The 72,089-nt window shown below is 37.5% G+C and overlaps 1 protein-coding gene and 1 pseudogene across 1 annotated transcript; both read left to right on the top strand.

Moving 5' to 3' along the window:
* Positions 1-18,404: 18,404 nt before the first annotated feature.
* Positions 18,405-19,447, top strand: LOC100440939 (glyceraldehyde-3-phosphate dehydrogenase-like; annotated as a pseudogene).
* A 5,220-nt stretch (positions 19,448-24,667) lies between these two features.
* ELOVL4 (ELOVL fatty acid elongase 4) lies at positions 24,668-57,613 on the top strand. The gene is made up of 6 exons (XM_002817084.6): positions 24,668-25,244; positions 46,043-46,230; positions 47,386-47,466; positions 50,633-50,804; positions 52,881-53,008; positions 55,545-57,613. The coding sequence occupies exons 1-6, from the start codon at positions 25,145-25,147 to the stop codon at positions 55,818-55,820; spliced, it is 945 nt and encodes a 314-aa protein (XP_002817130.3). The 5' UTR covers positions 24,668-25,144; the 3' UTR covers positions 55,821-57,613.
* The last annotated feature ends 14,476 nt before the right edge of the window (positions 57,614-72,089 follow it).

The following is a 72,089-nucleotide window of genomic DNA, read 5'->3' as shown; positions in this document are numbered from 1 at the left end:
TGGTGCATTTATGAAAATTAGGGCTGAAGGAAGAGGCTGCACTTGCTCAGGTATGAGGAAGATACTAGATCACGGCAGTCCCAGAACTAACCTGGTTTCCCAGGAGTGCATTAGAAAAGGAAGGGATCAGGATGGGCCAGGTCTCTCGGGACTGTGCTAGGTAAGGGAAGATGGGCTGGACTGTGATGTCGACACCATCCTGGCTAACACGGTGAAACCCCGTCTCTACTAAAAAATACAAAAAAATTAGCCGGGTATGGTGGCAGGCGCCTGTAGTCCCAGCTACTTAGGAGGCTGAGGCAAGAGAATGCCGTGAACTCGGGAGGCGGAGCTTGCAGTGAGCAGAGATCGCGCCACTGCACTCCAGCCTAGGAGACAGAGCGAGACCCCGTCTCAAAAAAAAAAAAAAAAAAAAAACCACCAAAATCTGGATGCGACGTGTGCTTGTTGCCTGTAGAGTATCATTTACTCTTAGCCCTCTCAGCTGACAGGGCAAAGGAATACATGTGAGTATACTAACCTATGTATTTACAGACAGTCCCTGACTTATGATGATTTTTTAACTATATCATGGTGCAAAAAATCATATACATTCAGTATGCTCCCCAACTTACAATGGGGCTATATCTGGATAAACCCATTATAAGTTGAAAATACCTTAGTCGAAAATGCACTTTTGACTTACAATATTTTTAACTTATGATGGGATTATCTGAATATAACCCCATCAAAAGTTCAGGAACATCTGTAAACATATCTACATGTAAAACTCTTTGCATCTATATTAAGCCAAATGGGAGTTTATGCTGGTGTGTCCAATTCTAATCTACAACAGGGTATCATCCTAGCCTCCTCCCTTTGCTTACCTTTAAACTTACACTTTAATAGTAAGAAACCTGGCTTCCACCATTTGCCATTCATTTACTTAATTGTTCAATTCTAGTGCACATACACAGCAGTATCAGAATTGTTGACTCATAACACTGTAGGAAATAACTATATCAACTAGAGTACATTACCTTTGTGCTTTCCTTTCTCTTTTAGTCTTACAGATTACTCATTTTCAACTGGACTTAGGTCAGCAAATTTTATCCCAACACTTTTCAGTGAGGTTGTTCTATACATTTTGAAATACAATTAGGTTATATTGTCACAGTCTATATTTCATCCTGGAACCCTCCAAATTCCAAAGTAATTTTGGAAATTTTTCATACATTAAGGTTTACTCTTTGCTGTAAAGTCCTATGGGTTGTGAGAAATGCATAGTGTTGGCAGGGCACGGTGGCTCATGCCTGTAATCCCAGCACTTTGGGAGGTGGAGGGGGTTGGATCATTTGAGGTCAGGAGTTCAAGACCAACCTGACCAGCATGGTGAAACCCCGTTTCTACTAAAAAAAAAAAAAATAGCTGGGCGTGGTGGCGCATGCCTGTAGTCCCAGCTATTCAGGAGGCTGAGGCAAGAGAATTGCTTGAAACCAGGAGGCGGAGGTTGCAGTGAGCCGAGATTGCACCATAGCACTCCAGCTTGGGTGACAGAGCAAAACTCTGTCAAAAAAAAAAAAAAAAAAAAGCATAGTGTTATTTATCCACCATTACAGTATCATACACAATATTATCACCACCCAAACCCCAAACCAAATCCACTATACTTCACATATTCAACTTTCTTCCCTCCCCTTTAGCCCCTGGCAACCACAAATCTTTTTTTTTTTTTAAAGAAAGGAATCAGGATTAACCAAAATCCACATATAAAAGGAGAAACCTTGCAGATTTTTCAAATTTCTATATATCCTCTTTATATTACGATTTATAGCCCTCATTATGCTGTACCTTTACTCCAGTGGTTCTGTCATGAGACTTATAGGAAGAAACAGTGAAACTGATCTCCACAGGCCCACTATCATGTTTTTTAGTCTAGTTTGTGCAGTCCTATGCATATGCTGCAGGAAGGGATGACTCCCCATAGTTTCCACTGATAGGAAGACCATATGAATAAGGGAAGAGAAATATAAATGAAATATCCATATAATCTAGCAAGGCTTTCTTGCTCTTTTTAATTTTTATTTTTATTTACTTATTTTTATGTTATTTATTTATTATTTTTAACTTTTACTACAGGTTCAGGGGTACATGCGCAGGCCTGTCACATAGGCAAACTCACATCATTTGCCATACAGACCATTTCATAACCCAAGTACTAAGCCCAGTACCCATTAGTTGTTTTTTTCTGTTCCTCTCCCTCCTCCCACCTTCAACTCTCAAGTAGAACCCAGTGTGTTTTTCCCCACTTTGTGTCCACGTTTTCTCATCGTTTAGCTCCCACTTATAAGTGAGAACATGCAGTTCTGTTCCTGTGTTAGCTTTTAAGGATGATGGCCTCCAGTTCCATCGATGTTCCTACAAAGAACATGATCTTGTTATTTTTCATGGCTGTGTAGTATTCCATAGCATATGTGTACCACATTTTCTTTACCCATTCTACCACTGATGGGCATTTAGGTTGATTCCATGTCTTTGCTATTGTAAATAGTGCTGTAATGAACATTTTCATTACACACAATAGTGTGTGCACGTGTCTTCATGGTAGAATTATTTACGTTCCTTTGGGTATATACTCAGCATTGGGATTGCTGGGTCAAATGGTAGTTCTGTTTTTAGCTCTTTGAGGAACTGCCACACCGCTTTCCACAATGGACGAACTAATTTACACTCCAACTAACAGTGTATAAACATTCCATTTTCTCTGCAACCTCACCAGCATCTGTTATTTTTTGACTTTTTACCAATAGCCGCTCTGACTGGTGTGAGATGGTATGTCATTGTGGTTTTGATTTGCATATCTCTAATGCTTGGTGATATTGCATTTTTTTGTATGCTTGTTGACCACATGTATGTCTTCTTTGAAAAGTGTCTGTTTATGTTCTTTGCCCACTTTTTAAAGGGGCTGGTTTTTTCTTGTAAATTTGTTTAAGTGCCTTATAGATGTGGGATATTAGACCTTTGTCAGGTGCATAGTTTGTTAATATTTTCTCCCATTCTGTAGGTTGTCCATTTACTCTGTTGATAGTTTCTTTTGCTGTGCAGAAGGTCTTAAGTTTAATTACATCCCATTTGTCAATTTTTGCATTGTTGCAATTGCTTTTGGCATCTTTGTCATGTAATCTTTGACAGTTTCTATGTCCAGAATGGTATTGTCTAGGTTATCTTACAGGGTTTTTATAGTTTCGGGTTTTACATTTAAATCTTTAATCTATCTTGAGTTGGTTTTTGTATGTGGTATAAGAAAGGGATCCAGTTTCAATCTTCTACATATGGCTAGCCAATTATCCCAGCATTAATTATTGAATAGGGAGTCCTTTCTCCATTGCTTGTTTTTGTCAGCTTTGTCAAAGATCAGATGATTGTAGGTGTGTGGCCTTATTTATGGGCTTTCTATTCTGTTTCATTGGTCTATGTGTCTGTTTTTGTACCAGTGCCATGCTGTTTTGTTTACTGTAGCCCTGTAGTATAATTGTGATGCTGGATTCAGTTTGCAAGTATTTTGTTGAGGATTTTGCATCAGTGTTCCTCAAGGATATTGGCCTGAAGTTTTCTTTTTTTGTTGTATCTCTGCCAAGTTTTGGTATCAGGTTAATGCTGACCTCATAGAATGAGTTTGGGAAGAGTCCCTTCTCCTCAATTTTTTGGCATTGTTTCAATAGGAATGATACCACCTCTTCTTTGTACATCTAGTTGAATATGCCGTGAATCTGTCTGGTCCTGGGCTTCTATTTGTTGGTAGGCTATTTATGACTGATTCAGTTACAAAGCTTGTTATTGGTCTGTCCAGAAAATCAATTTCTTTCTGGTTCAGTCTTGGAAGAGTGTCTGTGTTCAGGAATTTATCCATGTCTTCCAGGTTTTCTACTTTGTGTGCATGGAGGTGTTGGTAGTAGTCTCTGATGGTTCTTTGTATTTCTGCGGAGTCAGTGGTAACATCCCATTTGTCATTTCTGATTGTGTTTATTTGGCTCTTCTCTCCTTTCTTTTTTATTAGTCTAGCTAGCAGCCTATCTATCTTTTCAATTTTTTCAACAAACCAATTACTGGATCCGTTGATGTTTTGAATTTTTTGTATCTGGATCTCTTTGAGTTCAGCTCTGATTTTGGTTATTTCTTGTCTTGTGCTAGCTTTGGGGTTGGTTTGCTCTTGCTTCTCCAGTTCTTTGATGTTAGGTTATTAACTGGAGATCGTTATCCCTTTTTGATGTGGGCATTTCATATTATGAATTTCCTTCTTAACACTGCCTTAGCTGTGTCTCAGAGATTCTGGCATATTGTATCTTTGTTCTCATCAGTTTTAAAAAATTTACAGATCTCTGCCTTAATTTCATTATTTACCCAGAAGTCATTCAAGAGCAGATTGTTTAATTTCCATATAATTACATGGTTTTGAGCAATTTTTTGTCTTGATTTTTATTTTTATTGTGCTGTGATCTGTGAGTGCATTTGATATGATTTCAGTTCTCTTGTATTTGCTGAGGATTGTTTCATGTCTAATTATGTGATTGATTTTAGAGTATGTGCCATGTGGCAAAAAGAGGAATGCCTATTCTGTTGTTTGGGGCTGGAGACTTCTGTAGAAGTCTATCAGATCCATTTGGTGAAACGTTGAGTTCAGGTCCTGAATATCTTTATTAATTTTCTGCCTTGATGATCTGTCTTATACTGTCAATGGAGTGTTGAAGTCTGTCACTATTAATTGTGTGAGAGCCTAAGTTTCTTTGTAGGCCTCTAAGAAATTGCTTTTTGAAAGTAAGTGTTCTATGTTGGGTGTGTATACATTTAGGATAGTGAGGTCTTCTTGCTGAATTGAACCCTTTACCATTATATAATACTCTTCAACCTTTTTGATCTTTGGTGGTTTAAAGTGTTTTGTCTGAAATTAGAATTGTAACTCCTGCTTTTTTTCTGATTTCCATTTGCTTGGTAGCTTTTTCTCCATCCCTTTATTTTGAGCCTATGGATGTTATTGTGTGTGGTATCTTGAAGACAGCATACCACTGAGTCTTGTTTTTTTATCCAAATTGCCACTCTGTGCCTTTTAAATGAGGCATTTAGCCTGTTTACATTCAAGGTTGGTATTGATATGTATGGACTTGATCCTGTCATTGTGTTGTTAGCTGGTTATTATGCTGGCTTGTTTATGTGGTTATTTTATAGTATCACTGGTCTGTGGTTGCTTTATAGTATCACTGGTCTTAAGTGTGTTTTTGTATTAGCTGATAATGGTCTTTCCGTTCCATATTTAGAGCTCCTTTCAAGAGCTCTTGTAAGACAGGGCTGATGGTAGTAAAATCCTTCAGTATTTGCTTACCTGTAAAGGATCTCATTTCTCCTTCACTAACGAAGCTTAGTTTTGTTGGATACAAAATTCTTGTTTGAAGATATTTTTCTTTAAGAATGTTGAATATAGGCCCCTAATCGCTTCTGGCTCACAGGATTTCTGCAAAGAGGTCCACTGTTAGCCTGATGGGGTTCTCTTTGTAGGTGACATGCCCTTTCTTGCTGGCTGCCTTTAACATTCTTTTATTTTATCCTTGGAAAATTTGATGATTATGTGCCTTGGGATGATCCTCTTGTGTAGAATCTTGCAGGAGTTTGCTGTATTTCCTGATTAACATTCTTTCTTTTATTTTATCCTTGGAATATCTGATGATCATGTGTCTTGGGATGATCTTATCATGTAGAATTTTGCAGTGGTTCTCTGTATTTCCTGAATTTGGCTGTTGGCCTAATGAGGTTGTGGAAATTTTCATGGACAATATCCTGAAATATGTTTTCCAAGTTGTTTGCTTTTTCATCGTCTCTTTCAGTGATGCCAGTGATTTGTATATTTGGCCTCTTTACCTAGTCCCATATTTCTCAGAGGGTTTGTTCATTCCCTTTCATTCTTTTTTCTTTATTTTTGTCTGACTGTCTTATTCGAGAGAGTCAATCTTCAAGTTCCAAGATTCTTTCCTCAGCTTGGTCTAGTGCTGTTAATACTTACAATTGCATTGTGAAATTCTTGTAGTGTATTTTTCAGCTCTATTGGATCAATTAGGTTCCTTTTTATAGTTGTTATTTTGTCTATCAGCTCCTGTATTGTTTTCTTGTAATTCTTAGTTTCCTTAAATTGGGTTTTGCTTTTCCCCTGAGCCTTTATGATCTTCATTTCTATCTGTATACTGAATTCTATTTCTGTCATTTCAGCCAACTCAGTCTAGTTAAGAATCCTTGTTGGAGAATTAGCATAGTTATTTGGAGAACATAAGACACCCTGGTCATTTGAGTTGTTGGAGTTCTTGCATTTGCTCATTCTCATCTCTGCTTGTATGTGTTCCTTTAACTGCTAGGCTGTCCCTGATTGAAGTAGTCAGGTGGGGGCATGGTGGTTGTACTGGAGTCCCAGGTCAGGCAGCCCTGCCCAGTGAGAAGTGAGGACCAGGACCTTCATGGAGAACAGACAAGACACTTTTACATGAGGTATGTGCTCCTCTGGGGGTCTGGACCAGCACCTGGTCTCATGGATGCTCCAGAGCCTGGACACAGCAAGGGTGAGGGCTGGAAAACAGCAAAGATGGCAACCTGCCCCTTCCATTAGGAGCTCTGTCCAGGAAGCTGCAGAGCTACTACTGGCTCGATAGTCCAGTGTGGGGTGGCTGGAGACCCAGGCCAGGAGAAACTGTCCAGTGAGGAAATATGAGATCAGGGATCCATGTAACAAAGACTCTGGCCACTTTGCCACAGGGCTGTTGCAGTATGCTGGGGTTCTGATCCAGTGCCAAAACCTCAGGTTTTCCAGTACCTGAAGGTATCCAATCTTTTTACTGTCTCTAGAGCTTTGCCTTTTTAGAAATGTTAGATAATTAGAATCACATATTATGTAGCCTTTTTAGACTAGTTTCTTTCACTTAGCAATATTCACTTATGCATTAAAGTTGTATTCATGTCTTTTCATGGCTTGACAGCTCATTTCTTTTTATTGCTGAATAACATCCCACTGTATGCATGTGCCAAAATTATTTTATCCATTCACTTATTAAAGGACATCTTGGTTTCTTCCAATTTTTGGTGATTATGAAGAAAGCTGGTATAAACATCTCTGTGCAGGTTTTTTTATTTTGTTTTGTTTTACAAGAGAACAAATCCACTTATTTATTTACTTTTCATTAGTTTAAGTCCTTGAGGGGTACAGTATTGTTACTGGGAATTCTGTGTTGGAATGGATTCTTTAACCTGGAAGATCAACAGAGCTGGAGCTCTGGACCAGTAATCTTGGTTCCTGTGATACTGAGCAAAGAATTGCAAACTAACACCAAAACGCAAGCTCAAAGCAGAGTTTACTGAAGAACAGTAATAGACTCTCAGAGAGAGAGTGGGCTGATTTCTGCGAAGTGAAATCAGCCGCTCTTTACAAAACTCAGAGGGCTTTGATGCAGCTTTTGTGGGAAGGAGTTAGGGTTTGGCCTGTGTCTGAGTAACAAGATGATGTCATTTGATTGGCAGTTTATGCACATGTAGCTAAAATTAAACTGTGCATGTTCTTACTCATATTTTGTTAACAAAAGCCCATGGTGGGCGGCTGTAAAAGCACATGTAAATTTTATTATAATGATGGTATAATGAGCATGGGGTGAACTTGAGGACACAGTTGTATGTTACTGGGCATGTGCCACTTTAAGTAATTTCCACCTGTGCCCTACTTTCTCCTTCTCCAGGATGTGTTGGCCCACAGACTTTACCACAAATTCCAACTGTTAGGGTGGAGTTACGGCAGTTCTGGGGCTGAACTTAGGTGGGCCATGGGCTGTCTTAGTGACAGCCTTTTGGTTCTCTTTTCTTACCCCCTCCCAGCTGCTAATATCTATCTAATTACCTAAAAGTATCAAATTGATTTTGTGTTCAATGGCCTTAGCAGGAAAGTTGTTTTGGAATTTATTATGAACGATGTCCCTTTTTTTATGGGCACAAGTTATCTTTTCCAGATTACTCTGGTTTTGTCTGGTTTGCTGGCAGAAGTCACTGTGTTCTTTGCTTCATACACAGAAGCACATCTCTTGGCCAAACAGAATTCAGTTTCATCTGGGACACAAATACCTTCAATTTCAAGAAGAGCCGTGTGCTCCCTTTGGTTCCAGAAATCCCACTTATAGCCATCAAAAGTGGCCTTGGAAAACAGCCTTCCAAACAGATTTATCTTTTAGAAGTCCTTTTCCCAGTAGGCCTCCACAGACTACAAAATGGTGGAAAGAACCATGTTGAGGTTTTGGTATGGATATACATTTTCAAATCAGTTGGGTAAATAAATAGGAGCATGATTTCTGAATTGTTAGGTTTTCTTTTGAAATTTAGCCATTCTCATAAATGTGTAGTGGTATGTCATTGTTATTTTAATTTGCAGTTCTTAATGACAAATGATGTTGAGCATCTCATATCCTTATTTCCCATCTGCAGATCTTCTTTGATGAAGTGTCCAGATCTTTTGATTATTTTTTCAATCGAGTTGTTTGTTTTGCTGTTGTTGTTATTGTTGAGTTTTAAGAGTTCTTTGAATATTTTGGATACAAGCCCTTTATCAGATATGTGTTTGCAAATATTTTCTTCAGTTCTGTAGTTTGTCTTTTCATTCTGCAAATAAATAGTCTTTCACAGAGCAGAAGTTTTTAATTTTAATGACATCAATTTTTTTCTTTCATAGATTGTGCTTTTGATGTTGTATCTAAACACTCATCACTATAATGAAGGTCACCTAGATTTTTGCTGATATTTCCATACAGAAGTTTTATGTTTTGCATCCTACATTTAGGTCCATAATGCAATCTGAGTTAATTTTTGTGAAAGATGTAATTTTTCTCTCTAGGTTTTGTTTTGTTTTTGTTTTTGCATGGACATCTAATTGTTCTAGACTATTTGTTGAAAAGGCTATTCTTTCTCCATTGAATTTTCTTTGCTTCTTTGTCAAAGATAAGTTGACCATATATGTGTTGGTCAATTTCTGGGCTCTGCATTCTTTCCATCATTCTATGTGTCTATTCTTTCCCCAATATAACAAGGTCTTAACTACAGTAGCTTTATATTAAGTCTTGAAATCAAGTAGTGTGAGTTCTCCAACTGTGTTCTTCTTTGGTATTGTGTTAGCTATTCTAAGTCTCTTACATTTTCATATGAACTTTAGAATCAGTTGGTTGATATTTACAAAATAGCTTGCTGGAATTTTATTGAGATTGCATTGAATGTGTACACCAATTGGGAAGAATTGGCATGTTAACAATATTTAGTCTTCCAATCAGTTTACATAGAATATCATATCTCTCCATTTATTTATATCTCCTTTGATTTATTTCATTAGTTTTATAGATTTTCACGTATGGATTCTGTGCATAATTTGCTAGATTTATACCTAAGTATTTCATTTTCTTTGGTGCTATTGTAAATAGTATTGCTTTTTAAATTTCCATTTCAAGTTGTTCATTATTGATAAAGCAATTAACTTTTGTATATTATCCTTGTATCCTGTAAACTTCCTATGGTCTCTTATTAGTTCTAGGAGTTTTGTTGTTGATAACCCTTTGGGATTTTCCACATAGATAATCATGTTATCTGTGAATAAAGACAGTTATATTTTTTCCTTTCCAGTCTAAATACATATATTTCCTTTTATTATCTTATTGCACTTGTTAGGAATTCCAGTATGATGCTAACTAGGAGTGGTGGAGCAGGGTATCTTTGCCTTATTTATAATTTTAAGGAGAAAATGTTCAGTTAGTCATCTTAAGACTGATGTCTGCTGTAGGCCAATTTTAGATATTCTTTATCAAGTTAAAAAAGTTCCCTTTATCCTTTGTGTGCTGAGAGTTTGTATTATGAATGGGTGTTAGATTTTTGTCAAATGATTTTTCTGCATCAGTTGATAAGATTATATTTTTCTTCTTTAGCCTGTTGATGTGATGGATTATACTGACTGACTTTTAAATGTTGATTTTGAATTATTTGGAATGATTTTTGAACCAGCCTTGGATAACTAGAATAAATCCCACTTGGTCTTGATGTTTAATTATTTTTATACATTATTGAATTCAATTTGGTATATTTTATTGAAGATTTTAACATTTATTTTATGAGAGATTTTAGTCTGTAGTTTTCCTTTCTTATAATATCTTTATCTGATTTTGGTATTGGAGTAATAGTGGCCTCATGAAATGAGTTAGAAAGTGTTCCCTGTACTTCTATTTTCTGGAAGAGATTGTGAGAATTTGTATCCTTTCTTCCTTAAATATTGATAGAATTCACAAATGAAACCATCTGGACAAGGTGCATTACATTATAGAAGTTAATGAATTATGGATTCAGTTTCTTTAATAGATATAATTCTCTTCATATTTTCTAATCTTCCTTGTATGAATTTTGGTAATAAGTATATTTTAGGAAATTAGCCCATTTTACCTATGTTATTGTATTGGTGGGCATAAATTTGTTCAGAGTATTCATATATTATTCTTTTAACATTCATGGGAGCAGTAGTGACGGCCATTCTTTCATTTCTGATGTTAGTAATTTGCATCTTCTTTCTTTTTTTCTTAGCCTAGATAGAGGTTTCAATTTTATTGATGTTTTCAAAGAAGCAGCTTTTGGTTATGTTGACTTTCTCTGTTGTTTTCCAGTTTTCGGTTTCACTGATTTCTGCTCTGATTTTTATTATTTCTTTTCTTCTGCTTCCTTTGGGTTTACACTGCTCTTCTTTCTCCAGTTTCCTAAGGTGAAGCTTAATAACTTTCCACCTTTTTTTCTTTTCTAACATGTACTTTTAATACTATGGAAACCTCACTGCTTTTTCTGCATCCCACAAACTTTGATAAGTTGCATTTTTATTTCAATTTAGTTCAAAATATTTTAAAATTTCTCTTGAGACTTCTCTTTGACCAACATGTTGTTTAGAAATATGTTGTTTAATCTCCAAACGTTTCTGGTTTTCCCAATTATCTTTCCATTGTTGATTTCTAATTTAATTGTATTGTGGTCTGAGGACACACTTTGTATGATTTCTATTCTTTTAGATTTGTTAAGGTATGTTTATAGTCCAGAATGTGGTCTATCTTGGTGAATGTTCCACATGAGCTTGAGAAAGCAGTGTATTCAGCTGTTGTTGCTTGAAATATTTTATGTCCGTTAGATCAAGGTGACTGAGAGTGTTCTTTAGATCAACTACACTCTTACTGATTTTCTGAATGCTTGACCTATCAATTACTGAAATTAGTGTTGAAGTCTCTAATACCGTAGTTGTTTATTTTTCTTTGTAACTCTATCAGGTTTTGCCTCACGTATTTTGACGCTGGTATTGGGTACATACACATGAAAGATGTATTATCCTCTTTATATCTTGTTGAATTTGATTTAATAAACTTCTAAAGGATTTGTGCATGTATGTTAATGAGGAATATTAGACGATAATTTACTTTTCTTGAGAAGTCCTTGGTAGGTTTTGGTATCAGATTTATGGTGACTTCATAAAATGAGTTGAGAAGAGTTATCTTCTCTTTATTCTGAAAGAGTTTGAGTGTAACACTGGTAATATTTCTTCCTTAAATATTTCATAGGATTTGGCAATGAAGCTGTCTAAGCATAGAGCTATTTGTTAGAACATTAAGAAATTATAAACTTAATTTCTTTCAAGGCTATTCAAATTTTACATTTCTTCTTGTTTCAGTTTTGATAAGTTGTATTTTCTAAGGAATTGGTCTATTATATCTAAATCATCAAATCTTCTAGCATAAAACTGTTTATAATACTTCCTTATTATCCTTTTAATGCCTATAGGTTCTGTAATAATATCTTTTTATTCTCTATTTTTTTCTTTATTAGAATATGTCAGGATTTATAAATTTTCTTACTATTTTCAAAGAAGCAAATGACGGCTTTGCTGAATTTCTCAACTGTCGGTTTTCTATTTTCCTTTATTTCTGCTCTTATCTGTATTATTTTATTTCTTCTGTTTACTTTTATTCTAATTTACTGTTTTTTTCCAGCTCTTTAAATTAGGAGCTTAGAACATTGAATGCAATTTCTTCTTCTAATTAAAGTATTTATTTTCCTGTAAAGCTTGCTTTAATTGCATCCCATACAACTTAGTATGTTGTGTTTTAACTATTATTTAGTTTGGATACATTTTTTATTATTATTATACTTTAAGTTCTAGGGTACATGTGCACAATGTGCAGGTTTGTTACATATGTATACATGTTCCATGTTGGGGTGCTGCACCTATTAACTCGTCATTTACATTAGGTATATCTCCTAATGCTATCCCTCCCCTCCTCCACCCCACAACAGGCCCTAGTGTGTGATGTTCCCCTTCCTGTGTCCAGGTGTTCTCATTGTTCAATTCCCACCTATGAGTGAGAACATGTGGTGTTTGGTTTTTTGTCCTTTCGATAGTTTGCTGAGAATGATGGTTTCCAGCTTCATCCATGTCCCTACAGAGGACATGAACTCATCATTTTTTATGGCTGCATAGTATTCCATGGTGCATATGTGCCACATTTTCGTAATCCAGTCTATCATTATTGGATATTTGGGTTGGTTCCAAGTCTTTGCTATTGTGAATAGTGACGCAATAAACATACATGTGCATGTGTCTTTATAGCAGCATGATTTATAATCCTTTGGGTATATATCCAGTAATGGGACGGCTGGGTCAAATGGTATTTCTAGTTCTAGATCCTTGAGTAATTGCCACACTGACTTCCACAATGGTTGAACTAGTTTACAGTCCCTCCAACAGTGTAAAAGTGTTCCTATTTCTCCACATCCTCTCCAGCACCTGTTGTTTCCTGACTTTTTAATGATCTCCATTCTAACTGCTGTGAGATGGTATCTCATTGTGGTTTTGATTTGCATTTCTCTGATGGCCAGTGATGATGAGCATTTTTTCATGTGTCTGTTGGCTGCATAAATGTCTTCTTTTGAGAGGCGTCTGTTCATATCCTTCGCCCACTTTTTGATGGGGTTGTTTGTTTTTTTCTTGTAAATTTGTTTGAGTTCTTTGTAGATTCTAGATATTAGCCCTTTGTCAGATGAGTAGACTGCAAAAATTTTCTCCCATTCTGTAGGTTGCCTGTTCAGTCTGATGGTAGTTTCTTTTGCTATGCAGAAGCTCTGTAGTTTAATTAGATCCCATTTGTCAATTTTGGCTTTTTGTTGCCATTGCTTTTGGTGTTTTAGACATGAAGTCCTTGCCCATGCCTATGTCCTGAATGGTATTGCCTAGGTTTTCTTCTAGGGTTTTTATGGTTTTAGGTCTAACATTTAAGTCTTTAATCCATCTTGAATTAATTGTTGTATAAGGTGTAAGGAAGGGATCCAGTTTCAGCTTTCTACATACGGCTAGCCAGTTTTCCCAGCACTGTTAAATAGGGAATCCTTTCCCCACTTCTTGTTTTTGTCAGGTTTGTCAAAGATCAGATAATTGTAGATGTGTGGTATTATTTCTTAGGGCTCTGTTCTGTTCCATTGGTCTATATCTCTGTTTTGGTACCAGTACCATGCTGTTTTGGTTACTGTAGCCTTGTCGTATAGTTTGAAGTCAGGTAGCGTGATTTCTTTTGGCTTAGGATTGACTTGGCAATGCGGGCCCTTTTTTGGTTCCATATGAACTTTAAAGTAGTTTATTCCAATTCTGTGAAGAAAGTCTTGGTAGCTTGGTGGGGATGGCATTGAATCTATAAATTACCTTGGGCAGTATGGCCGTTTTCATGATATTGATTCTTCCTATCCATGAGCATGGAATGTTCTTCCATTTGTTTGTGTACTCTTTTATTTCCTTGAGCAGTGGTTGCAGTTCTCCTTGAAGAGGTCCTTCACATCCCTTGTAAGTTAGATTCCTAGATATTTTATTCTCTTTGAAGCAATTGTGAATGGGAGTTCACTCATGATTTGACTCTCTGTTTGTCTGTTATTGGTGTATAAGAATGCTTCTGATTTTTGCACATTGATTTTGTATCCTGAGACTTTGCTGAAGTTGCTTATCAGCTTAAGGAGATTTTGGGCTGAGACACTGGGGTTTTCTAGATATACTATCATGTCATCTGCAAACAGGTACACTTTGACTTCCTCTTTTCCTAATTGAATACCTTTTATTTCTTTCTCCTGCCTGATTCCCCTGGCCATAACTTCCAACATTATGTTGAATAGGAGTGGTGAGAGAGGACATCCCTGTCTTCTGCCAGTTTTCAAAGAGAAAGCTTCCAGTTTTTGCCCATTCAATATGATATTGGCTGTGGGTTTGTCATAAGTAGCTCTTATTATTTTGAGATACGTCCCATCAACATTTTTAAAGAAAATAATTTTCAACCCAGAATTTCATATCCAGCCAAACTAAGCTTCATAAGTGAAGGAGAAATAAAATCCTTTACAGACAAACAAATGCTGAGAGATTTTGTCACCGCCAGGCCTGCCCTAAAAGAGCTCCAGAAGGAAACACTAAACATGGAAAGGAACAACCAGTACCAGCCACTGCAAAAACATGCCAAATTGTAAAGACCATCAAGGCTAGGAATAAACTGCATCAACTAACGAGCAAAATAACCAGCTAACATCATGATGACAGGATCAAATTCACACATAACAATATTAACCTTAAATGTAAATGGGCTAAATGCTCCAATTAAAAGACAAAGTCTGGCAAATTGGATAAAGAGTCAAGACCCATCAGTGTGCTGTATTCAGGAAACCCATCTCATGTGCAGAGACACACACAGGCTCAAAATAAAGGGATGGAGGAAGATCTACCAAGCAAATGGAAAACAAAAAAGGCAGGGGTTGCAGTCCTAGTCTCTGATAAAACAGACTTTAAACCAACAAAGATCAAAAAAGACAAAGAAGGCCATTACATAATGGTAAAGGGATCAATTCAACAAGAAGAGCTAACTATCCTGAATATATATGCACCCAATACAGGAGCACCCAGATTCATAAAGCAAGTCCTTAGAGACCAACAAAGAGACTTAGACTCCCACACAATAATAAGGGGAGACTTTAACACCCCACTGTCAACATTAGACAGATCAACGAGACAGAAAGTTAACAAGGATATCCAGGACCTGAACTCAGCTCTGCACCAAGTGGACCTAATAGACATCTACAGAACTCTCCACCCCAAATCAACAGAATATACATTCTTCTCAGCACCACATCGCACTTATTCCAAAATTGACCACATAGTTGGAAGTAAAGCACTCCTCAGCAAATGTAAAAGAACAGAAATTATAACAAACTGTCTCTCAGGCCACGGTGCAATCAAACTAGAACTCAGGATTAAGAAACTCACTCAAAACTTCTCAACTACATGGAAACTGAACAACCTGCTCCTGAATGACTACTGGGTACATAACGAAATGAAGGCAGAAATAAAGATGTTCTTTGAAACCAACGAGAACAAAGACACAACATACCAGAATCTCTGGGACACATTTAAAGCAGTGTGTAGAGGGAAATTTATAGCACTAAATGCCCACAAGAGACAGCAGGAAAGATCTAAAATTAACACCCTAACATCACAATTAAAAGAACTAGAGAAGCAAGTGCAAACACATTCGAAAGCTAGCAGAAGGCAAGACATAACTAAGATCAGAGCACAACTGAAGGAGACAGAGACACAAAAACCCCTTCAAAAAATCAATGAATCCAGGAGCTGGTTTTTTGAAACAATCAACAAAATTGATAGACCGCTAGCAAGACTAATAAAGAAGAAAAGAGAGAAGAATCAAATAGACACAATAAAAAATGGTAAAGGGGATATAACCACCGATCCCACAGAAATACAAACTACCATCAGAGAATACTATAAACACCTCTATGCAAATAAACTAGAAAATCTAGAAGAAATGGATAAATTCCTCGACACATACACCCTCCCAAGGCTAAACCAGGAAGAAGTTGAATCTCTGAATAGACCAATAACAGGCTCTGAAATTGAGGCAATAATTTATAGCTTACCAACCAAAAAGAGTCCAGGACCAGATGGATTCACAGCCGAATTCTACCAGAGGTACAAGGAGGAGCTGTTACCATTCCTTCTGAAACTATTCCAATCAACAGAAAAAGAGGGAATCCTCCCTAACTCATTTTATGAGGCCAGCATCATCCTGATACCAAAGCCTGGCAGAGACACAACAAAAAAAGAGAATTTTAGACCAATATCCCTGATGAACATCGATGCAAAAATCCTCAATAAAATACTGGCAATCTGAATCCAGCAGCACATCAAAAAGCTTATCCACCGTGATCAAGTGGGCTTCATCCCTGGGATGCAAGGCTGGTTCAACATACACATGTCAATAAATGTAATCAAACATATAAACAGAACCAAAGACAAAAACCACATGATTGTCTCAATAGATGCAGAAAAGGCCTTTGACAAAATTCAACAGCCCTTCATGCTAAAAACTCTCAATAAATTAATTTGGATACTTTCTGTTGCTGTTCTTGAGACAGGGCCTCACTATGTGCCCAGGCTGATCTCAAACTTCCAGCCTCAATTGATCCTCCTGCCTCTGCCTCCCAAAACGTTGGGATTACAGGTGTGAGCAACTGTGCTTGGCCTTAAAAATTTTTATAGATATTTCATTGTTATTGATTTCCCATTTAATCCCCTTGTGGTCAAGTTCTATATTATTTCATATTTGAAATTTATTAAGAGTTATTTAACGGCCCATAAAATTATAGATTTTTGTGACTGTTTCATGCCCATTAATTTGGCCTCCACCAGGTGAAATGATTTGCAGTGTAATAGATCTCTTCTATAATTTATCTTTGCCTATTTGTTATATTAATTATGTAATAGGGGTATTAAATTCCATAACAATAATCTTGAATTTGTCTAATTTTTTTCTTAGTCTGTCAAATATTGCTTTATGTATCTTAAATGTCTATTATTATGTGCTTACCTTTTACTGGCTCTTTTATCTCTACTAACTTTGGTCTGTCCACATCCTGACATCCTTTAAGGTAGTGAAAAATAAAAAGCTTCTATTTTGTTTTAGGCACTTTTCTTTTGGGTTTTTCTGTAATATGTAATCAGATCTAATGCTAAATGATACAAATACTATGACAAAAAAGTACAAGACACCGTGAACGTGTGTGCAATGGGTATCTAACCTTGTTATGGGAGTCAGAGTTTTCCTAAGTCATACATTTAAGGTAAAGTGGGTATTAGCTCTAGTCAGAGGTTGTGAAAGAGTATTCCAAGAGGGAGAAAGTTATGTGCAAAAGCCCTGAGTCAAGGGAAGCTTGGCTCTTTGGAGAAACAGAAAGAGGTCCTGATTAGCTTCCGTGTACACTAAAAGCAGAAGTGGTAAAGGAATGATAGGCATTCTAGATCAATTTTCATTAGGCAAGAAGAAAGATTTACAATGTTCTAAGCTTCTAGATGTGGAGGCTTTGGAGCTTCCGGAGAGTACTAGAAATATTAAGAGATTTTAAGATGAGAAATGCCATGATCTGACATGCAATTTTAAAAGATACTCAAAGTGCTGTGTGAGAATAAATTGTAGGAGGAAATAAATGGATGTAGAGAGATCAGTTAAGGGGTGATTGAGGTCAGGCACGGTTACTCACACCTATAATCCCAGCACTTTGGGAGGCCAAGGCAGGTGGATTACAAAGTCAAGAGTTCGAGACCAGCCTGACCAACATGGTGAAACCCCATCTCTACTAAAAATACAAAAATTAGCCGGGCATGGTGGTGAGTGCCTGTAATCCCAGCTACTCAGGAGGCTGAGGCAGGAGAATCACTTGAACCTGGGAGGTGGAGGTTGCAGTGAGCCAAGATCATGCCACTGCACTCCGGTCTGGGTGACAGAGCAAGACTGTCTCAAAAAAAAAAAAAAAAAAAAGAGGTGATTGAAGTTTGAAGTGCTTAAGGTGGGAGAGAAATGATGGAACTTTCAGTTAAACTATATGCAGTAGAGCTGAGGGAAGTGGAAAAAATCAAGATATATTTTGCAAGCAGAATTAATAGGAGGTGGTCATGAATTGGATGTGTGTTGGAAGGGAGAATATTATAAAATGTCATTGATCACTTTTGGCATGTGTGGAAATAGGGAAATATGGAAGAAGAACAGATTGTGGGGAGGGGAAGATAGGTTTTTAACATGTTGATTTTCAAGATGCCTGAGTTACATTAAAGAGAAAGTACCACACAAGCTATGAGATATAGGAGCTGGAAAGAAGATCTAGGTTGAACATATATATCTGAGAGTTATGAATGCAGATGGCAACCAACACTATGAGAGTGCATGAAATAATTTAGGCAGGGCTCTCTGCTCCTCCTGTTTGACAGACAGCTGCATCTTCTCTTGCAGTGCCAACCACATCCCTGAGACACCATGGGGAAAGTGAAGGTTGGAGTCAACGGATTTGGTTGTATTGGGTGCCTGGTCATCAGGGCTGCTTACAATTCTGGTAAAGTAGATATTGTCGCCATCAATGACCCATTCATTGACCTTAACTACATGGTCTACATGTTCCAGTATGATCCCACCCATGGTAAATTCCATGGCACCATCAAGGCTGAGAACGGGAAGCTTGTCATCAATGGAAATCCCATCACTATCTTCCAGGAGCCAGGTACCTCCAAAATCAAGTGAGGAGATGCTGGCGCTGAGTATGTCATGGAGTCCACTGGCATCTTCACCACCATGGAGAATGCTGGGGCTCACTTGCAGTGGGGAGCCAAAAGGGTCATCATCTCTTCCCCCTCTGCTGACCCCCCCATGTTCATGATGGGTGTGAACCATGAGAAGTATGACAACAGCCTCAAGATCATCAGCAATGCCACCTGAACCACCAACTGCCTAGTGCCCCTGGCCAAAGTCACCCATGACAACTTTGGTATTGTAGAAGGACTCATGACCACAGTCCACGCCATCACTGCCACCCAGAAGACTGTGAATGGCCCCTCCAGGAAACTGTGGCATGACAGCCACAGGGCTCTCCAGAACATCATCCCTGCCTCTACTGGGCTGCCAAGGCTGTGAGGAAGGTCATCCCTGAGCTGAATGGGAAGCTCACTGGCATGGCCTTCCGTGTCCCCACTGCCAACGTGTCAGTGGTGGACCTGACCTACCATCTGGAAAAACCTGCCAAATATGATGACATCAAGAAGGTGGTGAAGCAGGCATCAGAGGGCCCCCTCAAAGGCATCCTGGGCTACACTGAGCACCAGGTGGTCTCCTCCGACTTCAACAGTGACACCCACTCTTCCACCTTCAATGCTGGGGCTGGCACTGCCCTCGACGACCACTTTGTCAAGCTCATTTCCTGTCATGACAATGAATTTGGCTACAACAACAGGGTGGTGGACCTCATGGCCCACATGGCCTCCAAGGAGTAAGACCCCTGGACCACCAGCCCCAGCGACAGCACAAGAGGAAGAAAGAGGCCCTCACTGTTGGGGAGTCCCTGGCAAACTCATTCTCCACCACACTGAATCTTCCTCCTCACAGTTTCCATGCAGGCCCCTTGAAGAGGGAGGGGCCTAGGGAGATCCATGTTGTTGTGTACCATCAATAAAGTCCCCTGTGCTCAGCCAAAAATAATAACAATTATAATAGTTTAAGCAGAAAGGATAACGTAAGTAAAAAAAAAAAAACTTGTAAAGCAGCCAGAAATAATTGAATTTTAACATTCACAGGCCACAAAGAAGAGGAGAAACTGACAAGGATGAGAAAGAGGGAACAGATATATAAGTGATGTTACAGAAGCCAATGTTTTCCCTCAGTTGTTATTCACATTTGCTTTTGTGTATAGTGTGTATGGATTCTTCAGGTTCAAGACAGTTTCTCCAAGATCAGAGGGAGGTCATTCATCTTTGTGTGGTTCACAGGCAGGTGAATCCTACTGCAAAGCTGCTGAGTCCATAAAATTACGGTTCATTTATTGGAAAGTTTTTAAGCATTTATTCACATATAAGCATTTTCCTTAAGAGGCATTCCTGGATCATCAGGATGGCTGGTAGGAGATAGCTTCTGGAATCAAATAAATGCTTGCCTAGAACCAAGTATTTTTCTGATGTCTTGGGTTTTTAAAAGTAAGTCCTTGAAATACAGCTGGTTTCTTTCCTCTATCATGGTTGGTTTATTTCCTCTCAGGGGCTCTTTTTATCTTCTCCTACCCTGAAACCAGATTGCTCTTCAGTAATAGGAATATGAGAGCAGGGTGAAAAGGCATTCCCCATTAACACTTGGAATTTATTACCAGATTTCTTGGACCAAAGTTTGTTGATATCCATGAAGACGGAGATGTTAGAGTAGTAAGTGAAGGAAATCACAACTCAGACAATACTCAATTAAGAGTGACAAAATTTTTCTTGGTATAACCAAGCCAGGAAAAACGGGCAGAACCACCATGGTTTCTCCTTTTATCACTATATGCTTGAATGTATGACTAAAAGTGTGGGATATGGCCTTGAAACATGGCTATGTGAAGAGAGACTGGGCTAATGGCTTTGACCAGTAAAGAATACAGATTGGGTGTACATATTGGGTGACACCAAAACAATGAATATCCAATGTAAGTAATTTGTAGTTGTCATTCTTAGGAAAGGAGTAGCATATGTACCTTAGAAATATGCATCAGGGGTTGCAAAGCTGAGAAAGCATTCTGATATATGATTCTGGTGGAGGTGGTGGTGGGTGAACCTAACTTATTCCCAGCATCCAATATGCCTAGTTGAAAATCATTATAATAAATTTAGTAAGAGACAAATAGCAAACTGGGAAAATATATTTGCAACATATGCAGACAAACTGTTAATAACTTTATGATAAGAAGATGTCTTATAAATCAATAAGAAAAAGTAGACATAACTAACGGAAAATGTCTAAAGAATTCAAACAAACAATTCCTGAAAGAAGGCTAAAATTGCAATAAACATGATAATCTGTCAAGCAACAATGAAATATCAATATTTACCTCTCAGACTGCTAATGATTACGAAGCATAAATTCAGTAAAGAGAATGGGGTGGGGAAATGAGCACCTTTTCATAAATTTTGGTGGAATTGTGAATTGGTACATTTCTGGAGGTTAAGTGGGCATGATGTGTCAAAATTTGTAAACTTAAAACCCTTTGGCTGGGTACAGTGGCTCACACCTGTACTCCCAGCACTTTGGGAGGCCAAGGCGGGCAGATCACATGACACCAGGAGTTTGAGACTAGCCTAGCTAACATGGTGAAACCCCGTCTCTAATAAAAATACAAAAATTAGCTGGGTGTGATGGCACATGCCTGTAATCCCACCTACTCGGGAGGCTGGGGCATAAGAATCCCTCAAACCTGGGAGGCAGAGGTTGCAGTGAGCCGAGACTGGGCCACTACACTCTATCCTGGGAAAGAGAGTGGGATGCCGTCTCAAAACAAAGACAACCACCTCCCCACCCCCCAAAAAAGTCCCAAACCTTTGACCCAGAAATTTCCCTTGTAAATATTTATGCTAAGAGTTATTAAACAAGTGCACAAAATTGCATATTGTGGATACTAAAAGACCAATTGATACAGTAGTTCAAATTTGAAACAATCTAAATGCTAATGTATAGGGTAAATGGCTACATAAATGAGTGTATATCCATATAATGGAATATTAAGTACTTGGTATTATGTTGAAAAGTATTCCTGATGTATTAAGTTTTTAAAAAAGCAGATTATAGAGTAGCATTATTTAAAAAAACCATCTGTGTTAAGAAAAAAAGGCTTATATAGGCATGTAAAATTTATTTGGAATGGGAGACGAAATTATGGGGGGGATTTTCATTTTGTTTCTTTTTTTTGTTATTTTATCTGTGCTAATGTATTATCAGGATAATCTATGTCCATTTAAATAAAATAAAAATAATTCATACAAGCTAACAAAAAGGTAAACATCTTTAAAAGTTTGAATGAAACATATCTCATGGAAAACATTGTAATTCCAAGTTAGTAAAGCATCTGTGTTATATGATGGCTATAACGTGGGGGAGGAGTAGTGAGCAGAATAAAACAAAAGACTGGAACTAATAGTAGTTAGTGTTATCAACAATTTTCTCCATTTTCTCTAAGTAGCATCCATGTAGCAAAATTTACTTCTAAAAGATTTAAAGTCTTTCTCTACAACTCTTTAATTAGTTTATTTCTTTTGACTCCTGACTCAACAGGCTTCCAGGTTCACTTTTCTTTGAAAGCAGAGGTTGCTGACAATATTAGCAACATGGAAAGGTGGACTAGGTAAAAAAAGGTGGATAGCTTGATTTATGTTGCTAAACTTGTATGGACTGTAGGACATTTAAAAATATTTTGTACTGGGCATGGTGGCTCGCTCCTGTAATCCCAGTGGTTTTGGAGGCCAAGGCAGGAGGATTGCTTGCAGGCAGGAATTTGAGACCAGCCTGGGCAACACAGCCAGTCCTCCTTCTCTATCAGCTATTTAGGAGGCTGAGGCAGGCGGATAGCTCGAGCCCAGGAATTCGTGTTGCACTAACCTATGATTGCACCACTGCAATCCAGCCTAGCTGATAGAGTGAGACCCTGTTTTTAAAAAGAAAAAAATATTGCTATTTTATACAAAAAAATTATGATAAAATGTCTTCTCCTTTAGGTTTTGTAGGTAACTGTATCCTATTTGCATTTGATCCACATGAAAGAACTCTCTGTTCTCAAAATTTGCAGATGCTGTTGTTGCTTGTATTTGCTTTTACTCTGTTATGATGCTACCAAGATTTTGGTTAGATGGCTGTTATTCTAGGTGGCAGACATGCGGGTTTCCCTCCCTTTGCACAACTAAACAAGGTAAGCTTTGGTTGTGGGCAGTCACTGGTATTTACAAACCACTTATTCATGCCAGGTAATAGGGTTCCAGATTGGGAAAGTTTTATGTTCTGGTTCTTGGTATATGTTTAGACAGCTTATAAAGGTAAATAAACATTCTACTCTTACAGGTGGAGTGTGGACACAGTGATACCTGTGTGACCGCCATTCCCAGCTGAAGGTTAGCTCATCTATGATTTTCTTATACGTGACTGGCGCCCCCTAGTGAATAGGGACTTAAGTTGACCTCCACAGTAGAAGAAATATCAGGGAAATACCTGAAGCTGTTTTAACAATTTCTCCTTGTATTAAGTATTATGCTGCAGTTTTGCGTGTGTGAATGGAAGCATGGGTAGAGATCTGTTCTCCCTAAAAAATCCAGGATTCCACAATATAGAAATAGTAATCAAATTTTTAGGTGAAGCTCGAACTAATCCGAACTTTGCTAGATCATCAGCGTAAATGAATGGGTATTTATCCACTCCCTAAATGAAGAGACTTGACTGGATTTCTTCTTTTCATATAGCTACTAGAATCTGTTACACATAATTTAGGATTGAGACTTGAGAAATTGTCATTCCAATCCAGAAAACTTTAGTTTTGCAAATATATTTGGCAAATTAATAAATTACATTTTATTTGGTTAATTTCAAGAATAGGGCATTTAAAGAAGTCTGTCTGTGTTTGCTTTAGTTAGGCAATAAAGTTCCTGCCACTAACAATAATCCTTATTATTCTCTGAAAGACATGTTATATTTTTGTCATCATAAATATTTATTAATTACTGTTTATAGCACTGGGTTAGGTACTCATCAAGCAACCAAAAATAATTCTTACCATCTAGGATGCTTCCAATATAAAATATAGACAATATATAACCAGGTCAATTGGGAAATAGATCATTTCAGTATGATAAAAGATAGTATTCACATTAACAGTGTGAAAGGGCAGGAACAATAAGACACTTGACTCACTGGTCTTTAAAATGTAGCATCCAAAATAAGCAAGTGGAGAAAAGGTTAAACAAGTAGGTGACATTTAAAAAACAAGTAGATGAAAAGGTTATTGGACTATTCTCAAAAATCTTGTTTTATGTGAGAAACCATCAAATTATGAATTGCAAGTAGTGTGTTTTTTTTTATTTTTCAAGGGTAGGCTCTCCTATACCTTATCTAAACAATTTTTCAAAATAGCCACAATTACTTTGTTTTCCTCTCTACACTAAATTGCCCTTTGCCTCTTGAGCGATTACCTTTTTCAGATTCACCTCAACTTCTTCAGGTTCAAGCGGACTTCACCTGTAAGCCCTTCTCGGTTCTCCCTCTTCTCTGAACTACTAATGGCCTAATTTAGCACAATTATATTGCTTTGTTCATTCCATGTATAGTAAAAGAGTCTACAAAACACATGCAAGCGTTCATTCAATTATATGTTGATTTGTTCATGGGTCGACCCCAAAGTCTATTCTCCATCGCTGAAGCATGGAAGACAAATACCCTTCACTTCTTCAGAGGCATAACACATGCACTTCTCTTGTCATGGTGACAGGCATGTGCTGGTGGAGGTCAAAGAAACAGGAACACAAGTGAAATCGAGGTGAGTGTCAGGTAAGGACCAAAGCACCACGCCTACCCCACCTTTGCCCACAGAACACCCAGTCTTCCCGTGTCCTGTTTCCCAGGACGTGTCCGGGGTGGATAAGAAGTCACCCGTGGGGAGGCGGTGAACTCCTCCGCAGGGGCCGATGCCCGGGACAGGGGCGGGAAAGGCTAATGAGGCGACTTGTGCGGGGAGGGGCCAAGGAGGGGCCAAGGAGGGGCCCAGGTGTCCCGCTCCCGCGCGACCGCGCGCGCCTGCGCGAGCTCGTATTGCGTCGCATCCTTGAGCGCAGCATCCCTACGCCCGCGAGTCCCAATACTAGGGAGGGAGGGAGGAGGGGCGGCCGGCCCCCCGCCCCCGCGCGCGGCCACGTGACGCCGGCTGAGGAGATTGGAGGGGCTGCGGCGCGAGGCTGCAGACTGGTGCAGCGCACTGTGCTGGCGGCTGGGCCTCCTCCACCTCCTAGTCTTTCTCCCGGGAACCTTGACGACGCCTTCCGCTTGGCCCTGCCTTCTGCCGCATCCCCGTCGTCGCGGCGCCTCGAGGAGCAGGAGAAGACGCAGCCGGGCCGCCGCCGTTAGAGGGGTCCCCGGCCGCCGCTCGCCCCGTCGGCCGCCACCGCCTCCGGGGTCAGCCCTCTCTCGGGGTCTCTGCTTTCTCCTGCCGCCAGCGCCCGCTCATCGCCGCGATGGGGCTCCTGGACTCGGAGCCGGGTAGTGTCCTAAACGTAGTGTCCACGGCACTGAACGACACGGTAGAGTTCTACCGCTGGACCTGGTCCATCGCAGGTAAAGCCGCTGACTTCCCCATCCTCGCTTGGTCCCCCGCGGGGGGTCACCGGCCCCTGGCCTCGTAGCGCCCGGGCCCGGCCCCACAGGCCCCCGCGCCCTGCGGCTTTCGGATGCTGCGGATCAGCGGAGGGGCCGGCGCGGGCACTGCGGTTGAGCACTGGTTAATCTGATCCGAATGTTAAGGCCTCCCCTCCCCCGACACTCGCAGGGTTTTCCTCTGAGCTCCCTCCATCTCGGATGCGGGAGCTGACATATCAGATGGAGCCTGTGCAGCTAGGAACTCCTCGCAGGAGCCGCCCCACCCTGTGCTCCCACATCTCCCGAGCTCGCCTCACTCTTCCCCGTGCACAGGATTCCTTTTAACATTTAGTCCTATTTTGTATGGAGAGCGGGCTGGGGAGGAAGGAGGGCTTCAGGGGCAGCTGAAGGTACAGGAGGTTTCTTCAGCCTCCTGGTTGCTTTGACACAACCCTGCTAATCTTTTCTTCTATCTAGCTCCTTCACCTATAGTATAATTTGGACTGAAAAGTAAAATAACATTGTTTGGCTCCTTGAACCTTGAAGAATGTTAGTTTCCGAGGCATTTTCAACAGCAAATATGTTTGAAGTGATTGTCTATAATGGCTTTGCGCACTGCAGTGCAGTCAGGGGGAGGGGGAGGCCAAAACACCGGGGAAGAAATCAGTCTTTAGGAAGGGGGTCTCTACAGCAACACCTAGAGGTTGTCCCAGATGCCTACACATATACAGTTCTTAAATCAGCAAACTTTTCTTTAGCTGTTGCAGTTAATTTGGCAGGGCTGTCAATTGTTTGATTTATGCAGCTTTCCTAGCGTCCAATTGTGATATTATGTTTTTACATTTTACTGTTTATTTCTTCATTTGCTTCGCTGCTTTTGATTTTAAAGCATTTAAAAGTCTTTGATATCTAAAATAAGGTTTAAAGGATTTCAGAAATGATTTTACGATGTCAATTTTTCTGGTCCTTTTGCAGTATCACACTGCATCCTATCAGTGAAGGATATTAACGTTCCATCTTATGACTCTGCCTTCCCCACTTCGAAATGAAAATGTACTCATGTAGTTTTTGTGTTTATTGTTAGAGTAAATTAGACAGATTAGACAGTGGTTACAGCATGAATGTAGTCCGATACATAGGGCTTATGTTGTGGAAAAACGTTTGCTGGAATTATTTTTGTGAGAGACAAAATGATTATTTGACATTAATACTGCATTCACTTCTTTAGAAAAGTATGTTCTTTTTCAGAAGATCTCAACTTTGACACTGGGAAATAGCTATTTAATAAGCCATTACAGCTGAAAATGGTTAAAAGGCAGTTTTCAATGGAGTATTTCTTCAAGTTTTTTTTTTTTTTCTGTGTGTTGTTACACTGATGTTACGCTGTACCTGCAAAAACTGGGAAAGATGTGCCCTTACCTTCATGTCTGTGATTTCGGTTCTTTAAACGTTGCATCAGGGCTTCCCATTACACAATTGTATAGAGCTGAACATCAGACAAGTTCTTTAGCAGGTAATAGCACTTCGCATACCTAGGAGTTAGACTCTGTTGAGATCCTCCAGTCTCCATATAGCCAGAGCCACACCCAGGAGTTCTCAGTCCTGTCATTCCTATCCTATCCCGGAGCTTTCCCATCTCTTGAGTCTCAGAAGGAAAAATTGAGGGCAAAGGTAGAATACACCTTTCTGTGATGGTGAATTCCTTCCTGATGATGTCTGTGTAAAAAAAAAACACACACACACACAGATGAAACAGGAAATTTTGTGCAGTTGCCGCATGTGAAAGCTTGCTACTAGGCTTTGGAGGATATATAAAATAATATAATATTGTGGGCCAAGCCTGAGAAGTGAGAGTAGCCCTAGAACTCGAGTGACCTCTCACTAGCAGGCCCAAGGAAGGTATTTGCCTATGCTTTGACTATCCACTTACGAAACCTGAGACTGCTTCCTTGCTTTCTGTAATGAGCTACCTTATGTAGGCAGATGGTATTTCTTAACCAACAGAGAGGCTTAGTGGATATAGTCTGTTCTGCTGTACTGCTGTGTGAGGAGGAGTATTTTTCAGGTCCAGGCCGAATAGACCTGAAGTCTGTGGTGTCCCATTTACGTTTACTCTCCCTCATTCTATGCTCCTCGTGTTCCTTTTTTTTTTTTTTGGACTCATTCACTCTGCTCTGATTCCACCTCTCAGCATAATTTGATGAAAATCTGGGTGGGGGATATCAAAGTAGAAAAGTAGCTTATTAGATAAGGTTAAACAAAAGTTGGTGAGTCAGATGTTTGGAAAGAAGGGGAAACAAAAATGGGCGGGATAGAAAGATGGTCTTGAGCAATAGTGATGAGTGTGGTGAAAGGATGCAAATTATTGAGGGAGAGCAAGAAATGAAGTAGGCTCCTTGTCCTTGGCTGCTCTCATTCCTAGTGCTGTAGTTACATGCTTCTTTCATTCTTTTATTAATTCATTAAATGCCATTTTGTGCTGTTATATCAAATGGTGCTTTAAATATCCAAACATATCCAAAGCAATGTCTGAAAACTGGGCTTTTCAGAGGCACATATGTAGCAAATACAAAATATGGTCCATAATAATGTTAACAACAAAAATGTTACTTTTACTATAGTATTAACACTTTGTACATTGGAATTGAAACTTTGAAAGAGCTGTACTTTTAGAAAAACAACAAAAGTAATTTTTATTTCTCTATATTTGTAGACATTTTGAACGAGGAAATTAGCGTTGGTTTATATTAAATTATAGGCTGGTGTAGGACTTTATACTAGTTGTTAGTATTAGAGTAGGTATTCCATGTCATCATGTTAGTTTTTTTCTTCTATTCTTTCACTTCATGAGTACATTTAAATTATTAGGATTGGAGTCCTAGGCACAAAGTATGTATCTAATAAAAGTTGTATATACATTTTTTAAACTGATGAATCTAAATATTCCCCAATCGATGAATACCCAACTTATCTACATTATTCATTTATTCATGCTTTTAATAAATGTTCAATAGCTTTTTTGCATACCTGACATTTAGCATATAAACACCCTAGAGAGTTAGTAGGATGCTTACAGTAAAGCCAGGTGTCTCCTGTGAGGCCATATATCTTGTGACCATTTGTTTCTAAATAGCTGTTGTTCACAGGGTATGGGTGCTGTCTGTTGGTTGGGAGTGGTAATGATTGGCATTGGCCCTCTTTTCACAGATGCAGTACCCCGCATTTTGGTGAAAAAAATTGTCTACTTGGTAGTTGCAGTTAGAACATAACTTGCTGGGTCCTTGAATTCACTTTGGAGGGGTCAGAAAGGAGAAGGGATGAGTGGTACAGGAAGAGGGAGGAGAGCTGTAGGATGACGAAATGTGGAAGCCAGGCTTATGATACCATTTCTTTCAGTATTTACTTGCCATGTACAGGCACAGTTCTAGGCTCTGGGGAGGAAAGGAGGACACTTGGTCACTGCCTTCATGCAGCTTGCAAAGTCTAGGAGGTCACTGTCATTCCCCTTTCCTTGATATCATGGTCTGGAGGCAGTGGGATCTGTCAGACTCAGGCCTAGCTGGGGCCTAGGGAAGATCAGAAAAGTCCTTCCCTGCTCTTCTCATCTCTACTTCTCCTAACTGAAAGGAATATACAGGTTGTTTTTAGAATATTTTAGCTGTTTCATCGCAGTTTACTTCCCTCTGCCCTTGAATGAGGAGTTGATGTGAGTACTGTCAGAGTATTTGGAGAGGCATACTAGAGCAAAAGGTGTCAAAGGCAAGGGGAACAGCTTGACTGAAAACCATGGAAACTGGGAAGGTGCTTAAGGGTCAGGCCAGTGAGTCATCCAGGTTTGATGAAGCTGGGGGCTAGTGGGAGGGGATGTTTAACTCAGCTCAAATAAGCTGAAGTAAAAGCAGGTTTGTCTTAGGGATTGCTAGGCCCCAGAGGAGCATGTATTTTAAATATTGTACAGTATGCTTACATTAATTTTATTATTTGTCACAGTTAATGTTTAGTTTTTCATCTATATTATTACCTAAAATAGGTTTATTTGTTTGGCTTAGCCTGGTAACACAGTTTTCTTTGAATGTTTCTTTGAGAAAAGACATTCTGATTCAAGTTGTAGGCAGCTAATTAAAAAAAAAAAAAAAAAAAAAAAAGAAAGAAACATCACCAGCTCCTAACACGGGATCTCCCTTGGTCACTGTTTTCAGTGAGGTCCTAATTATCCTTTACTCATAAGCTCTCTGAAGCCTCTGGGATGTCCATGCCATTTTATGGTTTTTTGTTTTGGTTTGGTTTTTATTGTCTTTTCCTTCACCACAGTCTGATTTTTGGTGGCAGACTGCTAGACTTTAATAGCTAATGCTCTTGTCCGTTCCCCAATGATAGCATAAAGTAAAACATCCTATTGCAGATGGAATTCTAGGAGGGTAAACAATGCAGATTCTAAAACTGGTGTCAGGACACAGTTTAAACTATTTTAACTTAGATTCTTTGGCTTAGGAACACAAAGTTTTAAGAATTATGCAGATAATTATATCAGATGGCACTTTTGTAAACTTAAGAGCCACAGAGCACTTGGTCATCCTTTAAAAATTCAATTTGTTTTCTTATTTTTTTGCTCAAGTCCTGTGGATAATGTCACCTGTAAATGATTTAACATTATTAACATAAGTATTTTTCATTTATTGAGCCACTTATTATTCTGAATTAGGCATATATTAGCACACCGAAATAAGTAGTGTAACAGTCTATCTTTTTTCGCTTTAGATGGTTTTTTTCCTCTTCTTTATCAGGATATTTTGCCTATTAACAAACGAAGGTACTATTGTTTTATTTTCCATTAGAATATATATTTTAAAATCATGTGGGTTTGGATTTCAGAAAGGAGATGGGAGGAAACACATGGCCTTTTAAAGCCAAGGTCCACATTAACTTTCTAGCTTGATCCTTCAGTATTCCCCTGCCCAAAGACCTGCAGCTCTAGCCAACTGGGATAACTCACTGACCCTTGAGTAAAATGTATACATGTCTACCTTTATGTTTCTCATCCCACCATTCCCCTTGCCTTTACCCACCTTTTCCCCGTTTACCTCTCCAGATACCTTTTACCAGAACCCAGTACAATAGTCCTCCTTTGCAAAGCCTTTCTTGTTTATGGTACCCTGGAGCAAGTTGTTGTCTCACAGGAGCTCATTGTCTTTAGTAATTACTCATGTATTTCCTGTGCCATTCCTTCTATGACCCTAGTCTCAAACTGTTTAAACTTTCGTTATTATTTACCACTTCACTCCGTTGTATCTTTCTCTCCAACATCAGAGATTATCACATGTATTTGTTGATATGATATGTATCAGGAGATGACCCTCTTAATCTAGCATAATGTTGAATCATGATATATTGTGGTTGCTAAACATGAATAAGGCTTTAGACCACACTAAATTATAGAAGGTTTCTCTTTTTGTTTTTTGTAGAGCGGGGATTTCACCATGTTGCCCTGGCTGCTCTTAAACTCCTGGTGTCATGTGATCTGCCCACCTCAGCCCCACAAAGTGCTGGGATTACAGGCATGACCCACTGTGCCCAGCCAGAGAGTTTTTTAAAAGAATGATTTTTTTTTATCAGTTGGTCATTAATTCAGTTGCTGTTCACTAAATTTAATGAGTAAATCAGGCCATTAAGTCATTTAGAAGCACAAAACAGATAAAAAATGAAGATTCTAAGACATATAAAATCAGATATGATTGTTCTCTTCATTGTCTATGCAGAAGCATTGCTTTGTGTGGAGGTGAGGAGGGCAGTGTGGTATAGTGAATGGGAAGAATTCTGGACTGGGATTTAGATGACCTAGGTTTTAGTTCTGGTCTGCTGCTGATTTGCTGTAAGAGTTTGGACAAGTTCCTTTGCCTTCCCAATTCTCAGCATTGTTCTTCTGTAAATTAAGAGGGTTAAATTAGGTAATCTGTAAGGTCCTACCTGACTCTAAAAGTCTAGATATAGATGTCACTTTCTTTATTCTTGGAATAGGTAAAGCAATTTCAAATAAATATACATTTATCAGGGATTCAGAAACCTCATTCTTTGTAGTAAGTAAAATTTTTTTCCAGCAAAACTGTTATCATCACTGCCTAAATAGTACCAATAACAAATTCTTATTTAGTCCTTTTTACTTTTTAAAATTTGCTTTATAAGAAATAGGTAGAGGAATAGAGAAACAAAAGTATACAGATATTTAAGTGTCTGTTTTGAAATAACATTGCTTTTGTTGCTGTAACACTATATCTATTTAATTATCTGGATTCCTTGAATAACCAAGAGCCAACTATTTTATCAAAAACAGTAGCAATAATATTAAAGAATAAAATTATCTCAATTATATATTACATTTATTTTGTGATACTCAGCTTTTGAGGATGGCATATTATGTCATTTTAGGCAAGTTATTCATGACTCTTTGGGTCTCTTATTTCTACCTGCGCTGTGAGAGGGTTGAACTACATAACCTTTAAGGCTTAGTTTATTGAATGCTTATAACATCTAAAACAGCAGCCTAGATATCAGTCTAAACTCAGTCTTCATATTTTTCCAATAGAAAATGTGAAATTTTAACATACATCATTACAAATGATTTTCTATTATAAACACTTTATATATGGGGATTTTTTACTTAAGTTTGGAAGTATGGCTTAAGATTTTTGTAAAATTGATAAAAATGTGTAGGTCTTACAGAAGAGAAAACAAAAGAAACTAAATGGTTTTGGTATAAGTATGTTCCTTAACTAATCAAAATACAAATTTTTAAAATTTTTTGCCATATATTTTTCTTCATGAAATATTACCATTTGTAAACAAATACCTTAGTATGATGTTTTATTTATGATTATATTGTATTAGAGTAAAATTTTTGAAATTTGAAAGACAAATGCATTAGTCCATTGAGGGAATCAGTTACTCACTGTCAGGTATAATCACATAAAAGCATTTGTGATTTTGAACTGCAGAATTCCAAGGAGCAAGCTTTTCTGTTTTCATTTTTATTCACTTATCAAACAAAAACGTGAGCACAGATGTGTGTTTTTAACTAATTTTATATATTTTTTCACACATGTACATAGCAGCATTATTCACAGTGGTTAAGAGGTGGAAACGACCCAGATGTCCATTGATGGATAAATGGATAAACACAACGTGGTATATACATACAATGGAATATTATTCAGTCTTAAAAAGGAAAGAAATTCTGACATGTGCTACAACATAGATGAACCTTGTATACTAAGTGGAATAGTCTAGTCACAAAAAGATAATTATGTATGTGGCATTATGGTTCCACTTATATGGCCCCTCTACTGTAGTCAAATTCAGGCTGGGCCCAGTGGCTCATGCCTATAATCCTAGCACTTTGAGAGGTGGAAGCTCAAGGATCACTTGAGCCCAGGAGTTCAAGACCAACATGGGCAACAAAAAAATATTAAAAATTAGCCAGGCATAGTGCCATATGCCTGTAGTCTCAGCTATTGAGAAGGCTGAGGGAGGAGGATCACTTGAACCTGGGAGGTGAAGGCTTCAGTAAACCATAATTGTGCCACTGCACTCTAACCTGGGTGACAGAGTAAGATCCTGGCCCAATAAATAAATAAATAAATAAATAAATAAATAAATAAAGTAGTCAAATTAATAGAAACAGAAAGTAGAAAGATGTTTGCCAGGGCCTGGGGAGAAGGAGAACTGAAGACTTGTTTAATAGGTATAGAGTTTCAGTTTTTCAAGATAGAAAAGTTCCAGAGATTCACAACAATGTGGATATGCTTAATGATACTGGACTGTATACTTAAAAATGATTAAGACAGTATATTTTATGTTATGTGCTTTTCTTTTTACCGCAATGCAAGAATTTCATATATTATAAAATTAATACATTAGCACCTGTAGAAATGATCTCTTCAGTGCTCAATGGTAAAACAGTCAATTCTTCTTTATTTTTTCAGTCTAAAATGACTTTATAAAGAGCTGTTTATATGTATAGCTGTTTATATATAGCTGTTGGCTTAAAAAAAATCCAAGTGGCTAGAAAGTAGCAAATAACAAGAAAGAAAACTTTAGCTTTGTATTTTTCTTTATGGTTTTACCAAGAACTTCACAATAACTCTGGGAGATAGGCCTTGAAGGCATTTTTTCCATATATTTAGAAGTCCTTGAGATTTACAGAAGTTAAGTAACTTTTATAGGTGGTCACCATAGTGCAAATGAGTGTGCATGGGTTGTTTTGTCCCTAGCCCAGTGCTCTTTTCTTCCCATCACACTAGCCAAGCAAGAAAGAAATAATCAGGCCTGTAATCTATGTTTCTCTTTTATTTTACCTTTTCTTTTACTGTTATCTACAAAGTATCACTGTTTAGAATACTAAATCTGAACAGTCATAATATTACCAGAGATCATCTAAAGAAAGACATCTAAATATTCAAAGGTACTATAAAGGTTGGTATATGAGATTAAACTACAAAGTGATATTTATTCATATACTATATACATACACAAATATGTGAATATATGTAAAATACAAAATGTGATATTTAGCCTGAGAAGATGGTTAACTTCCATATGATGGTGTAGGATTGTTTAAAAAAAGTGTATTCAAAGTGAATTATGAAAGTATTTGCCAAATTGCATAATACAAGAGCTAGAAACTTGTTAGTGAAAGGATAATGAAATTCATTCAGGACTAACAGTATTTTACCCAGTGGCTATTCAACTTATAGAACTGTTAGAGTCAAGGGAAGATTTTGGCTAAAGTTCCCATTAACTCACACACTCTAATGGTATCTTCCATCTTTTTTGCTAAAGGGAAACACCATTTCAATGTTCTTAAAGCTTTGAGTTCATTGGTAGTACTGGGTGGATGGTTGAACTTGGAACTCCCAGATTAAGTTTTATGACTACTTTTTCTGAGAAGCCCAGCAAAATTTGGAAACAGGGAGAGAAGGAAACTACTTGTATTCTGATTTTGGCTTCCAGGAAACGAGGCAACATTCTTCAGCTCTCTCTCTTGAGATATATTTTCTCCCTTGAAATTGTCTCCTTTTCCCCTATGAACTGGCTTTTGTGAATAGGCCATTTTCTGAAGTCATGAATTTGGACATCACCTGCACTTGGGTGCGATGGCTCACGCCTGTAATCCCAGCGCTTTGGGAGGCCGAGGCGGGTGGATCATTGAGGTCAGGAGTTTGAAACCAGATATCATCTGCACATGATGAAACTCACTACGATTTATTGAGCATTTAGTATAGGACCATTTTAAGATGCTGTAGTACTGTATTTTATACACCTTATATTTAATTTTCAGATCATCTCTATAAGTTAGATATTATTTAACCATCTATAGATGAAGAAATAGACTCAAAGCTACATAGCTAGAAAATAACAGAGCTGGACTAGGATCAAGATCTGTCTCCTTCCCAACAGTGACCTTTTTATGATGCAACATAGCCTACTTATTTATTCAATAAATACCATTTTATTGCCCAGTAATAATAGTGAACATTTATTGGATGCTTACTAAGTGTCAGGCACTGTGTCCAGTGTTTTATATGTATTATCACATTTAGTCCTCATATTCCATTGGGCTAGGTTCTGTTATTATCCCCATTTTCCAGGTGAGCAAACTGACTTTCCCTGAACCTGATTCATCTAATACTAACGCTGTCAAATTAAATCCCAGGGCAACCAGCCTTCAGCTTGAATCACACATTGATTCTCTCATCTGTGTTAACTGTCTTTTCTCCTTTACAGCTTCTGAATCTGTTCTTATTTTTTGCTTGCTCTAGGAAATTTTATAATTTCGCTCACTTTCTACCATTATTATGATCTCTATTCAGGCAAACTTGCAACGAAAATTCTTTTTCCCTCTGCTTTTTAACTCTGTCCTCCATTCTTTCAGGCTCTTGGGTAACTGTTACAGAACTGAGTTAGAGGAAACATCTTGTTTTAACCCTGTGCTGAATGACTCTCAGGGCACCTGCTCCCTCATACCTTGAGACATTGCAGCTTTCCCCTCTTTCACTGGTGAAGGTCTCTGTTCCCTCCTGTCTGCCCATCACATTCTGACTTCTTTGCCATTTTTTAGCCCAGCCTCTGCCTTGTCTACCCCTGCATTCTGCAAAAGCTACCCTTTCCTCTCATTCATCCAGTTGCTCTTCCAAACTCAAACCTTCCATCCTCTTTTTTGAGTACATAGGGGTTAGAACAGAAATTTTCCCTGCTAATCATGCTGACTATACAGGAAACTGATCATACTATTCTTCACCCACCACCTTCAGGATCTGTTTATTTCTAGAGTGTGTCTCAGATTGTTCATTACCTGCCTCATTTGTCCAGTTGTATTTGAAGGGCCCTTCTCTTCTAGTTCTGCCTTTTTCACCTCACTGATAGACATGGCTTGAGGAATATATTAAGCATCACATTTTAGATTTGAACCTAGGAGAGGCCTTTAAGGTGTATAGAGTTTACTCCGTTTGTTAGAAATAAGCTCTTTCCCAGACTCTTTTTGACAACCGTTGTCTACAGTTTTCGTTGAAAATTTCTTTTAACAAATGTTTTGAAGACTCTTACATACCTGGCATTGTTAACAGAGACACAGCAAGGAACAAGGGCTGTAGCATTGGCCCTCATGACATTTATAAGAAATGGAGGAAGACATTGACTATTTCCTTAAGAAAAAGACTACAGTTACCCTTTGGGGTACTTGCAGTGTACAGTGTGACATACTAATAGGTAACCTTTTTGTGTAATCAGTAAAGGCAAATGGATTTTTCATATCACTTGGTATATTAGTGGTGATCAGTAGCCAGATGTTTAAAAAAAAAGGAATTAATTTGCAACTGTTGGTTTTAACAAATTAAAGGATGGATAGTTTTAGGGAATAATATAGTACAGACTTCTTGGTGTCTTGAATATACTCCTGAAACTGCTCAATATTTAGCGATTGTTAGACTTGTGTTCTTCTTTTGTTTATGGTAGATTAAACAAATATAGATGGTTTTAGAAGATGAGGAAGTGGCTGATTTATTCAGATAGAATCTAGGAAGAAATCAAGTCAACTTTATTTTGTGACTTAATTACATGTTAAAGTAGGCTCACATTTCTGAGTAGACCAGAGCAGTGCTCCTTAGACTTTAATGTGTTAAGTCACTGTGAAATCTTATTAAAATGCAGATTCTGATTTAGTAGTTGTGGGGTGAGGCCTGAGATTCTGCATTTCTTTTAAGGTTCCAGGTGATGGTTTTCTGCTGGTGCATGAACTCTACTTTGAATAACAAGGGAATGGAGTATTCCTAATTTGTTTTGCAATCTACTACTATGTACTGTTATGGAAAAAGAAGAATTTTTAAACATGCTTAAGTTATTAATGTAAAAATCAAATGATAGATGTATTTAGATTTAATTATTTTTTATCCTAACAGGAATTTTCTGTGTCTTCTAGAACCATATTATATTGATCAGTAACTGTTGCTCATTTTACCTGAATCAAAAGGGCCAATGGTTTGGTTAATCTTATCATCACCTTCACTTTACACATGCGAAAATAGTGGCTCTGAGTTTCAGGTTCATCATTATGGGGCTAGAAAATAAATGACAGAGCTAGAATTTAGGTTTTTAATTCAAGTCTTGTCCCTCTCCCTGTATCAAGCTGCCTCTGCTCCATGTGACTCCCCTTGCCATCATCTAAGATGATTTCCTACTGTATTCTTGTATACCTTTTCTTTAGTTCTTCTAGGGGTTTGGATGTTCTAAAATTTTTTTAATTACTGTTTTTTCTTTTGGGAGATTATAGTAAAACTTTACTAGCTTAGCTTACTTGGGGAAGATAGTTCGTTCTGACTGGTGGAGATCCTGAGTTGCAAAAAGCTTTAAAAGAAATCAGAAAAAAAATAGGTCTATTAGAGGTTTTTAAGGAAGTTGCTTTAATAAACATACTGATAATTCGTTGTAAGTATTAATTATAGTTGTTTGTATATTAAGTAGAAGTTATTTGGGTTAGTTGAAAACTGTTAGATTACAGGCATTTTATTATTTATTAAAATCTGGTTTATATTGTCATGAAAAGGAGTTTTTAAAAATAGCCTCTCTAAATAATTTGAAAAATCAGAGTGAGAATTTTTATGTATTTTATCTCCTGAATAAATAAATACAGAATTATAAAATGTCTTCTTAGTCTGTGTCATAAAATGTTTTTTTCTTCTCAATGTAAACTCTTCTAAGTTTAATTATTCATGGTAATTTTTATTTAATTTGGTTTAACTCTTCTCTTTGAAGATAGAGGAGGATTTAGTGGTTGATCAGTGTCAATAGTAATGAAATGCCAAAAATTATTGAACTCTGACACTGTGTCAGATGCTGTATACATATTGTTTTATTCCTCACAACAGCCCTTCTATCATCTATAAGGCCAGGGGCACTAAGTAACTTCTTGGGTTTATTCAGCTGGTAAGTGAGGAGTCTAATGCTGGTAAGTCTGATTTGAGAGTCCGTATTCAGAATATAGAACTCTCTAGGTTGAAAAGAAAAATCCTGGAAGACATTGAGGGGCTTGACTTTTAAGGGGAGGGGCTCAGATTATCTCTGACGTGAGACATACTTTGTGAAGATGTAAATTTGGGAGAGAATAGGCTGCAGCAAAAGGGAATGCATGACGTCATGGTGTCCATGTGTGCTAGGAACCTTCACATACTTTGGTTCATTTAGTTATCACATCTTAACCCTATGAAGTAACTATTTCCTCATTATAAAAAGAAAAGGGAACAACAGTTGGTTCTCTAGCTATAGATTCTGTTCTGCACCCTTTCCTTTTGGAAATTTCTCGGTCTTTGTGACATGGTTTTCTCTTTTCCTGCCTCTCTGGCTTATTTGCTGCCATTTCACCCACTCATCTTCAACTGTCCTCAGAGTCATTCCTTTTTCATGTTATTCTCTCACTCTACATGCTCCTTCCCTTGTGACCTCAAACTCTGGTGTGATTGTGATTGTCAGTGACCCCTCTGTGTGTCCACAGCCCTGGCAGTTCCTCTGCAGCTCCAGAGGCTACTGGACGCCTCCACCTAGCTGTCCCAAAAGTAGCTCAGATGCGAGATGTTTAACATTCACATGATCAGTTTCTCCCAGATCTGCTCCTCTTCCTTTACTCTGTTCTGGATCATGACTTCACTGTCTGTGTTGCCAGATAGACCAGAAATCTGGCAGTAATCCTGAACTTTTCTTTGACTCTCTTCTCTCACATCCACAACAGTCGTGGAGTCTGTAGATTTTACCCATGAAACCTTCATATCTACCTATCCTGTTCATTGCCAGCGCAGCTCCCTGACCCCAGGTTTCCATCATCTCTTACATTCTAGTGGTCTCCACGTCTGCCTGCCTGTCAGAATCATCCGGGGGAGCTCAGATCATAGTGTCCAGTCCCACCTGCAGAGATTTCGATTCAGTAGGTCTGGGGTAGGACCGGGGAATCTATAATTTTAACAAGCACGTGATTCTTACATGGGTAGTCTAGTAGTAGACAAGTGTTGAGAACCACTGATGCAGCTGGTTTTCCTACCTCTTGACATATCCCCTTCCCCTCAGTCCACACCCCACTGCCTCTACCATGATCTTTTAAAAGCCAAAACTGGCTGGGCATGGTGGCTCATGACTGTAATCCCAGCACTTTGGGAGGCTGAGGTAGTTGGGTTGCTTGAGCTCAGGGGTTCAGGGCCAGCCTGGGCAACATGGCGAAACCTCGTCTCTACAAAAAACACAAAAATTAGCTGGGTGTTGTGGCACACACCTGTAGTCCCATCTACTTGGGTGGCTAAAGCACGAAAATCACTTAAGCCCTGGAGGTGGAGGTTGCAGTGAGCTGAGATCATGCCACTGCATTCTAGTCTGGGCAACAGAGCCAGACCCAGTCTCAAAAAAAAACAGACAAACAAAAACAATCAAATATCTCTTCATTATCTACATGATAAATTCCAGCATCCTCAGTGTAGTTTGTAAGACCTCCTAGGGGATCATCACAGTCATTTCCTGCCCTCTTCCTTTGTATATATCCTCTCCATCACGTCTGCTTAGTTTCCAGATTGTTTTATTTCTTGCTTCTGGGCTGTTTATACATTCAGTTCTCTCAGGGTATTCAGATATTCTCATTTACATATATCTTGTCATTGTACTAAGGGAGCTTTTGTAGGTCTTTCTAATTCTGCCCCCTGAAAAAAGGCTTTTCTCCCTGTCTGCTTGTCAAATTCCTCTTCTTTGAAAAAAAGTTCAAATGTCTGTGTTTAAACCCTGCCTTCTCCCCTTTTCTGTCCTACCACTGTACGTAAGACACTCCTCTGACATTACACTCATCACACTGCATAGCAGTTGAATTCTCATGTCTGTCTCTTCCTCTACTAGTTGAGCATTGAGAGGTCAGGGACCAAGTGATCTGGCCAAAATCACTTTGCTGCAAAGGAGTAGTATATGACTTTGGAGTCTGTTCCATCTATTCCACCATGCTATGTGATCTTAAGATAAAAATTAGATTAAGAATAAAAACTTATTGGTGGAAGATATTCAAGGGAAACCCCATTTCAGGTAGACTCGTCTTTTTTTTTTTGAGAAAGAGTCTCTCTCTCTCTTTCTCTGTCACCCGGGCTGGAGTGCAGTGGCGTGATCCCAGTTCACTCCAACCTCCACCTCCCAGGTTCAAGCAATTCTCCTGCTTAGCCTCCTGAGTAGCTGGGATTACAGGCGCACACCACCACGCCCGGCTAATTTTTTTTTGTATTTTTAGTAGAGACAGGGTTTCACCATGTTGGCCAGGCTGGTCTTGAACTCCTGACCTCAAGTGATTCGCCTGCCTCGGCCTCCCAAAGTGCTGGGATTACAGGCGTGAGCCACTGCACCCAGCCCCCTCATTTTTTATAAAGGAATAATATGCAAATAGTAAAATTGACTTCTTTTAGTGAACAGTTTTTGAATTTTGACAAACACATAGTTACATAATTATTACGTAGCCTTTTAATAAAGATAAAATTGTATGATTGCTGACCACATTAAATCAGTCCCACTTGGCATAAGCTTTAAAAATCAGTCTCAAAATATTTTCATTACAAACTATTTATTAACTCTTTAAGGGTCCACAAGGGTTAAGGTGTAATGTGCCTTAGTAATTCTCATAATTAAAATAAAGGCTTTTGCTCCTGAGCTCAATTTGCTATAACATTTGGCTTTAGGTTTGCTTAAATTTCTTTCAAAACTATGATGAGAAACCCATTACCAAAGGAGACAGCTCCTTCTATGTACAAAAGGGAAAAACCCACTGGTTAGAAATTTCCTGAATTCAGGTGAAATTTACTTTCCTATAACTTATGTTGGTTCTAATTCCACTCCCTGAAAATGGAGATTAAATCTGATTTCTCATAAGTTCTCTTAGTATTTGCTGAGGCCTCTTTCTCTTTTCCAGGCTTTAGTCTTTAGTCTTTTTCCCTTATTCTGTGTCATGGCTTTGAAGCATTCATGATCCTGTCCCAGGTCTGCCAGATGCTGCACCTAATGGAAGTGTAAGACTTGGCTCCTTTGAGTAACTCTTGTCATTCTTTCTATTGAGGGAACTTTTAAAAGTCTGTCTTATTTTCTTTCCCTTGAAAGAACAGTCTTAAAATATAGCATTTGTACCTGTAATTCAGAAAAAAATCGATGGGAAATTTTCTGCCTTAAGATTAAAGTACATGGTGATTGAGTAGTGCCTACAACAGCTGCTAGGTTACACGAGGCTCTTGCTTTACCTGCATTGGCAAGTCTCTTGACCTCTCTGAATCTCATTTTTAAGATAAAGGGATCATTTCTAAATCTAAAATTTTATGATTCTAGTTTAAATAAAGGTTTACATGACAACATGAAAGGCTTAAAATTGTTAATAGGCTCAAAATAAGAGCAAATTTATTAACACATGAAGGTACAAACATGTTAATAAGCATATTAATAGTATAAAATATAAAAATAATTTGATAAACAAATTTGATAATTTGATAAATTTGACAAGAGTCCATTTATATTTGTGTCATTTTTTTCCCCCTCCACCCCACCAAAACTTTCTAAAGAGAGATTCCCAAGAATGCTACATAAAACATATTTGGATCTTTGTACTATTTGGCGACAGGGTTTGACTTCAGTGGTGGTTGGAGAGGTAGGATTTTAGTCGAAGTTTTTCAGTCATTTTTCTTAATGAATTCATGACATGGAATCCCACTGATAACTGTAGGATTAGGATGTTGACAACATAATAGAAATGTATCTCCTGTCGCGCTAATATGTATAATCTACATTTGGATTCAATACATAGCCCAAATGAATTAGAGGATTTAATTTAGCCATAAAATATTAATATATATTTTTAAACGTTCGAGTTAATGAAAATATGGATAATTTAATATATTTAAAGTTTACATAAAATACATGAAGCATTAGTATTCCTGATTTTCCTTTACTGTTTTAGTCCCCCAACTTTTTTTTGGTTCAAAACTTAGGTGGAACTGTTAGTAATGGTGAATTTTCATATCATTGTATGGCACTATTGTGACACAGCCCTTTTTAGTGGAAAAGGAAACATATGAAAGAAATATAGAATATTTGCATCTCATCAGAAGCACTAAAGGAAATATTAATGCAAATACATGCAGAAAGACAAACATAACTTGTATAGTATTATAACATGTAAAGACATGGAGGAATTTCATCCAAATATTATTAAAAGGTTGGGAATTGTTATACTGTGGATTAGGGGTTGACAGTTACTATAGCTTCCATGATAATCCTGGAAGGCTGAAGTTTTGAAAGCTCTCTGACCCTTCTGAACTAGAAGGGCTAATTTGAGAAGGGTATGGTGTAAAATGTGGCCTTTTATAGGGTGAAAACAGGGATTTGTTAAGTGGTTGTTGAATGATGCATGCCTTGCATTGTTGGGCAAAGAAGTGAGGGCATTGCTTTTCTCCCCTGGAGTAAGGAATGAAGTAAAAGGTCATATAGAGCACACTATTCACTAAATACTGGGTTGATGAATTGTTGACTTGAGGATAAAGTTATTATGCCAACATAGAGGAGGATCTGGGAAAAGCTGTAGGAAGGGTTCTTGGACACTGAGGAAACCTTGAATATCAACAAATGTACTTTTGGATTTGGCAGAAAGGATAGAGAATAGAGGAATAATGTGAAAAAATTATCTACTCTTTATTTATTCATCAAATATATTTTTAGGTACTTTGATAGGCCTTGCAATACAAGAATGAAACACCCAGCCCCTCTTTTCAGGGAGAAAACAGTTTAAAAGAAGGTCACTGGACAGTGTAATGAGTGCTGTAATGGAATAGTAACATGTGCAGGTGCTCTGGTCATGCAAAATGCGTCCCTTGACCAGTTAAAATTTTCTTGATCCAGTTTTCCTCACTGTTAGTCTGTTCTTCTTCCTAATAATTATTTTTAAAAGTAACAATTTTCAGAAGTTAAAATAAACCTAAATGATCATCTAGTTTGTTACTGCTCAAAAGGGGATGGTCCATGGAATAATGGCATAGCATCAGTTAGACCTTCCTGGAAAATGTAGTCTTCTTAGAAATGGGCTGCATGGGCTGGGCATGGTGGCTAACACCTGTAATCCTAACACTTTGGGAGGCCAAGGTGGATGGATTGCTTGAGTTTAGGAGTTTGAGACCAGCCTAGGCAGCATGACAAAATCCTGTCTCTACAAAAAATACAAAAATTAGTAGGGTGTGTTGGCGTGTGCCTGTAGGACCAGCTACTTGAGAGTCTGAGGTGGGAGGATGGCTTGAGCTCAGGAGGCTAAGCCTGCAGTGGACGGAGATCATGCTACTTTACTCCAGCTTAGGCAACAGAACGAGACTCTGTCTCAAAAAAGAAAAGAAATGGGCTGCATATCAGACCCACTGTCTCAAAATCTGCATTTTTACCATGCCCACCTGCCCCCCTCCCCAACCTGGTGATTCGTTTTCTCATTGAAACCAGAGAAGCACTAATCTAGTTCACCTACTTCCCATCCAGTTTTATAGATGGAGGAAATGAAGATAGATTGTGCTCCTAAGGTCCTATGCACAGTAGCAGAGCCAGTGTTAGAACTCAGTCAGTCAGCTGGTCGTGGTGGCTTCTTACTAGTGCCTCTTTCCTTCTCTCTTTTGGAAATTCTCTGTTGAATGAGAGAACAACAGTGCACCACACTATACATAAAAAAGAATGAGCATTTTTATTTACTTATAATTTGTGGCATCAGCAACTCAGGAGGCTGAGGCAGGTGGATCACTTGAGCCCTGGAGGTGGAGGCTGCAGTGAGCCATATGTGCACCACTGCCCTCTAGTCTGGACAATAGAATGAGACTCCATCTCTTAAAAAAAAAAAAGCAAAAAAAAAAAAAAAAAACCCAGTCACCAGTCTACTTACTGGTAGGGTCTTGTGTGCTTTCTCTGATGCCTCTGTTATTTCCTGTTTCTCTTTATTTTTTTACTCTTCTGTTGGCCTCTATTAGTGTTTCATATTGTAAGATCCTCAGCTTCTCACTAGTGTCTCTTTCCCTCTCTCCTGTGGTAGTCCTCTCTTTAAATTTCTCTGTTGAATGAAAACGATACAGCATACCACACTGTACATCAAAAAGAATGAGCACTTTTATTTACTCTTAATTTCTAGCAGAGGTTTGGACTTATTTCTTTAATTTTTTTTCTCTACCTGCTACTCAGAACTTTCTTTGAAGTCAGTAGGAATTCTGTATGTGGTAAGGGTGAGAGATAATCTGTGATGTTAGAAATTAAAATCTCCTCACAGATACATTTATCTTCCTTTCTTTGTTACATGGAGTATGGCATTAATGAGAGTACTTTTGCTCTTTGTATAAGTCTCATGGGAAAAACAGCACTTGCCTTAAAGTTTGTGGAAAAGAACAGGATACCACAGCAACTGCTTCTCTGTGACCTAGAACAGAGAGTTTGTCTAAATGTTTCTTCTATAATGTAGGGGGTTTGTCTAAATCTTTTTTCTCTATAATATAGAAAAAGAAATACCTAAGTAGATGCACACCTCATGTTTTATAGGGGGCCTTTAGCATAGAAAGATATGGTCCTAGAATGATAATGAACATAAAATGATAAAATGCCATTAAGAAAAGTGAACAGTCACTGATAAGACCTTCGTGGAACAATGCCTTTTTAACAAAAGTCAGCCGCGCCATCTTTTAAGTCATTTCCTCCTTGTGAGAGGTTTATCATCTCTCCTGTGGTTCAAATATATTGGTTTATTTTTAACTCTGAAATGTGTTTGATTTGAGTGATATAGCCATAATCTCTGTGAATAGTAGACCTCCTTTTAAAACTATGAAATAAAATCAGTTTTTCTGTTTTCCTGGTTCCCATATCTGTTTTTCTTTCAAGTCATTATCACCTTTTTTTCCCATATCATGAGTCATCAAGCAATAGCTCACCTTCTTAACAACTCTGATTTCATTAAAACCATAGTTGTTGTGTCATTTCCTGACTTTGCAAATTGTTTGATTAAACATTGTGTTTTATATCTTGTATCTTATTGTCTATTGACAGTATATAGACACAGATTAATTTTTTAAGTAAGATATTTTAATACCTAGTTCACTGATCCAGAAGCATTTTGCATATACAGCCTTTAGTAAAAATGACAGGTTAAATAGGGAGTTATTATAATCAACAATTAAGTTAAATTCATTTAGGTTGGTTCTAAGAAGTTGAATTTTCCTTTACTACTTTAAAAATACATTATTCTTCAAAATACGATGTAAAATGTTTTGCATTGCCAAGAATAAACTAGAAATTAGATTTGCAACCTTCAACTGTTGTTTAGCTTTTAGAAATATAAAAATTAATATTAATATATTTTTAAAATGTGTTAAAAGATGAATTTTTGTTAATCCCATCCATATTTCATTGTCATGCTTGTTTCAGAAATGTTTTACTTGTGGCAACATTCCATTATAAAATTGATTTATGGTTGCATATTTGAATATGCTGGACAATCAATTCATTTTAAGTAAAATAATGTGTTGCATTATATATATATAGTTACACATATGTAAGTTATGTGATATACAGCTCTAGAGAAAAACATTCAAGTTAGTTATTCATGGGAATAAAATAGGTGCATGCTCTCAATGAAAAAGTTAGAAAAATGTCTTGAACATGGTGACTGTTTAAATACATTATAGAATTGTAATTAACCCTAACTTAATCTCTCAGTGCCCCTATACTCTTGTCTTCAGTGTCTTGAGATATTTCAGCAAATGGCTACCATCGCCCCATATGTACCTCTCCAGTTACATTCTTGCCTGCTTTAAGAGTGGACACACAGAGCAGCCTCCAAGCTGCCCTAATAAATTTCACGTGTATAATATGGAAGACAAATGTTTCCGTAACATATTTATTTTCTGTGTATGAAGTTTTTCATTAACTTTTCATCCCAAGATAACCACCTCTGTTTTTAGTGTGCTTTATTTCTTGTTTTTGTTCTGTAGGTTCTCTGTAAAACATAATGTGTGACATAAGTAATGAAGCATAATTTTCAAAAGCCACTTGCAGGAGTCAGTATTATTTCTTTGGTTTTTATACCATGTATTTTTTGTTGGGACTCAAAGGACAGTGATCCGTATTTGGTCAAATTAGAAATTAAGTTGAAACATCTTGATTCCTAAAAAGTGTATTTTATAAAACATTTATTGATTAATGAATTTTATGGTATTTTGTTCTCTCTGTAGATAAGCGTGTGGAAAATTGGCCTCTGATGCGGTCTCCTTGGCCTACACTAAGTATAAGCACTCTTTATCTCCTGTTTGTGTGGCTGGGTCCAAAATGGATGAAGGACCGAGAACCTTTTCAGATGCGTCTAGTGCTCATTATCTATAATTTTGGAATGGTTTTGCTTAACCTTTTTATCTTCAGAGAGGTATGTTTTTAAGATCACTTTAATAATTTTCCAAGGTTATTGGAAATTTAAAAATGAGAATGTGTAAAACCATCATTGTAATATTTTACCCAGACATAACTGTTAGCTACTCTAAAAGTACATTTTTGACATTTTTCACTTTTGAATAACAAAAATATTAAACATGAGGTATAGGAAAGTTGTTTAAAATGGAATTTTGAATAAGACCAACTGGATTCTAAAATAACCCTTACTAGCTGTTCTGGCATTGAAAGTTATTTAACTTTTCTTAGCCTCGTTTTCCCCACAAATACCTACCATCTCAGGTTATTATCGGAGTTAAGTAAGATAATTTTTGCATAGTGTTTGGCACGTATTAAGCACTCGGTAAACAGTAGCAGCTATTTATTTATAATTCTTATTCAGTAGTTTTTGGTTTGGTAACTGATCAAAATATGCCAATTTCAAGTAAATCCTATTATGTAATGTTGTATTTTGGGCTGGAATTAAAATGAATTAACTACCATATAGCTGTTGTTACTAATCATTATATACTTTTCTGGGCACTAGCAAATTCTCCACAACATTTTCAAAGGAAATCCTAAAGGTTAGATTGACAACAGCCATTTTTTAAATTGCATACGTATAAAGAATTTGTTTCCTAAGAGACTCATTAAAATTCTGTATGATCCCAGAAAACTGACTAGTAATGCTAGGAAAATAAACAATAACTCTTCTTAGAAAAAGAAATATTTCTTTAATTCAAAACTTAGCCTCGAGTCTCAACTTCATAAACACTTTAATTTATTTGGATACCTGTACCTAATTTGTTAGATGCAAACCACTCTGGATCAAACATAGAAACCAGTTAAGGTAGGACAACTTTGAAATCTGAGTCCTAGCAATAAAAATTTCTCTTACTGCTGTGAAGTATTTAATAGATAAATATTCAGTATAAAAGTTACATGTGATTTTTAATTTAGATTTTAATTATAGAACAAATTAATGCACAGTAACTTCTAGCAATTGGAGCGCATGAAATTTTTAATGCATTTGAAATTTTTAAAGAAAATATTGCGTTTAAAATAATTTGAAAGGCTACATTTTGTATATAATTGTGTTTTTAATGCTGTGTTTACTAAAACTTTACTACAAATATTATTACTCTTTTTCCAGTTATTCATGGGATCATATAATGCAGGATATAGCTATATTTGCCAGAGTGTGGATTATTCTAATAATGTTCATGAAGTCAGGGTAAGTACATTAAAAATACTCTTAATCAGTAAAAGTGGTTTGATTTTTATAGGCCCCAGTCTGTGAAAATGTAGAATGTACTTTTTTTTAAGAGACAGGTTCTTTAACATTCATTTAGAGACAGGTTCTTGCTCTGTCCCCCAGACTGAAGTGCAGTAGTATGATCATAGCTCACTGCAGCCTCAAACTCCTGGGCTCAATTGATCCTTCTGCCTCAGCCTCCCAAGTAGCTGGAACTACGGGTGTGCCCCACCATGCCTAGCTATTTTTTTACTTTTTGTAGAGACAGGGTCTTGCTATGTTGCCCAGGCTGGTCTTGAACTCCTAGCCGCAAGGGATCCTCTTGCCTCAGCCTCCCAAAGTGCTGAGATTACAGGTGTGAGCCACTACACCTGGCAAAATGTACTTTAATATGATAGTGAAATTATACTAGATTGTTATGAGTCAGTAAAACTATGCTTTTTTAAAAAGTACTTAATTTAAAATTTGTTTTTGTATCTCAAAAATGTTTTTTATTTTGCAGCATGAGTGAATATGCATTGAATTACTAGAATGCAGTACTTGTTAAAGCAAAGAAGTCTCATGTTTCTTTTAAAGATATTATTTTAGATTTTTGTTTGTTTGTTTTTGCTCAAGAGTAGAAACTCTTAGAGTCCAAGTTATGTGTTAAGAAAGTGAGGAAAGGTAAATGTTTTGTGAAGTGTGGAATGTTTAGGAAATTAGGCATAGAACAATTTGTACTGGCATAAACTCAGTGTTTTAATTATATTTGCAGAAAAATAAACCACTAGTAACAAGATGTTATATTTTATTTTCCATTCACTTACATTAGTAAAATTAACATTAATTTAAGCAAAAGAAACAACAGATTACCTTATTCTATTAAATGTTTATTGAACTCTTCTTATATACTGTGGTTCATACTAGAAATTACATATACAACATAACATGTTTTATGTTACCTAAAGTATATGTAGTAATAATATCTAGTGGCTTCCCTTGAGAAAAATAGTTTCCTGGCATGGGGAGTAGACAATGTATAAATATCAGTATTCATCAAGACCGGAGACCAAATTGCTTTAATGTACTTAACTATTTGGTGTACATATCTTCATTTCCCTATTAGAAGACTTATGGACTGATGAAAAATCACCTGTTTGGTTGTCATGTTGGTTTTATTTATTCATTAAATAGGTATTGAGCATCTACTATATGTTGGTACTGGGGACAGGGGTGAAAAGCCCTGCCTTTGTGGGGCTGGCATTTTAGTGAGGTTGAGAAGGCAGACAGCAGCCATGTAAACAAATGACTAAGAAGGAAATAAAACCTGGGATGTGACTGAGAGAAAATGAGAGAGACTACTCTCTAGATGTATTGGCTATGAAAAATTTTCTTCTGATAACTATTGCCAAAGAATCTTTTCAGTTGGAGAGCTGACTTCTTGGTTGCTGTAGGGAAGGGAACAGGGATAAGTGTTTGACTGACTGACTTCTGGGAGTATGCATAGAAAAACCCTTGGATGGGGCAACATTTACTATTTTTAGGATAAAGGTTTAAAAATACCAGTCTCACTTACAGATGTAAATTTTCAAGTCTTTAAAAAATGAGCTATTATGAGAACTGTAATCTAGGAGGATAAAGAACCTGAGATTTGCAACAGATTTCATTTGAAATCTTCCTCGCGCTCTCTTCTCCTCTCTAATATGGGATGCAATAGAGTGAATATTTTATGCAGAGACTCATTTTTGTATTCATTGTTACGTAGCTAAGAAGTATCACTTTTTGGTGTAGTTTATTTAAAGATATGTAGTGCAGTTTGCAAACTAAGCAGACTTATTTGTTGTTATTTTATGTGAATTGTGGCAAATGTAGAGGTCCAGATAGAGGAAAAATAAGAGATTATATCTGTCCTTCTAGTTAAAGGTTACGACGCCAAAATGCTGACAGTTACTTTATTTTAAAGAACTAATATAATAGTGAATATTAACTATAGTGTTGTTGGGAGTAGTTAACTATTTCAAGCTTATTTTCCACCAATTCATATCATTTTTAATGATATTTTTCAAGTAAATTCAGTAAATAATTCTCAGTTTGTAAATACTTTGTTTCTTATATGCTTTCTGTTTCTTCTTTCCCCATACTTTAAAATTATAATTTTGTTTTTCAAATGCAAAAGCCAAAACAAACAAAAATCTCATGACATATACCAGGTGCAGGTATAAAATGCAAAGGGATCCTTCAACTCTAAAACACCTAAGCCTGTCTGTGAATGAATCTGACAGGGCCGTAACACATGAAAGCTTATAAATAGATTTTAGTTATGTACTGCCTTAATTGTTATTTGCACATAGGATGCTTATCATAGAAAATACTTGACATAAAAAATTAAGTTTTGTTTACTGTTACAGTAGGATTCTTGTAAAACATTTTAAAACATACAGAGGTCACCTCTCACTGGATCCTTAATCTCAACATGTAATGTAATCTTTCTGTACCATCTGGTGCCTTAATTAGAGCCCAGGAAAAGAAAAGACTTATTCATGTAAGCAGGATTATATTTATGACCTAGGAAATATTTGTTTGTTCATTCCAATTTATTATTTTAAAGGTTTTAATACCTAATACAAACTGCTGTGATTGGATATTTATGTTGTCACACATGTTGGTGCAGTCGGAGTGGTGGGGGGGAGGGGGAGGTGAGGGGAGAGGGTGGGCAGACAGGCAGACACTTGTAGAGACCAATTGCTACATGAACTTACTTGCAAGTTTTTCTGAGGTATGATGTAGGCTAAGCATGAACAACTAAAATCATTTTACAAAGTAAACATCTTAGTTCCTCTACCAAGTTGAAAAGCACAGCAGTCTGAACGTGCTTCCAGCTCTGTATTCAGCAGTTTGACACTATGTGACATCTACCTATGGAACAGACAGAAAATGTTCTCTAACTTATTGGCACTGTATAGATAGAGCTTTGGACTCTTTCTTTTCTATTTTTCCCCATGGAGAGATGCTTAGGTTTTTCAAACCTACTTAGCCATTAATGATTCCATGCCTTGTACATTTTGTGCAATATACAAATGTTTATTTTGGACTTACTTACAATGAGTATAAACCCATACAATAGTGTCATTTTGGTGTTTATAACACACGCTTTCCCTTTTTACAGATAGCTGCTGCTCTGTGGTGGTACTTTGTATCTAAAGGAGTTGAGTATTTGGACACAGTGTTTTTTATTCTGAGAAAGAAAAACAACCAAGTTTCTTTCCTTCATGTGTATCATCACTGTACGATGTTTACCTTGTGGTGGATTGGAATTAAGTGGGTTGCAGGAGGACAAGGTGAGCATTTTCAGGAATATACTGCTTGCATTTAATTGCATATATGTGTTCAGTGGAAAGCAATGAGAACCTAGGACTTTGACTTGATCTACCATTTAACTTGCTTTCATGGTTAATCATTTCCATGTTCATTTCTTTTTTTTTCTTTTTTTTTCTTTTTTTTGAGATGGAGTCTCGCTCTGTCACCAGGCTGGAGTGCAGTGGTGCGATCTCGGCTCACTGCAACCTCCGCCTCCCGGGTTCCAGTGATTCTCCTGCCTCGGCCTCCTGAGTAGCTGGGACTACAGGCACACACCACCACGCCTAGCTAATTTTTTGTATTTTTAGTAGAGACAGGGTTTCACTATGTTGGCCAGGATGGTCTCGATCTCTTGACCTTGTGATCCGCCCACCTTGGCCTCCCAAAGTGTTGGGATTACAGGCATGAGCCACCACATCCAGCCATCATTTCATTTTTAAAAAAATTTGAGGCAAGTATGACTTTTGCTTTTTATCTGTGACTACTTTAATACCTAAAGATTTGCCCCAGAGATGAGCATCAACCAAGACTAAAGGTAGAAAACAATATTTTGATGGGGAATGGGTCAGTAGTTCTGATCCAAAGAATACCAAGACACAGCCCCTCAAATCTGAAGATTTCCATCTTAGCCCATAGTTCACTCCTGCTCTAATACAGAATGAACATCCCTAATCTAAACATCTGAAATCCAAATGCTCCAAAATTCAAAACTTTTTGAGCACCAACATGACACCACAGGTGGAAAATTACACACCTGACCTCATGTGATGGGTCACAGTCAAAACACAAGTGCACAACACACTTTATTCAGTATACCTAAGGGAAAAAAGACCCTCTTAGCCCTTTTCCATGTACAGCATAATATTGATGCCAAACAACCACAGATAATGTCCACACGGGTGACATCTTTGCTTTCTGATGTTCAGAGTACACAAACTTTAATGCATAAAATTATTTTAAAATTTTATAAAATTACTTTCAGGACACATATATAAGGTGTATATGAAGTTTTGGATTTAGACCTGAGTCCTATCCCCAAGACACATCATTATGTCTATGCACATATTCCGAAGTTTAAAAAAATCTGAAATCAGAAACACATCTGGTCCTGAGCATTTTGGATAAGGAATACTCAGCCTGTATAGGTCTTGTTGGTTCTTATTCAAAGGAAATTTTATATAGCCTTGTTAATGTTAAAGAGGATCTAAATTCATAGTTTGGCCAAGATCTGCCTCCTGTCTTTTCAGATGCCTGTAGATTAAGGATGATTCACATTGTTGAGCTTGATGCAGATTATTACTCTGAGGAGGATCCAGGGTACAAGTCATTATAGTATAGTTCACCTTGCTGCTTTCCATTGTCATATTATGATAATTGGCAGCTTAGGAATTCATACATATATTATTGGGGGCCCAGTTTAAAACAATACAGTTAAAGGCAACCTCTGTAATTTTAAAAGAAAATTAGTAAATCTGTACTGAACACTTAGATCACTTTATGACAAAATTAATTATTATTACATCTATACCTTGATTTAATTAATATTCTGAAAAGAAAGAATGTCATTGAGTTTGACTGAGTGGAATATCTCTGTAGATTTATCTATATTAAATGAATTATTCAATGTGTGTAGTGCTATCATATTTTAAACTATTTAGAAACCTAAGAAATAAGTACTGTTTTGTTGCAGATATGTATATTGGCACATCTAAAGGCAAGAATAGTAGAATTAAAAGTAACATAGGCAACAGTTCTACATTTGGGCCTATTTAAGCTCACTGGAGTACTCCATTTGAAAACCTACCACTTTGAAAGTCCTTTGCATTTGAACATACATTTTTATTTATATGGTAAAACCTCAAATATAAACTTTAAAAATACCTAGCTTAATCTGAAGGGAAAACTTTTTCATTAGTACTACTTTATATTTTTCATTTCTAATCTGTACTCAAGATTAAATACTAAAAAATAATGTGTATTCATTTATTGTACATCTCAGTGGCTTACTGCCTAATAAAATTTTCTGTATCTTGTAATTACCTGTTGTTTTTCTAAAGCATTTTTTGGAGCCCAGTTGAATTCCTTTATCCATGTGATTATGTACTCATACTATGGGTTAACTGCATTTGGCCCATGGATTCAGAAATATCTTTGGTGGAAACGATACCTGACTATGTTGCAACTGGTGAGTTAAATGCTTCTAAAGTTTCTTCTGGTAAAATACTGAAATTGTTTAAATTTGATTAACTTTAAAGTGCAAAGTCATTTTAGACAATTTTCTATTATGAAATTAACTTTATCCTCTAACTATATCGCAGTTATGCCCACTTGACTCTAGCCGACCTATTCATAGACTTATTGGTCCCAGCAAATCTTTGTTTTTATAATATGCTTAAAAGACTAGACATAGCACTTACTCCTCTAAGGAAAACATTCTCTAAACATGTTTGTGGAAAGGATGATTAAAGATCTAAGCACGCTACAAAGTACGTGGATTTATGTATGAATAGAAAAATAATATGTATTTTTTCCCTTCAGGTGATTTTCTTAACTTAAAATTTTATTACCTCTCTTCATCTTGTCCTTGCTTAAAAATTTTGTTTTTTATTTCATTTTTCAGTCTTTAACATATCTCATATATTTAGAATATACAGCTGAAAAGAAAGCACATAGCCAAGGAAGCGGTGGGGCAAAGGAAGGGAATAAGGACGAGAGAACTCCTTGTAATTCTCTAAAACACTGTCTTTAAGAGAGCAGAGACAGATATTTTCAAATGGTGTTCTTTAGTCCAGACAGTTTTCAGCACATCCCCCTGGTAAGACTGCTTGTGGCAATCTGAGTGTGTGCTTTCGTGTATCTTTCAGATGCTAGGCACTAGCCTGTAATCAAACTGGAAATTCAAAGCCAACCTGGTAACTATTTTTCAAGCTTTAGAATTTATTATAATTAGCTTTAATCATAGCATATGCACAATTTTATCAGTGGAATCACATTTGGAAATATTATTCATCTTTGCTTTAAGTTGCTAAACAGCTGGCTAACCAAACAGGAAGCACAACTTTTGGGAAATGCTGGGTGCGAAGGATTCATTTGTAACCAAAGTGGTATAGGAAGCTTCCTCCAGTTTTTGTGTAGAAGCTGTTAACACAGTTTGTGTAATTCATTTCTCTCAGTAAGTAGTAAACGGACCTAAGAAAATGAAGAGGTGATCAAAATCATGTGAATTAGTACTATCTGGTTTGTTGGAGCCTACACCTGGCTCTCCTTGAGTGATGCCATACCCAATCACACCCTTATACACACCCTTTTTGGTGATGCAGCTTCTAAAAACCATTGTGAAACCACAAGTTCTTCAAATTAAAATATTTGCCAAGGAAAATTATAAAAATTGTTTAATATAGTATAAATTTTTAGCTTACATGGCATACATTATTTTAATATTTAAAATAAGTAATACTGATTATTTTAATCAATAATTAATATTTTAAGAACAATGCTATCCTTAAAAGAGAAACCACAATTGTCCATTTCAAACAGGATGCTGAGTTTGTATTTCCAAGCCAGAAGCTCCCACAACAGTTAGTCATATAAGTTAATTGTATAAAAAGTTAACCCTTGTTAACATTATGTCTTGACCCATTCTTTTATTGATACATCAGAATCTATTTCATTTTAATCATCTAACTTTGGGCTTTTTTCCTTTTAAAAATTCTTAAAGTTGAAAGTGATTCTTCTTGTATTTATTCTAAAATATCTACTAAATTTTATCCAAATATTAGTTTTTTCTTTTTTTGGGACGGAGTTTTGCTCTTGTTGCCCAAGCTAGAGTGCAATGATGCAGTCTGGGCTCACTGTAACTTCTGCCTCCCGGGTTCAAGCGATTCTCCTGCTTCAGCCTCCCGAGTAGCTGGGATTACAGGCATGGACCACCACGCCTGGCTAATTTTTTGTATTTTTAGTAGAAATGGGGTTTCACCATGTTGGCCAGGGTGGTTTTGAACTCCTGACCTCAGTTGATCCACCTGCCTCGGCCTCCCAAAGTGCTGGGATTGCAGGCATGAGCCATCGCACCTGGCCATCAAAATATTAGTCTTTAAAGGATAGTGTTCTTTCAAATAAAAATTTACCTGCCTACTATCTGTAAGAAATAAATGAGCCATTTTGATAAGCTCATTTTAAGTATGTGTATCTGCTTGCTGACAATTTGATAGAAAGAAACCAATCTAAAATGTGGGAGGAAAACAAAATTGAAGAGCCTACAATACTATTACTTTACTCTCCTAGGCCATTGATTCCCTTTCATCAGATAACATTATTCAGCACATATTCATTGATCCTGACGCTGTGCTGAGGACTCAAGAATCACCGATGGGCAAGACAAAGCCCTGCCTTCTGGAGTCATATTCTATAGGCAATAAAGAAATAACAAATACAGAAGACAATTTCAAATAGTTATAATTCTCCTTAAAAAAATGCAAGAAGCTCTTTGGTTAATGAGATTGGGAGGGCCAATTGAAATTGAAGTCTTGTCAGAGAGTCCTTACTGAGGAGATGGCATTTGAGCTGTGAATGAGGAGCTAGCCATGGGAGCCAGAAAACAATACATTTTGCACAGTGTGGCAAAATTTGGGCCTGTGATAGCTATGTAGAAGATGCTGATGTTGTTAAAAGTTGTTTACTATTCAGATTAAATGTTTTGTGCTGTCATTTCTGTTTTTCAGGTTCAGTTCCATGTGACCATTGGGCACACGGCACTGTCTCTTTACACTGACTGCCCCTTCCCCAAATGGATGCACTGGGCTCTAATTGCCTACGCAATCAGCTTCATATTTCTCTTTCTTAACTTCTACATTCGGACATACAAAGAGCCTAAGAAACCAAAAGCTGGAAAAACAGCCATGAATGGTATTTCAGCAAATGGTGTGAGCAAATCAGAAAAACAACTCGTGATAGAAAATGGAAAAAAGCAGAAAAATGGAAAAGCAAAAGGAGATTAAATTGAACTGGGCCTTAACTGTTGTTGACAGTGAGGAAAAACTCCCGTATCATATAAAATTTCAGGGAAAACAGAAGCAAAGGAGAGCTTGGGGGTGGGGAGAAAAGACAAATGTGCTCTATGTCCTAGTAACTCTTAGACTGAGTAAAGTGTTAATACCATACCCAGATGTTTTATTTATGAAGTTTTTATTTTAAACATTTGTTTAAAAATTAGCCTTGATATTCTCCAGACCAAAGCAATCATTAAGTGACTTTGGAGATTCTCCCCCTGTTCACATCCAGTTGTCTAAAGGATGAGATTTTTCATGTATCTTATAGTCACTCATTCTTCGGTCTGAATTTTAGATGATCACAGAAACGGTCTTTATGAATTATTTTGATAAATTACTAATTATCTTATCTACTGACTGAAATCAGTGGTGTTACATTTTCTTGTCCAAAGCTGAAAATGTGTATACACTTAAACTTGCACATTTGAATTCATTTGCTGACCGGAATGGTCAAATCTCTCCACCTCTAGTCAGCGTATACTTTTGGTTGTAATTAAATTTTTAAAATCTGCTGATCTCTGTAGAATCTTAGAGGCTTGATGATGATGGTGTTGGTGAAAATAAGAAAGAATTGCAGTAAAGTCTTGTCTGGTGACCCAGAGATCACCATGACTCGAGGCTCAAATCACTGTGGGGAAACAATTTTTTGTGATGAAAAGGCAGCATTTGAATACTCCTGTTAGTAGCAGAAATATATTATGAAAATTAAGATTATTGTCTGATTGAAACATGAAACAACTCATGTCTTTATTAGTAACATCATAAGATATTACATTTATGTGCTGTTAGAATATGTTGATTTTTATCAGACTTTCCTTGTTTTGATTTATGGCTGTTCCTGATTTTTCATATGTGGAAATATACCTACCTCTTCTGTTGGAAAGAACATTTAAAATTAAATAAATTTTAATTAAAAAATCAAGGAGTCTTCTAATGTAAATTTTAATGTTAACTTTCAAGTCCACTAGTATTTTTTTGCTTTTATGACAAATAGCATACACCAAACATTTCTGTGAAACTATCCTTCTCTTTCAATGTGTTTAATTTTGGAGTAACGTTTTCCTTGTGACTAAGTTGCAAGATCTTATTTATTAACTAGGTATGAAGTATAAACCCATTTTGGTGCAATATTCTTGACTCCTTGGTGCTAAAGATTGTTAAATTCAATGCTTGATGTTACAAGGTGTTGTTAAAACACAAAATGAATAAAAGTGAGAGTAGTCAGAACTATGACATTTAATTTGCTATTTACAAATGAAGTATTTCATGTAATATAAGTGAACAACTGGAAATAAAGTAGGAAAGAATTTGTATCATGTTTTACTACATAGGTTAATTTTTTAAGGGATGTTGCAAAGGGATTACTAGAGAAAGACAAAATGTGACCAAAAAAAAGCATGAATATTTCTTAAGTATCTCAACAATATGTCAAAGCTGCATGTGTAGGATGTATGCTGTTTGTACAAACTATTTCAGAATATTTTGTAAGCTATAACATATTTATTGTGCATTAAAATTAAATACTTTTTCCCCAAAGGCATGCAGTCATGAGAATTACAGAAAATTTGCAACATATAAAGTAGTTTGATCTAAGAGGATTCAACACCTTTGTTTTGTTGCTCAGTGTGTAATGACTAGAGATTTGTAAATCTTTGTGAACATTCTGTACTGGTTCCCAAGAGCTATTCATTCCCTGCTACCCGATTTCAGCACAATAAATATACTTCTGCTGTGGGAAAAAATGATTTTTTTTTGTTAATCAGTTTATTATAATGTAAACTGTCTGCTAGATGTTTATTTGATTTAGTTAATTCTAAATTGTTTTCTGCTGCTAATTTCTTATATAGAAAAAAATCAAACTAGAACTTGGGTATCTACCATTTCAGGTAAAAAGCTTATTTTCTATAGTAGCATATTTTTACTTTAAAAATTAGTTGCTTTTGGAAGAGCTTTTCATTCAGACATAAAACATACCATTTTCTTCTAAATTATTCTTACCTAAATGGGGAAGTTCTTGTATTCTTCCATTTAAATCATTCAGTCCTTACTATAAGTTTCTTTATAGAAGATGATTATAAGATGTCATAAATACAGCCTTTTCCAGTAGCTTTCATAATTTCTCTGTTATCGCAGATATATTGCATGCCTTATATCTAGAAACTGATGAATAAAGATTGTGTCTCCTACTTGGTAAAACTTTGTCACTAACTAAAGTAACATTTTCTTACATAGAAGACAAGGAATTTGTTAAATACTTACAATAACTAGAAATACCTGAGACGTGAGTTTTCCTCTATAATAGATGACCATAGCTCTTTCTCTTTCCTTTGTTACTTCTTCATTTTTTGGTAGAAATGAGATTTCACTATGTTGCCCAGGCTGGTCTTGAACTCCTCACCTTAAGCAATCCTCCTGCCTTGGCCTCCCAAGTCTGTTACTCTTGACTGTTTTGCTGATGGAAACTAACAAATGACTAGTTTTAGTTTTAACATTATTAATTCATTCTCTTTCTCTTGTTGTGCATGTTCTCAAGGTATTCAAAAATATTTTAACATGGATTCTTATGTTTGTACTTCAGAACATGGAATCTAGCACTGCTTTTAGTTTATTAGGAATATTTTAATTTACAGGCTTGTTTCATATATGCAACTCAGCTACCCTGTAAATGGGAAAGAGAACATAGAGGTATAAGTGATTTTTGTTTTATTATCTATTTGACAATACAAGTCAGATACTATATATTGACTATTGGAGCAGAACTTTTGAATCTCTCTCACCTTCAGAATGAGACAACACACTGAAGAGTTCACAGTCTCCCAGTTCTTTCCTTGTTATAGCCCTAATCTCAACCAGCTGTACTCATAACACCGTGCTTACTAACCCATATGTCCAACAATGATAGACTGGATTAAGAAAATGTGGCACCTATACACCATGGAATACTATGCAGCCATAAAAAATGATGAGTTCATGTCCTTTGTAGGGACATGGATGAAATTGGAAATCATTCTCAGTAAACTATCGCAAGAACAGAAAACCAAACACCGCATATTCTCACTCATAGGTGGGAATTGAACAGTGAGAACACATGGACACAGGAAGGGGAACATCACACTCTGGGGACTGTTGTGGGGTGGGGGGAGGGGACAGGGATAGCTTTAGGAGATATACCTAATGCTAAATGACGAGTTAATGGGTGCAGCACACCAGCATGGCACATGTATACATATGTAACTAACCTGCACATTGTGCACATGTACCCTAAAACTTAAAGTATAATAATAATAAAATTAAAAAAAAAAAGAAAAAAACAGTTACAGCTAACCAGGATGTGTGCTGGCTGGCCTGCTCAGCATGGACCTGGGTGGCAGATTTCAGCATCCTGCCGGATGGTAAATAGGACAGCAGAGGTGAGAGACTGTGATACTGAGCTGTGTACACAGGTACACAACATCTGAGCAGTAATCATAAAACCTGCTGAAGGAAATTGGTCACTAGCCACTCAGCGTGCAAGTAATTTTGGCAAGTGACCTTAGAAAGCAAGTCCTTATTAGTGGTGTAATTTAGAATCCATGCTTAGTCTTTTGTATTTTAGGCAGATAACTTCTGAATGACAAGAATATTTGTGAAAAGGAAGAGAAGTAGAAGTGGATTCCTGTTTTGTAGTAGTATTTTTGCACCAACCTAATATTTTTGTTTCAAAATACTACAAATCATGTAAGTGTTAGAAGTTAGTTTTCCTATAAATTACAGAGGGGAAGGCACAGCTGTGAATTGAAAGGCAAAGATCCTTTTGAATTTGTTTTCATAGGAGGCTGCGAATCCTGGAGGAGATTAAAAAACCTAAATTTAAAATAATTGATATATAGAACCACTGCCACATGAAGATTGTAAGATTTTAGAATGTATCACTGGAAGAGCCTTGTGACTTAGGCAGAAGGGGATCCAGAGCTGTCTTTAGATGATTAATGGGAATGCTATGAGTCACCCCTTGGTGTTCTTTCAGACTTAGAAATGTAGGTTTGGCTATTTCCTTTGAGAAATTAAACTTTCTTCTATCTTTTTCTTTTAATTAGCGTGTTGTTTTTTCCTTTTCCTTTTTTTTCTTGTCTTTTTCAGTTTACCACATAAAGCATGTTTACACATCAATACACATGAGCAAATTTTCCTTCATTTCTTCCTTGGAGACCCATCTGGTCTTAAATAGAAACTCAACTTAGATTTTGATTTTTTTTTTCCATTCTCATACATGAGGTTATCCCAGGGAATGTGTTAATAAAGTAGTATCTCCTTTGAGAGAAAAAGTGCACGCTGAAACACATCACTTAATATCTAATTATAATGCAGCTATCAGAAGGTCACATTGCTTTTGAACATCTATACAGAATATGTCCAAATTAAAAGCCATCCTAAATACAAAAAATCTTCAAAGGTTTAAATAATATGGCTATTTCTAAAAACATAGGATCTTGAAATTATTATTTCTCAATTTAAATACAAGATTGTTATAAAGAATATTTCATCAGTCCATGTACATATTCCATGTACTCTGTCAGTCTTTAGGTATTCCTGAATGCCTTTTCTGCAATTTTAGAGAAGCCAGTCAGATTGCTCCTTTTCTCAGTTAAATTTTATTTTCATTGAATTTGCCATGGAGAAAAAGGAAAGCATCCAGTTGAAATCCCTTCTTTGTCATTCATGATGCATTATATTTCAACTGAGTTTCTCCTCCCTATGAGGAAGCTGTCCTAGGAACCAGTCTTGCAAGAATAATGATTAGCTTGCTATTTGGTAATTAGAGGGTGGGTAGATTATGAGTCTTGTACGATAGATAGCATTATGTTAGCAACAGTCACACCTCACCTGAGAGTGTGGCTTGTGTTCTAATTAATAAATCTGGGGATCAAATACATTTACAATTTTTATAAACATATTATATAGTTAGGGTTTATCAGTTGTACATAATACAGTTAGGTTTCCAATATATTGTAATTTCAGATCTCAGTAAAAATGTAATAAAGACATAATCACAAAAGAAAAGCTGCTTTTCAAAGCTATATTTATTCAACATTTGTTTTTGTTATGCTTGAATTATTACTGCCAGCCCTTGTAAAGTGGTACCTAATCTTTACTCCAGAAATAAAAGTAATATGGGAACTCATGAGGGAAAAGAGCAGCCAGATGAATTTGGGTAACAAATTTCTAATTTATCATTAAAGTTGAGATTTGGAGCTTACATCCTCAAGTCTACCCCAAATATTAACTACTTCAGAAATCAGGCGTCATCTTTAGGTTAGTGTACTAGCTGTTTATGGGCACTACGAATCCATTCCTTTCCCTTTGATATGTTCTCATTCTCCTCTCCTTCAGTATTAGAGAGTTTGGGGAACTAAAAATTACATTTCTCAGATTCCCCTGTGATCCCCTCGTAAATTTAGGTTTTGTCAATGTGAGGCACTCGTGAAATTTTACAAAGGCTGAAGGAGGTGGGTGTCACCTTTCTGTAGTAGCACAATTATGTAAGTGGGCTCCTACAGACAAAAGTGTTGGAAACAGTTGGATAACATGTTCCACTAATTTGGCATCAATTTTATGAATACAGACAGTGCTAATGGTGATGGCACTTATGACAGATGTGGTTGTATGAATTTGAAGCTAAAGATTAAGGATAGCCTCCTGACTTTTATTCCTCCAAGTTACCAATAATTTTATAAACATCTACTCTTTTGAATTAAAGATTTTCTGCTTGAATACCTTGAGTGGTATCTATTATATGTGATGAACCTTACCTAGCTCAGTATTCAGTACCAAAATTTGATCAAGAAATTGACTTTTAAATATAATATGACATTGGTTATCTGACTTAGTTGAGTTTTATAGGCAGTGATAACTTCATGACCACTGGGAAACTGGATACTGTTTTCCATGAAGCAAATAGCTAAATGATCACCTATGGCCACATAGGATGGAATAGCTATTGAAGACAAGCCTTTGACAGACTGGCTGCTGTATTGCACTATTGTGGTGCAAATGAGAAACAGAGAAAACTTGAGTGGAAGGGTTGCTTCCTATTGTACTAAAGAGCTTACAGAAAGAGTATTCGCTCTTATTTTAAATTCTTGGCTCAGAGCAAGGAAAAAGTTGCAGACAGCTTCTATGACCCGCCCCGCCCCCCTCCCCCCCAAGAGACCCTTTTATATATCATAGCTGCAGACTTAAAATGCCTTAAAACAAGATTCAAAGTTTGCTCCTTTGGATTGCAGAATTACAACTTGATTTCACAGCCTCAGTGGTTTCCTATGTGAAATTTGTGGCATTGATCGTGAAAGGATGGGACCTAAAGAAACAGAATGGGGATATTTGGGCAGATTTGGATGAACCTGAGAACATGAATCTTTAAATTGCTTTGAATATGCCTGTTCATAAAAGCAGTCTCTCTTCCCTATCAGATGACATCAGTCCTTTGTTGCTTGAGATTCTATAATGACCTCAACCAAGGTAGTTACCTTCCAAGGGGATGCTGATCCCCTTTATGCCTGCCTTCTCCCCTTTCAGTGCCATCAGATCTGCAAAGAGAATTAGATCGCAGCATGCCCCAGGAGAACAAATACAAAATCTATCCTGGGAGGAGGCAGTTAGAATGATAGGATTTGGCTAATTTTCATTTGCAGGAATGTGTAGGAATAGGTTCTCAGGGTGTTAAGGCAGGGAGAAACATTTCTTTAGAATGAACTGAAATTATTGATATAGTTCTTATATATTACCAAAAATTCTTATTTTGAGGACATAGCTCAACAGTGAGGAGCAGCTTTACTGGTTTTTCAGTTGTTCAACTGAAACAGGGACTCAGTGGCAGCCTATATTAAACTCAGATATATGTTAGAAATTCTTTGGAATAATGTGGAGGAAAGACTCCAGAGACTTAATGGAGTTAGGAGTGTTGGAAAAGATCTACCATGTGTGACCCACTTGACTAGCCCCTCTCTATGTTTGAAATATCTATTGTTAAGTTCCACCAGCATCCTTGGAAAATTCTGTAGTGGTTACTTTCTATAGATTGGGATCATGATGGAGGGAAGAAGCTGTCCCTAAAATGAGTTCCTTAATTTCAATTTCAGTGGGAATTAGAGTATCAGATTGGCAGAGGCCAAATGGCAGTATTTAAATGCCAGAGACAAAATAGACATGATTACAGTCATGGGCAAAAGAGCTAGAGTTATTATTAGAATAGCTTGGCCTGTGGGCATCTATGGTGGTGGCCAATTTATTATGATGTCCTGAGGACTGAAATAGATAGACTAAGGTCCTTCTTGATTAATATAACTAACTAATCTGGTAAACACTGGCCTGACTTGAGTCATTACAATGAGAGACACAGCCCCTCACCAATTCCCATTCTTGTTCCAGTACACAGACCCAGAGTTTTTTAAATGGAGGGAACATCGGATTCCCTTGAAATATTCTGCGGTGATGTCACAGGATATACTATCAATCCTCTTTCTAGCTTTCACCAAAAGGGAAACAAAATAAGCACACTTTGGGAGGATTACTGGGACACTGAGTCTAAGCGAATGCTGCTCATTGGGCACCCCCAATTGCTACTGTGCTCACCAGTCAAAATGGGGACTTATAGAGGCCAGGTGATAAATATAATTTTGATCTGAGTTCATCTCACAGTGATTCAGTGGGTCCTCAAACATACCCTTCCCAGTTTCTGCACGTATAGTTGGATTAGACATATTCAATCTCCGGCTGAACTCCCCCATTGGCTCCCTGTCTCATGGAATGAAGGCCGTTATGGTACGAAGGACCAAGTTGAAGCTTCTAAAATGTCCCCTTCTTATTGAAACAGTAGACCAAAAGTATTACCACATTTCTGGGTGAATGTCAGAGGTCCATGTCATCATCCAAGGTCTGAAAAATTCAGGAGTGATGATTTTTTGTCATACCCCCATTTAACACTCCTGTTTGATCCAAGCAGAAACTGGGGAGTCTTGGAGAGAGTGTATTATTATTAACCATGTAACTCCAAATTCAATGGCTGTTTCAGATGTAGTTAACTGAAGCAAATAAAATGTTCAGAGCTGACATGTTGCTATGAATATGTTAAAAGTGGTTTTCTCCCTTCTAACAAAGAGATGACAGAAGTCATTTCACCTGGTAGGGTAAGCTGTATGTCTTTGCCATCTTACCTCAGCTATCCAGTTTTCTGTAATAATCTAGTCCACAGGAACCTTGTCTGTCTCATCATGCCAGAGGACATCACTTTGTTCCACTACATGGTTAGCATCATGCTGATTGGCTGTGGTGAGTAGGAAGTGGCAACCATCATAGATTCCTTGGTAAGGAATGCGTGTGCCAGAAGGGGGGAGGAAAAAACAAATTATGTAAATTCAAAGCCATGACATCAACAAAGTTTATGGCAGTCCATTAGTTTATAGCAAGTTGAGATATTTCCTCCTCCATATACAAAGCTGTATATATGTTGTTTCAAAAATCCAGTGAGGCCAGGCGCAGTGGCTCATGCCTGTAATCCCAGCACTTTAGGAGGCTGAGGTGGGTGGATCACAAGATCAGGAGATCGAGACCATCCTGGCTAACACAGTGAAACCCCATCTCTACTAAAAACATACAAAAAAAAAAAAAATAGCCAGGCGTGCTGGCAGGCGCCTGTAGTCCCAGCTACTCGGGAGGCTGAGGCAGGAGAATGGCGTGAGCCCAGGAGGTGGAGCTTGCAGTGAGCAGAGATTGCACCACTGCACTCCAGCCTGAGCGGCAGAGCGAGACTCCGTCTCAAAAAAAAAAAAAAAAGAAAAAAAAGAAAAAAGAAAAAATCCAGTGAGATGGTAACAATCATTTTGTCTCTTTAATAGTGGGTGAAAGAAAATCGCTATTAAAATTGCCCGCTATTAAAAAGACGCAATGATTGTTACCATCTCACTGGACTTCTGAAACAATGTACACACCTTTAAATGTGCTACTTGGACCTATTTATCAAGTATTCCATAAGATTGCTAGTTCTGAATGGGATCCAGAGTAAGAAAATGATTTGTAACTATGAACTGTTGTGCATGCTACTCTGCTATTTGAGATTTAAGATCCAACAGATTAAATGGTGCTTGGAGTGTTTGGCAGAAAGCAATCCTGTAGAAGACCCCTGTCAAACCTTGATTTAGAACTACAGTGCAATCTTTTCAGGTTTTAGAGCAAAACCATGACCTAGTCTCCAAATAAATGTTAAGAAACAGATCTTGGATTGCTTTTGGGCCATGGCAGAGACTTGTGTATCTGACCACAGAATACAAAATGATCATGTAAACAACTGCCCATCATGGTCTGGGTGTTATTTCATAAACTAGGACATGCACAGCAGCACTCCTTCATCAAGTAGAAAGTCATAAAGACACAGGTAAGAGTCATGAGCAATGCCTCAGGTGACCATTGCACCTGCTCTTGCTGCATTGCCATTGCTCCCTCAGCCCACATATTTGACCACGTGAAAGTTCCTATGAAATGTTAGCTGGCTGTGTTTGCACACCTCCAATCCATTTTCATCTGTTTTGTGCCCTGAAATGCTGAACCATATGGACTACATCATCTTGGCTCCCTTGCCAGCTGTCTTCCAGTTGGATTCAATCAATAGCACGTGCCAATGGGAGATCAAAAGTTTCCAGAGTGTGACGAACACTTCCATGCCCTCTTCATACTTCAGTGTTGCATCTCTGACCCTACATACCTTCCTCCACAACCACAGCCCCTGCTGGGAAGCAGCTTCTCCATAGGTCTAATTCTCACTGAGCACTGTTTCTTTCCTTGCCCTTCCAGAGAATAATAACAGCTCACACTCTTGCTAGTTTTCTTGCACCTCCCCATCCCTTGTTTGTTTCTTTATGCTTGCCTATATCTCTACATGCAATCCTTTCATTAAAGGCTCTGTATTTAAACCATCTGGGACAAAGTCTAATTTATGATAGGACCCTTATTGAGAAACTGTAAAAGAAAGTAATTGAGCCTGGTTTACAAATTATTCCACATAATGCAAACATCAGCTGGAAATGGACTGTGGTAGCATTACAGCACTTAGGAGTTGCCCTGAAATGTACGTGGGAGGAAAATCCTCCTTATGAAAGAATTTTGGGCAGTACATCTGATTGCTTCCTTTTCCTAGAACGAAAACTTCCCAGGGTTGTGCATTTACATCAGTTTTTTGGGTAACGGATAATGATTTGGCTAGATGCTCAAGGATTTGGAAGGAATAAAATTGAGGATTGGTGATAAACAGTTCTGAGTGGGACTTTTTGGGTGTGTTCCATGTAAATGCTCACCAAAGGCACCTACTGCAGAAGAGGCTGTTAATAAACAGAGGGACAGGATAATCTGTTCAGTAGATATTAGTCAGCCTCCCTCCTTAGTTTCCCTAACCACCCCATGTTTGCTCACTGGGTTTATAAACAAAGTGGACAAAGTACAGTGTAGTGTGCTTAATGGTGGCTCTGGGACTTATAAATGTCACCCTATTTGAAAAGTGGGGTCTTTATAGATGTGATTAAGTTAAGGACCTTAAGATGAGAAGATAACTCTGGGTTCTCTGGGTGGGCCATAAATGCCATTCCAAGTGTTCTTATAAGAGGGAAACGCCCCAGCACTTTGGGAGGCCAACATGAGCGGATTACCTGAGGTTGGGAGTTTGAGACCAGCCTGACCAACATGGAGAAATCCCATCTCTACTAAAAATACAAAATTAGCCGGGCATGATGGCACATGCCTGTGATCCCAGCTACTTCAGAGGCTGAGGCAGGAGAATCGCTTGAAGCCGGGAGGCAGAGGTTGCTGTGAGCTGAGATCACACCATTGCACTCTAGTCTGGGCAACATGAGCGAAACTCCAGCTCAAAAAAAAAAAAAAAAAAAAAGGAGAGGGAAATGCTATACCTGCAAAGAGGAGATGGTGATGTGAAGACACAGGCAGAGACTGGGGTGATGCAGTCGGGAAAGCTGGCAGCCACCAGAAGGTGGAAGAGGCAAGGAGTGGTTTCTCCTCTAGACCCTTCAAAGGGAGCACAGCCCAGCCAACACCTTCATTTTGGACTTCCGGTCTCCAGAACTGTAAGAGAATAAATTTCTATTGTTTTAAGCCACTAATTTTGTGGTAATTTGTTATAGCAGCCACAGGAAAATAACACAAGTATTATTTGTATTATTTACCAGGGAGTTTACATGGGCTCAAATGGTATGGACTTCTCAGCAAGGTTGGTCTGGCTAGCACTGCTGCTGAGTGCCCACCTGCCCACAGCAGAGTCCAGTGCTGACTGACCTTGTGATATGGACTTGGAATAGCCAGCCACTTCGCTCCCATTAGGGAAAGGGATCAATTCATTCTTACTAGAATGACACTTACTCTGAAATGAATTTGCCAGCAATACGATCCATTTGTAAATGTATTGAATGTGTTACCCAATACCATGTTATGCCACAGAACATTGCTTCATATCCCAAAAAGTCATTTTGTAATAAAATAAATAAGGCAATGATCTCACATATATGGAATTTAGTTATTGTTCCATGTATTAGTCTGGATAGGATAATTACTATAACAACCCCAAATTAAAGGGCTTAATGTAATTAATATGACAGAACACATAGATAATTTTTAAAAATTTGATTTCCATTTTCACAGTGTAATAGTGGGCAGAGTGAAAGGCTCTGTCCACAATCATTCAGAGATCCCAGGCCTCCCTCCCTCAATTGGTTTTCTGCACTCAGCTGAGGAGATGAAGCTACCGAAGGGCTTCTCAGAGGATTTCATGGAGGGAGTAGGCTGTCAATGACCCAGGTTTGGAGATGATTATCATTAAATTTAACCCATACTCTATTGACAGGAACTCATTCAAATTATTCCACTTAAGAGCAAAGGATACTGAGAAATGTAATCTAAGTTTGTCTCCAGGAAGATAGGAAATGTGTTCGTGAGCCTCTATTATCTGCAACCTACCATATAGTCTATCTCCCTGAAGCATGTGGCTTTTAAGTCAGTGAATTGTCTTATTAAAGAATAACGCTAGCTTACAGACAACAGTTTGAGAGCCTATGATGCTTTCCTACAAGGTATACTATACGCTCTGAAACCAGCCACCAATATATGATCTCTCTCCCCAAGCCAGGATGCTTGGATTTGGGAACCAAGGGATAGATTTGAAAGCAGATTCTTATACTATTAATACTATACCCACATGCAGAAATCTTTTGTTTTTATCATTGTGACTTTTTGCTGTGCTGGTTTAGAGATTTTCAGTACCCAGAGAAGGAAAGTTTCTACCAGGAGATAAAATAATGGTTTCACTTAAAGTCAAAATGGCCACCTAGAATTTAGGGTTTCTTTTGCCATTCAACAAAGAAGAGAACTATATCTGCTGTGGTGATTGCTGGGGTAAAAAAGAGAGGTCTATGTCTTGAACTAGATCCTCTTTGGTGCTTCCAAGTATTTGCATGGGCAGTGATAAAATTTCATGGATGCCTTTAGTAATCAGAAAGAGACAGGATTACCGAGGCCTCAACTCTTTCAGCAATGAAGGTTAGGGTTTCTCTGCCATGTGAAGAATCCTTTCCAGTTTAAATAATAACTGAGGCAAAAGACAATTGGAATAAGCAGTGGAAAATTAGGTTAACCATACTACCTATGATTTTGTGACCAGTTGCAAGAACAAGATCTGAGATAGTTTTGCATATTTTCCCCGGCTTGGTGTTTGTATTTGTATATATTAACCCCAAATCTCTTCTTTGTTTATTCCTATTTGATATAAGGCATATTATTGATGGTAAAATTTATAGTTTAGCCCTAAGTTTAAAAGATACCGGCCAGGCGCGGTGGCTGACGGTTGTAATCCCAGCACGTTTGGAGGCCGAGGCTGGCGGATCACGAAGTCAAGAGATTGAGACTATTCTAGCCGACATGGTGAAACCCCGTTTCTACTAAAAGTACAAAAATTAGCTGGGCGTGGTGGCGCTTGCCTGTAGTCCTAGCTACTCGGGAGGCGGATGCAGGAGAATTGCTTGAACCCGAGAGGCGGAGGTTGCAGTGAGCCGAGATCGCGCCACTGCACTCCAGCCTGGCGACAGAGCGAGACTCCGTCTCAAAAAAAAAAAAAAAAAAAAAAAAAAAAAAAGATATCAAGGTGGAATTATAACTGAACTAGAAAAGAAATGAACAATATCACTAGATGGATACAATTAACAGACTTTGGATCTTCTCTTTTAGAGAGTGAGCATATTTTTGTTTCTAAAAAGTCCTGTTGTAATATGCAAGGTTGGAGCATGTTGGTTTTGCTCTGGTTTTTCTTTGAAAGATAAATATAGGCAAAAGATTGTGGATGTTGAGTAGCTGCACAGCACACTGTGTTCAATATTGTTCAATGCACTTGACATGCATTCCCACTCCTTTGTTATACCCTCCCACATATCACCATTGCAAGGGCTAGAGTGCTAAAAACTGTATTTCCAACCTTCCTTGAAGCTACAGCCTTGGATCTGGTTATATTCTACCAATGAAATGTACTTGAGTGAGTGGGTTTTTTGGAGAGAGAAGGTAATTCAAATAGCTCAGACAGAGTTAACTCTGATAATAGCTGGATCCCATGTTTCATCATTTATCATCAGCTTCATTGGCATGGGGAAGATATGATGTTATCAGTGATGGTAGCAATGGCAGAAGCAGTTTTCTGACCTCCGAACTTTTAAAAAATGTTAAAGAAATGTTTCTCAATGTTTGGATGAGTGCCAAATAATTGGCCTAATTTGGGCATCCACAGATCTTAGCATAGGCCTGATTCCTACACCTCTCCTCTCTTATTTTGGGGGTTTCTTAAGAGCTGATGACAGGTTTTAAATACAGACAGTTTGTTTGAGCATTGCTTCTAGAAATCTGGAATGAATGAGTAAAGGGAGTAAGATAGGGAAAGAGGGAATGCCAATAAAGAATATATTCTAGGCTGGTTACCCCCGTGAGCCACGAAATACATCTGCTGTGAACCCTCTGGGGAACCATAAAGAGACCACCTAGAATCTTATATCTGGAGGATGAGAGAAGCTGGACATCTATCCACAGATTTGTCTCTCGTTGGTTACTCAGGAGCATTGTCTGTACGCTCCTCCTAACGTCTGGGATGTGCCTATTTTCAGGCTAAGTAACTCTGAGACAGAAACAAAAAGAGAAGCAGCAAAAATGAGTTTGAGATGGGACACTCATTGCCAGTGATCACGGAACTGTCCATTATAGCACTGAAATGAGCAGCAGGCTGAGGGAATGTAGTTTTGAGCACCAAACACTTAATACAACTGATTTGACTCTCAAGAACCACTCCCCACTTAAAAAAAATAAAAGACTGCGCTTACTCTCTGTCTTGTAATCTCTAGTGTGTCCAGTTGTTTGCAATATTCTCTAGACACCAAATTAATTGTGTAGTCCACGGAGTTATCCAGGTGATATTTATTATTAGCTGATGCCCTAGTTCTCAACATAATTTTTAACAGAACTTTCTTTTTTTCAATGACAATATAAGAAGTAAAGCTTAAGTGCTATAATGGTATAAATTTTGTGGATGAGAGAATTGGGAGTTTGTTGTGTATACAGGCTTTTCAAACTGCCTTTTTTTGGACCCAACTTCTCGTTCCAACAACAATTCATCAGTCTGGCATTTCTTGGGGGCTGTGGTGGAAAACCTGGTTACCGCCTTCACTACAGCTGCCTCTGCATATAACTTGGTGGCAGTTTCCTCTACTTCGCTTCTTGAGTCTATAATTTAACTGCCTACTTTCCATCTTGCAGAAAATTATTGAAATATTTTATCTGCTGAGGCCCCTTCATATTCTTCCCATTGTTGTGGGTTTAGACATTTTTGCTAATCTTTGACTATTTTTTTAACAGAGCCTTGAGAGGGATAGAAAATAAATAGTTGAGCTTACACTACCATCTTGAGTCAGAAGGATCTTCAATATTCCTAAAAAAGAAAATGTTTTTGAAGTCATCCTTGAACCAATGAGGATTCAGTCTGAGCTTCGTCACTGATACAACCTTGAGCAAGTTACTTAATCTTTCTGGGTTTCTTTCTTTAAATGTAAAATGGGGATATAACCTCTAACTTGATTAATATATGGAAATTAAATTTAAAAATGCATACAAAGTATTTAGCACAGTGTCTACTTCATGGAATTGCTTAATAAACGTGATTTCCCTGCATTTTTCTTGGCATCCCCTTAAAAGTTCATTCATCCTCAGATTTGGTTAAATTCTTTTAATTTCATTTCTTAATTTATTATGTGGCAGTAATGGGGAAGGTTAGGTAGTCTGCAGGATTATTATTCTTTTCACAGTCATACAAAATAAAGAGAATAAATGCCCTAAGCGATTTTCTTGTCATAAGCGATCCACAATATGTTCTTATATTCATTTCCAAAAAGGGTTACATTCCCCTCCACCAGGAAAAAAACCATTCATTACTTATTTACATCAGCATCATGACTTTCTTGTTTCTTTCTATTCACAGCTTAAAGTTTACTTCTAAAATGGCTTTTCTATAGTTAGAAAATTACACTCTCTTTCCTGTGAATTCATTGTATTAAGCATTTTTTAATGTAACATAATATATTGTGTATATTGACCACTTAGTAGAGGATTCAGTGCATTGTTATTTATATAGCATAGCTAGTTACAGTGATGCTCTGAATTTGGAGCTCCCTTGGAAAATATTTATAACAACATGCAAATAATAAAATCTCCTTTGCAGAGAGAAATCTTTTAATTAATGAGTTATTGGAACATTAACTGTACCACTTCAATCCTGATATTGTGGATTGTGGATTGATATAGTATAATTTGAATTCAGGCAATGAAAATCACTATAGAAAATAGCAGGATTTCTTAATCAAGTACTGAGGCACTTTAAAGTTTGTTTAATAGCAAAACAAATTTAAATAGCTTTCTATAGTAGCTCTTATTGCTTTATGTTGGGAATTAATTTGCACCTGTTATAAGACAGTGGTGGAATAGCTCTGGCTATAATAGCAGGAGAGATAATCAGATTAAGGGCTCATGGCCAGGCACTGAGACAATAATAGAAATTAATGACTTTAAATCCAGAGGGGCCTGCCATGGATCCCTGGATTAAAGAACATTACTAATACCATGCCCATCCCTGTACACATCTACAAATCTCCTGCAGTTTGA

Source organism: Pongo abelii, chromosome 5 (assembly GCF_028885655.2).
Source record: "Pongo abelii isolate AG06213 chromosome 5, NHGRI_mPonAbe1-v2.0_pri, whole genome shotgun sequence".
NCBI lineage: Eukaryota > Metazoa > Chordata > Mammalia > Primates > Hominidae > Pongo > Pongo abelii.
This window is presented reverse-complemented; position numbering and strand designations above follow the sequence as displayed.

What these genes read in the sequence shown, in the direction of transcription:
- ELOVL4 (XM_002817084.6), top strand. Translation starts at nt 25,145, where the DNA reads ATGGGGCTCCTGGACTCGGAGCCGGGTAGTGTCCTAAACGTAGTGTCC. An exon ending in ACCTTTTTATCTTCAGAGAG is followed by an intron (nt 46,231 to 47,385) that starts GTATGTTTTTAA and finishes CTCTTTTTCCAG; the next exon opens with TTATTCATGGGATCATATAA. An exon ending in GTGGGTTGCAGGAGGACAAG is followed by an intron (nt 50,805 to 52,880) that starts GTGAGCATTTTC and finishes GTTTTTCTAAAG; the next exon opens with CATTTTTTGGAGCCCAGTTG.